Raw genomic sequence first — 70,222 nt, 5'->3', positions numbered from 1 at the left:
GATAGTTGGAGTTCCACTTTGCTCCCTGGATCTCATTCACCTTGTCAATATAGCCAACAAGGCTTTTGAACTCCTCTACATAGCTTCCCTGCAGTGCAGTGAGGATAGTCCTCTTTGCTCTTTTGCATTTGCCAAGACTGACATGGAGTTTTAGGTGATCTTTCACATGCCCCTGTATATCCTTAGATGTAAACCTAGGATTTCTATAGATTGCATCTTTGAAAAAATTTGCAAGATAGGCCTGAGAAGCACTAAGCACTTGTCTTTGCCTACAACATGTGTGCTCTGCCACCAATGTCTTAACAATAAGACCCTCTGTATTCCCATCTTTTGATGCAAGAAATAGAAATGGACAAGTACTGTCACCAATACAAACCACCCTCACCCTCTTAGATTCATTCTTTTAGAACTTAAGCTTATAGCCAAAATTCACAGAATAAGTGTTAAGAGCATCTCTAACCTCCTTTGCCCCTGCAAAGGTCATACCTAGTTCAAAATGTCCTTGAACTCCCTGTTCTATATCCCCAACAACGGCTGCCTTCACTAATTCCTCATCGCTCTCTGTTAGATCCTGACTATATGTACTAGAGTCTGTCTCTGAACCATCACCGAGACCTAATGGATCATATTCATTATCCTCTTCACTTGCATCCCTCCCCTCCTGTCCATCTAATCCACTTTCTCCTAGCTCTATCCCTTCCCCAATCTCTGCATCATCAATCCCCTCACCATCATTTTTAATCTCCAGTCCATGGATATCCTCTAAGTCATTACCTTCCTTTTCCTCATCAAATAAAGGCAATGGTGTAATCTGGGGAATGGGATCTCTATCATGCTCAGCAAATAAAAGAATTTCAGTTGCCCCAAGGATCTCCAGATAATCAAACACCTTCTTAGCATGCTCATCATTCCTAAGTAGCACTAAACCCTTTTCAATAATATACTCTTCATCTAAAGCATACACCTTATTAGGTTTACTGCCATACAAGTTAGTAAATTCAGCCATAATACGATCATAACTCATCTTATCAAATTCCTCTTCGATTTCAAGAGAATTATAGCCATCATAAATCAATTGTGCATTTTCAGACTCCCTCTTCCATATACCCCAGTAATTAAACACGAAAGTTAAACGAGGCATGCTGCATCACAAACAACAAGAAAAGAAAAAACCTCTTCACATTCCACATTGCATGTACGAAAACAGTGAAATTCGAAAAACAATCTTAACACACTTACCTTGATCGAGTATTGTTGGATGCACTGAAACTTGTATTGTTTAGAAACAATAACTCTTCTTTGCTGTTGCTCTGGTTCGATGATGAAGCAAGAAGGAGAAGAGAATGGAGAGACGATTCGTATGCTATGGTTGTTAAGGAACCCACGCTTGCATATAAGGTGGGGCCCACCGCCGATTAAAAAAAGAAAGAAAAATAAAAAGACGGACGGCGTTTACCAGCCGTTAGGGCTAGGGGCCCAATTATTCGATTTTTTGGACTACAGGGGTTTATTTGGCCCAACTTAGACTATAGGGAGCCCAACGTGAAAAGGGCCACTATGATAGGGGCATATTTGATACTTAACCCTATAATATATAATAATGAAACCGAATTGACGTAAATAGTAAGTTCCGTTTTTATTTTTTCACCTTTCCATTCTCGGAAATTAAGATTATTGAATGTTAATAAAAATTCCTTAGCAATTATTCATTAGATAAAAATTTAGAAGAATTTGTAGATGTAAACGCATTTAATCTCTTCCAGCTGTTTATATCAATTAGAAGCAATTATTTTATGTGTAATTACTTCCTATTGAGTATAGAAACTTGCCATCCCAAAAATTTGCCAGCCCAAAAAAATGACACATTATTATGCACAATAATAATGATGATTATATATAAATTAAGCAAAAATTAGAAGCAAACACATTTAATCTCTTTCGGCGGTTTATATCAATTAGAAGCAATTAGTTTATGTGTAATTATTTTCTACGTTCATTTTTATCTATTGAATATAGAAGAGTTGCCCTCCCAAAAATTTGCCACACATTATGCACAATAATAAATTAAGCAAAAATAATTGCACGGAATAATAGATTAACTATAACTATGCAATTTAGCATAAATATATGTATATGATATATCTTGATCATTGGTATAATAGTATTGATATATATATATATATATATATATATAAATAATTTATTTAGAATTAAGCATGTGATCTCATATTTATACGTACTTAATTAATATGCATAGCATAGAGTGTGCAAATATGTGCTCCCTCCGTCCCACTGTATCTGAGACTCTTTCTATTTTGGGCGTCCCACTGTATCCCTTTAAACACCTTTTCACTTTTTCACCTACACACAAAATACACATTTCTTAATTCTCGTGCCCAAAAAAAAAGGTTTCACTTACAGTGGGACGGAGGGAGTACAATTTTTTAACATAGTTATATATATATGGATTGTAAAATTTTACTTTACTGATAAAAAAAAAAATATATATATATGGATTGTAAAAACGACACAATTCCGTTGAGAGCAATTAATGATGATTATATATAAATTAAGCAAAAAGTTATTGCACAACAAAATGGAAGAATAGATTAACTATAACTATGCAGGTTAGATATTATTATTATTTATGTGGCAAGTATAAGAGTAGTTGTTGATATATATAATAATTTACGTAGCTAATTAATCCAATTAAGTGTGTGATCTAGATTTATACATAGACTTGATATGCATAAAATGTGTAAATATATATAATTTCTAACATAGTTATACAAAATCTATCTATTATTAAATAGAATACATATTGAAGACCTCTCCTTCATTCTCTATCCTATGTGGCACTCCCACAAGTGAGTATTTTGATCATTCTCAATTCTATATTATATGGCATTTTACATCTTTTCTTCCTCCATCCCACATTGAAATTATCTTAAACTTCATCAATTTATAATGTATATAAAAGGCTCAATCTTCATGTAGACATTAGGCCATCTATTTTTTCCACATTGATATTATATTTAATCATTGGAAAATATAGATAAAGAAATACTTATATGTATTTCAAATAAATAGTTTTCCACATATTTTTATAACTGCAATAGATTTTCACATTAAATTTATAATAAATTTCATAATTCAAAATGTAAAAAGTCAAAATTAAATTTCAATATTTGCAAACCTAAATAAAAGTGTAGATGTTTCTGAAATAAATAAGTTCTTAAACTGAACTTGGTTAAAGTAAATAAAATGACCGTTAGATATATTTTAAATAAATAAGTAATTTAATTTAATTTGGTCATATAAAATAAAGAAAATGATAGTAAGATATATATTAAATAAAATGATACTAAGATATATACAAAATAAATAATTTCTTCAATTTAATTTTGATCAAGTAAAATAATTTGAAATAAACTTCACTCCCCCACTAATCTCATAAAGATATATCTAAATAAAAGGCATAATCTTCATTCATATATTAACCTTTCATCTTTCGAGTTTTTGTTGAGACGGATGATCAGTTAAGGTAACAAATTATATTTCATTATCTATATATTTCAGTAACTTAATTAAATAAGTATGAGTAGTAGTAGGCATCACTATAAATTGGTCCTAAATCAAAATGTATAGTTAATTCTTTATTAATTTTCAAACAAATACGGGTATGGATTTATAAATTCAAAATGGGTTTAATCAATTGTATAATATCCAAATATGTACATTAAATTTGATTTTTTTATATTTTGTTATTTATTTATGTACTATATCAATTATCTACATATTAGAGAGCTCTCCACTATTCTCTATCATATGTGGCACTTGTGGGAAAGATAGATGGGTTAATGTATTCATGGAGATTGACCCTTTTATTAAGGTTATGATTGATGAAGTTTAGTATAAATTCAATGTGGGATAGATGAAAACAAATGTATAAATGCCATATCTATAAAATTTAATTATGGGAAAACCTTGATAGAGAAATACTTATGATATGTATTTCAAATAAATAGTATTCCATATTTTTTTATAGTTACAATCATATTAGATTTATACTAAACTTCATAATTCGAGCCTAAGAAAATTATAATTAGATTTCAATATTTGGAAACCTAAATAAAAGTATAGATATTCTCGAAATAAATAGCTTATTCAAATGAATTTGGTCGTATGAAAAAATAATACTTAAATGTATTTTAAATAAATAAGTTATTCAATTTGGTCATATAAATAAAGAAAATGATACTAAGATATATACGAAATAAATAATTTCTTCAATTTAATTTTGATCATGTAAAATAATTTGAAATAAACTTCATTCTCACATTAATCTCACAATGATATATCTTAATAAAAGGCTTAATCTTTATTCATATATTAGCTTATCATTGTTCCCACATTGATATTTTGTCATTCCTGCATTGATCTTTATTGAACTTTGCCATTAAAAAATATAAATAAAAGGATTCTTTTGAGATGCATTTAAAATAAATAGATTCTTCTATTTAGTTTACTCATGAAAAATTACTTCAAATACATTATCATTCCCGAATTGATCTAAAACATTTTAACATATATTGAATCTATATTAAATCTCACAATTCAAAATTTAAGTAAAAATAAATTCTAATAAATTACCATTGCCGAATTTGGTCATATAAAATAAATAAAATGATGCTTAGATGTATTTTAAATAAATAATTTATTGATTATATAAAGAGCTACATATTGAAGAGCTCTTCACTATTCTCTATCATAAGTGGCACTTTCACAATTTAGTATTGTTTCACTCTCAATTCTACACTTTATGATATTTTTACATTTGTTTTCATATATCCCACATTGAATTTCTACTAAACTTCATCAATTCAGTACCTAAATAAAAGGCTCAATCTTCGTGAATACATTAGATCATCTATCTTTCCCACATTGATATTCTATTAAATTTAATCATGAGAAAATCTTGATAAAGAAATACTTATAATATGTATTTCAGATAAAAAATAGTTTACCACATTTTTTTATAGTTGCAATAGTATTTCACATTAAATTTATATTTATGTTAAACTTCATAATTTTCAAGGTCTAAAAAAATTGTAATTAGATTTCAATATTTGCAAACCTAAATAAAAGTATAGATGTTTTTGAAATAAATATGTTCTTCAATTGAATTTGATCATATAAAATAAATAAAATAATACTTACATATATTTTAAATAAATAAGTTATTCAATTTAATTTGATCATATAAAATAAAGAAAATGATACCAAGATATATATATATAAAATAAATAAATTCTTCAATTTAATTAGGTCTTATAAAATAATTTGAAATAAATCTTCATTTCCACATTAATCACATAATGATATATCTAAATAAAATGTTTAATCTTCATTCATATATTAGCTTATCATCGTTCCCACATTGATATTTTATCATTCTCACATTGATCTTTATTGAACTTTGCCATGAAAAAAAACATAAATAAGCACATTGATTATATAATTTGAATATCACATCAATTTTCTCAAGCCTTAGACGAGATGATTCTCATAACTTAGTTATAGTCTTTCAAACTTCAAACAATATGATTCTTACGAATCAGTTTTATTCTTTCAAACTCCAAACGAAATGATGCTTGAAACTCAGTTATGATATTTTAAGCTCTAAATAAAATGATGCACAAATGGTGATTTTTTAAGCTCTATACAAGATGATGTTTAGAAGTTAGTTATAATCTCACAAGTCAACCTTGGTCTTTCAAGCTCATAATGAAAATGATGTTTAGAAGTGAATTACGATATTTAAAGCATTAGATAGTGATGTTCAAATGACTGACACATTAAGTCAAGCATAGTATTTTAGGGTCTAGACGAGACAATGCTCAAAAGTCAGATATCGTCTTTCGAGTTCTTGATGATCATGAGATGAGATGATGCTTAGATGAAAAATGAGATCTTAAATTATTTCTTATCCATCAATATATTAAAAATGTACAAAATTTATATAAATGGATATTTTTACTATTCTAACAAAAAATTAATATTTAATTGACGAATATAATTAAGATTAGTATAATGTAAATTCTATTACATCAAACTAAATTAATTAAAAATTAATTATATTATACAAAAATAATATAAATAATTTAAATTATAATTTAAAATCCCGTCGAATTTCGACGGGTTATACACTAGTATTTATATATAGGGATTGTAAAATGACACAATTTCGATCAGAGAAATTAACAATTAGTTTTTGTTATTTTAAATATTCAACTTTTTAAAATGGTATGCTCAATAATAGTATATAATAATTGTACATTGATGATTTTCAATCAACTAATTAATAAATAGACGTTACAATAGCAAAACTCATGGTAATAAATTAATTTTTACAGTATATATATTCGAACAAAAACGTGAAATGCATACTTGCACTATATATCAGTTGACAAGATCAATCTTGGTAGCATATCTTTCTTCATAAAGTGGCATCGGATTCAGATTAATTATAAAGGTCTAATAGTTTGCTCTCATTGAAAGTTTTATCTTAGTAGTACATTAATCTTTAGCAATATATAGTAATTGAGTATATTCATTATTATATATATATATTTTTTGTTTTCTACTTTATTTACCTTCAGAATCTTACAATTTTATAGCGAAACATTAATTTGTTTACATACGAAATTGCTAACAATGAGTTAGTTATATCATATATATGTTTGGATAAATTTTAGCTAATCAATATTGTTTCACAAATCACAATCATAATAATACTCCGTAGAAGAATACCGGTGAAAAAAAATAATCTATGTAATATTAAATCCAATTATTTGTCCCTTCAAAAAAAAATCCAATTATTTGTGTTATATGTATATAACGTCGTGCTTTAAAATCAAATAGGTTGAATAAGTGGAAGAAGAAGCAAAACTGCTAATCATGTATATGATTAGTTTCAGCCTTTAATTAATAATTTAATTAGTGTACTTTTCTTATAACATGATTTTTATAAATTTTTGTCGCTAGGGGTAATGCGGATGTCTTGAGCTTTAGGTTTTATGTTGTTTTCTTTTCGCTTTTGTCTCGGTGTTTGGGAGCCGGGGTTATTTAGGGGCAATGGTACGGCCGGAGCTTATAAAATAATCTCAACTCAGCTCCCTAGCATCTTTTTTTAGAACGAGTACTCTTTTTCCTAGATAAGGTTTTCCCTCGTCGGATTTTCTTATCGAGGTTTTAACGAGGCTCAGTTCTTAGTCTGCTTTTTTCTGTGCTTTCAAGGGTTTTAGATTTCTCTTTTTTCTCTTTTTTCTTTTAATAAAATTTAAGTTAATAATGATTTTTATAAATTTTTGATAGAGATGAATGCATATATATGTTTGTCCTTATGCATCCATTTATACTTTTTGTTCAAGATTCTTTAGCACGACAAAATAAACTTTGCTAAATTTTGCTATGCATTTCTTTAATTTTTCAAGAACTAAAAAGGCTTTGATCACTATGCATTTCTTACTAATGTCGTGGCATGTTTAATTTTGCTAAATTGTTGAATCAAATGAATTTTATTTTTATTTTTGATAAATTATCTAAGTAAATAAAAATTTTTTAAAGACCAACATTGACTCGAACTCAAGACCTCACGTCTTGGACATTAATCACCTACCGCTTGCCCAATTCAAACTACATTATCTAAACTTTGTGTGTTTTGAGTATTCAAAATAAAACATGAAAATAACATTCTTTAACAAAATAGTACAGTGATTAAAAATAAATTTAGAATTTATTTTTAAGGAAAACAGCAATATTTTATAAAAGTGAAAAAGAATTACGATGTATTTTATGAGAGTTAGGATTGACTTATGGGAAATGCAAGGAAGAAGTAATATTTTTTTATATATCTAGGCTTGGCATCAAACGACTATTTATATCTATAATGCACTTTTAATTTATTTTTATAATTTATCGAATTGATCAATTGAGTATTAGCCTATTTACTTAAAAAACATATTTTAAAAAAATTGTCAATAAAAGTTTGAGTAAAATATGATACTCCATCCGTCTGACAAAAACATAAACATTTTGTCATTTTGGACTGTCTCAAAGAAACATACATATTTCTATTTTTGTACATTGCCTCACTACAATCCCTTTACTTTTTATTTATAGTTTTCTTAAGGCGAGACACCAAGACCCTTTTTCCACTTATAATACACTTTTATCTAACAATTCATAAAACCCGTGCCACTTACAAATGTTTATGTTTTTGTGAGACGGAAGAAGTAATAAATATAGAAGTAGGAGTATTAGTTAAATTTGCAGGATGAATAAATAAATAATTTAAAGACTGTGTGATAATGGACTCGAACTTCAAACATGAATTAACAACTATATCACAAGATCATCAGGCCAACAAAATCTTTCTTATTATTTACTCCCTCCGTCCCACGAATCTTGACACATTTTTCTTTTGGGGCTGTTCCACGAATCTTGACACATTTACAAATAAGGTAATAATTATTACATTTTCTCTCCTACTTTATCACTTTTATTACCTTCTCTCTCATACTTTATCATTTTTATACTTTATTAACTACACACTTAAAACACTAATCTACAAACTCCTTAATTCTCGTGTCGAAACCAAACGTATCAAGATTCGTGGGACGTAGGGAGTATTATTTAAAAAATCTTATGATATAAATTTATCTGTATTTATCATGCATAGTCTAACTTTATCTTATATCATCTATATCTATATACTATATAATAACGATTACAGATTCCTTATTTGTAATAGTACAATTGTGAAAAAAATTAAAATTATTTGATTCATTGAAGATCATATATTTCTATACTCCCTTCATTTCACAAAAAACATAAATATTTGTATGAGGCGCGGGTTTTAAAAAATGTTAGATAAAATTATATTGTGAATAGAAAATAGGTCTCACTTCATAAAAAATAGAGACAAAAAGTAAATGGATTGTGGTGGGATAGTGTATAAAAATAGAAATGTTCATGTTTTTTTTGTGGACAGCCCAAAAGTGCCAAAATGTTCATGTTTTTGTGAGACGGAGAGAGTATAATATAACACAATATTTCTATTTATTATTCCACCAATGCATACGCACGAGGTAAATAGATATTATTTTTTACAAGAAAACTAATTCTATATATACAGGTAATTAAATTGATATTTCCTTCGTCCATAAAAATTAAATGGTGGAATGGAGGACAAAGCAACTATATTTTTAGCACAACACAATGTTACTAATATTTTTAATTTTTTTGTGAAAAAATTATATTTTATCGGTCCACAAAGATTGTATTTATATTACTATTTTCATTCGTTCACATAAATTGCATTGTTTCTTTTTTGGAAAATTATTCCTTATATTTTAAACTTCATTTACATTCAATATTTTCAAAAAAGTTCACTCCTTACTTTTTTTTCATTTTAGTACGCACAACACCACTAAAAGGCAAGAATAATTATTCTTTGTGGGCCTTATTTATACCGAAAAATCTCTCTCTCTCTCTCTCTCTCTATATATATATATATATTAAAGCAAAATAAATCATATCCTACGTGACATCGTATAATCACTTCATTATATTTTTCTTCAATTCTCATTCATTATTATTTATTTTATTTTTAATCAATTTTCATATCCAAAAACTATTAAATATCTAAAAATTATTATATATCTAAAAACTACTGAATATCTAAAAAACATTTACTAATATTTCATTGATCAATAAAATTTTATTTATATCCTTACACGAAAAATAAAAACCATCCTTAAGATAGAAATGTAGAATTAATCTATACATTTGATCAATAATACTTAATATATTTTAATTTGCCTCTAATACATACTGTATATTAGGAATAAAAAACTAGGGAAGCTAGAGGAGGCGTGCGCCGCGGCGCCACTGCACGACTGCCTTCGGCAGACCAATTCAAATAATATGATCGAAGCAATTTGATCACATTCATGTAACATGCATAGCCATCTTGTACGACTATGAGTTTACATGTTGAATCCATCAAATCCAATAAATACATAAATATAATGAGAGTTGGTAATTTATTTTAACAATTATTTGTTTATATATTTTATAAGATATTAAAAGAATTAGGTTTCAACTAGTATCATGTATCGATCTTGCTCGAAGATCAGATTTGTGATGTATTCAAATCTTATTAAATTAAATTTTATATACAATTAATATTTGTGTACATTTCTCACACGCAAATTGATTGGTTTATCAAATTTTCAGATGCCGACATATATAGAGTATGTGGGCAGCCTAGTGTTTTGTTTAATAATTTAAACCAGTTTATGCAAAAACACACACACACACTCACAGGTCTGATAAACCTTTGTTCATTTCTTGGGCTTCTTTATTCAGTAGAATAAAGAAATACCCAGATTGTCTTTTTCCCTTTTTCTTCATTTTTTTCTCTCCTTTTTTTGATTTTTCTTGTCTTGTCTATTTCATGTCTGTTGAAATATGGGCCTTTTACCATATGTATATTTATAGGAGTGAGATATAAGAAAAGGGTCAATTTTTTTTGTTATCTTTTAGCTCTAATATCAATAAAGATTGAATTTTTTTTGAGAGTGTGAGAGGAATTTGAGTTTAGAATGGAAAACAATTCAAGAAGCGCCAACAAATTCAAGAAAATCTGTGTGTTCTGTGGGAGTAATCCAGGCCACAGGAAAGTCTTCAGTGATGCTGCTATTGACTTGGGAAATGAACTGGTTTGTTGATTGTGTGTTTTTCAAAGATGTTATTGCAATCGAAAAGTCAATCTTGGATTGAAACCTTAATCATGGTTGACAAAGCATACACTTTATTTTTTGAGGATTGAGCTCTGTTTGTGACTTTGTGGGTGTGTTCATGGTCCCATGTATGAACTGTTCTTGATTTTCTTGACATTGGGATTATAATGGGATTTTTTTTACTATGTATATTGGATATTGATTGTGCAAAATATGGATTTTTGTGTAAGAAATTGTGGATTGTGAGTGCAGGTGAAAAGGAAAATAAACTTGGTTTATGGAGGTGGGAGTGTAGGGCTAATGGGATTATTGTCACAGAGAGTTTATGATGGTGGTTGCCATGTTCTTGGGTAAGGGTTTTAGATAAATGAATGTAGATAACTTTCTCGGCCCGAAAACCGGGTTTTCGGGCTTATTACCATAGCCTTAATTTGACTGCATTTGTTGCTTGAATGTGCAGAGTTATCCCAAAAGCTCTTGTTCCCATTGAGGTATATGTTCAAGATTTTGCAGCTTCTTTTTCACCATCTTTGAGTCTTATCCGCATTTGTAGTTAGTTGTTTTACTAAATGAATCGACATTTTTATCCCTTAATAGTTGGATTTTAGTGCCATCTTTGATAGTGCTAGTGAACTAGATATGTTCAAATAAGGCACAATGGATTTCTCTTGCACTCTGACAGATATCAGGAGAGACTGTTGGTGATGTGAGGATAGTTTCTGACATGCACGAACGGAAGGCTGATATGGCTCGTGAGGCTGAAGCATTTATCGCCCTTCCTGGTAAAGAATGTAGAAAATTGAAGTTTGTTTCGTGTTGATTTGTAGTGTTGTAGTTGCTGAGACGCGTGTTCTGTTTTCTTGAACTTCTTAGGAGGATATGGAACGATGGAGGAATTGCTCGAGATGATAACTTGGGCGCAGCTTGGGATCCATAAAAAGCCGGTGATGCATCCCTTTCCTCGTCTTGTGGGGTTGTATACGCATTTTCAGTTACTTACCTTTTGTTGTGAACGATGTGTGGACAGGTTGGCTTGCTCAACGTTGATGGCTACTACGACCCTTTGCTCACGTTATTCGACAAAGGTGTTGAAGAGGGCTTCATAAAACCAGCTGCTAGGCACATAGTTCTTTCAGCTCCCACTGCTGAAGAGCTGCTAACGAAAATGGAGGTAACACTGTCTTAATTTTCACGAGCAATTGTAGTTTCAAGTGAATAGTGCGTTATGCTGCAACGTGATAGGATGTGTAAGCCCTCGTTCCAACTAAATGGATCTCGTATTTGTGTTCAAGTTGAAGCAAGTAATAGCATAGGCCAATATCCACCACCACGGCTTGTTTAGTGCGTTCTTGAATAGCAATATTCCTTGAACAGGCGTCATTAGAGCACTCACAATGGTTACACGATAGCCCTATCGTGTAAATGTGCTATCGTGTAACCATTGCGGGAGAACATTACACGAGGGCTACACGTTCTATCGTGTAGCCCATTTGTTCATTGCGTGTTTCACACGCGCCATTATCATGTAAGTTATCGTGTAACCCCACTGCAGCATCTTTACACCATGTGGTCACCCCATCATAGAGTAGGCTATCATGTAATCCCATTGCGGATGCTCTTATACAGGAAAAAAAAAAAAAAAAAAAAAAACGAGACTTTTTACACAGGCGTACAATTTTGAATTTGCAGCAACGCGCCCCTTTTGATGACCATGTAGCGCCTCATGAAAGCTGGCAGATGGAGCAGCTAGGGAACTACCCAACGGAGAGAGAGACGTGACGGGGACTCCTTTTCGTGGTAGGCCTATCTACTCGATAGAAACCTGATGTTGATTAATTCTGATTGCATTATGTGTTTAGAGTTGTCCAAATGGGGCCACCATCCGTCTCAATTATTGCTTATGTTTCTTGGCATGGTTTTTACCGTTGTTAAGAGTGATAAACGTCGATTCAAACTTGGATGCTTCGAAACATGAGAGCCTTTCATAGTAGGAGAGATGATTTCTGCTTAGTAGTCTATGGTCCCATTGAAATGAATATGTTCTTGATTATACTGTAAAAAAAACAAACAGTAGATCATGTGCTTTGTTTTGTGCAGAGGCAAATTCTTGCCTTCATCTAATTGTGAATGTGTTTGAATTATCTATAAATAAATATCTCTTTAGGTTAAATATTTTTTGTAGTCATGATTCATTACTTTGTGGTTTTTTGAGTTGTTTTCTCTTCTTGATCTTTTAGGTGTTTATCATCATAATAATGTAGGCTTAAGCATGTTTAGAGGATCATCTGATCGTCTCTCTTAATCTCGAACACCTATTAGGGCAAGAATCTTGCAAAAGAGCTCGGCCCGGCTCATAAATTTCGTCGAACATACGACATGAACGGATGGAATACTCTGTCCCACAATTTATTGTGTCCCATCATGTCTCACTCTTTGTCTCACTATTTTATAGTAATTGTTTACAAAAATAAAAAATATTATTATATAATAAACTCTAATTAATATTTATCACAATTTATTGAGGTGGGCGACAACGGGTAATTTCTCCGTTAAATGTAACTTTAAATCTCGTACCTTCTAAAAATCAACAACATGATGAAAGTGATCCTAAACATTTTTGACTATTTTAACATGACACTTCATGCTACACATGAGATCCTCTATTTCAATTTCAGTGTCTTACTTTGTATCTCACTTTCAACTTGTTATACTTTTAATCATTTTTCGTTCAATTTTAATTTATTACTATGTTTTGGTATAATTTTAAAATAATTAATTAGGGTTCACTCATCCAGTTAGGATTTATAATAATTTTTTATATTCATTTGAATTAATAATTTATTATCAGGGTTAATTGCTTCCAAGTTAGGGCATACAATTTTTAAAATTTTTATTTCTTTAGTGATAAATATTGATTAGAGCTTATTATGTAACAATGTATTTTTTAATTTTTATATTAAATAATTTTAAAACAATAAAATTAAGAGTAAGATTATACCAAACACAATAAATTATGAGACAGATGATTCGGAATTTCACCCGTGAGTTGGGGGGGGATGGGGAGGGGGCAAAATGGCCAGTGTAGAAGGCCCCTTTGTATGAGAAAATTCTTGATTTGATTGATGAAAAGGTGGGTGCCACACAACCTTACCTTTTTTTTTTTTTTTTTTGGGACATAAGAGTCAAAATGTGTTAGGATTATGTTTTGGAGTTTTTAAGGTGGCTCCCTTTGACACAGCTTTAGGGTTGTCCTTTTGATGGGTTGTACATTTTGTCTACGTCTCTTCATGTCTCATCTTATCTTAGAGTCATAATCGAAATCGAAATCGAAATCGAACCTAAAAGACATCACTGAATGCTCAATTCTATCTCGGTCTGTTATTCGGGATACAGTAATTTTAGAAATCGACCACATTCTAAGGGAATATTCGATTTTGCATTTGCAATATTCTTGATGGTCGAAAAGAAAAGTGATTGATTATCGAATGAAGCACGGATTTTTAATCATTTGTAGTTTTGACACGATTTTTAAAGCGTATCGATAATGTCTTTATCTTTCAATTCGTCGCAAAATTTGCATTATCATTTTTTTTTCTTTCCTTTTATGCTCGGTGAGAAGTTGGCTTGTCGACCGTGACACTAATGGAATAGAAAATTGCCAAGATCATGCAACCACGCTTGAACAATGGTGGCTTCGATGATGCATGTCATGTTAATTTTTTTATAATTATAAATTTTTTTATTTTAACTAAAAGTTGCGTGTGATAATGATAATTAACCCTAAAAAATAAAATCTTTGCAAAATTTTAGGGGCAATCCCTTATTGGGACTTAAAAAATGGAAACAATAAAAATATGCAATTATTTAACCATATTATCATATCTTTGTGAATAATTTTAGGACCAATTATCTGATAACAAATAATCTTTTAGTTAAATTGCAATTTAGACATGATTTTTGGAATATTTCAGTTGAAATTCCATCTTTTCATTTGTAGCAAACTAGCAATTTTGTAATCTCAAAATCTTTCAATTGACATCACAAGATTGTTTATTTTATGTGATTTGTAAACGTAAAAAAAATTGTCTATGTGGAAAAGAACTTTTTTTTTTGGAGAGAAAATGTGGAAATGAACTTAAGACTTCATACATGTCTACGAACAGTGAGGTTCATGGTTCAAATCCTACCGCTCCCTCTTCTCCCAAAGTCAGAAAAGAACAAAAAAAAAAGACTAAACTTTTCTAATCACTGGAAAATTTTGTGAGTGTTAAATTTGTTGCAAATTAAAAAGTGATGTCTTTGTAATATTTCAAAAGTCATGTCTAAATTGCAAATTAGCTCAAATATCATGCACTATTTAATAATTGGCTCATAAATTAGTGTTGCACTAGTACAACGCGCCTGCATGTGCCTGTGCACGTATATTTCTCTACCGTCTCGATTCAATATATTATATTTTTTATTTGGACATCTTATTTCAATAAATATTTTTTAAAATGAAAATTAATATATGAGAAACATCTCCACAGAACTCATTATTTACAGTAAATGTTATATTCGTACAAATATACAACAATACTCTAGTGTGTACTTCGCAATGTAGTTTGATACACGTAAAGGGGAAAAACAAAAACAAAAATACACACACAATATAGTGAAAAAATAACCAAGATTAACTATCCCCTTATATCTTAAATTGAATGGCTTGATTTTATATTTTACCTGTCTAAATGTATACTTCACAATTGCTATTATTATTAGCCCAAACACGTAATCTGATATTTTCTTTCAAAACAAAATGTTAATTTCTATATTTGAATATTTGATGTACATTTATTTATAAATCAAACATGTAATTTTAGTTATGAAATTCTCACATTTTATCACTATGTTAAACACAAATCAAACATGTGTAATTGCCCGTAAATATAGGTACTATATCCAAATTTTAATTTTTAACCAGAACTCTTTGAAAAAAAAATACTTATAATTTTAATTTTTAGAATTTAACATGAGTCTAAAAATTCATTGACTAATAACTTGATTGTCTGAAAATTGATGAGAAATTCGAAGGTATCATTGAAAACTTCTTAATGATAGAGCTTTGGTCACAAGAAGTGGTCGAAAAAAAGATAAAATATAGAGTTTCATAACATCAATTTTTATGTCATTTTTCGATCACTTTCGATGATCAAAATCTGACAATATAAATATCATTAGAAACACAACGTTAATAGCTTTCCAACGATACCTTCTGATTTTCCATCGGGCTACAGACAATCAAGTTATTAGCCAACGAATTTTGGACTAAGGTCAAATTTCAAAAACATAAAAGTGTATGTATTTTTTTATCAAAAAAATAAATTTAGTTAAAAATCAAAATTTGGGTATAGTTCATGTATTAAAGATAATTAGCCTTTTTTTAATCTAATTTCCATTTATAAAAAAATAATTCCAATATTATTTTTAATCCATTTGTAAAATTTTAAAACTGGGCTGTGTATATATTTGAAATAGAGCCATTTTAAACGTTTCTGGTTCGACCCCTAACGTCTCCGCCTCCCTACTATCGCCGCCGCCTCCCTCCGCCGGCGATGCACCTCCTTCCCTACTTACAGCCCTAGTCTTTTTCAGGAGCATGAAGGAATTACTGTAATTTGTTTATTCTTCGATTATATAACAAATACATCGAAACTTCTTCAAATGGCTTACGGCGGCCCCGCCGTAGCTCCGACCGCTCCGCCGGGTAGCTCGGAAACAGTGAGGCAGGTGAAGCTGGACAAAGAATGTGAGCTGAGAGTTGAAGTCGGCCCCAATTTTCCTCTTCGCCTCCGCTTGCTCAGCGGCACCGCCGAGATTTTCGGAACGGAGATTCCGCCGGAGATTCGGCTCACGTTTCCTCCCGGGCACAAATTCGCTGTATGTAGTACTTATTTTGATGATTTACTTCCGTAATTGCGCAAAGACGTCTGAGAAGGAGATGAATTATAAATCTGTAGTAATAATCTAGACTTGATTCCGAAACCCTCTGTTCCTTTTTATCTTCAATTTCACTTTGATGCTTAACTTTCAACATGAACTGTGAGAAAAATGCGTGTTTTGTCCAATTTGAGAAATCATTTACATTATGTTGAGATTATTGTTTATATTTCGGTGATTGAGTGATAGTTCTGATTGAAAGTTATGTTGAACGGGTCAGGTTTTTACCTGGTATGGCGCTATGATTGAAATTGATGGTACCACTGAAACTGATTATACGGCTGATGAGGTACTGTTACTTTATCATTCATTAACCGTGGAATGTTTATACACGTTAGCTCCAGCACCGCTGTTGTATGTTTTAACTGTTTTTTCGTTTGCAAATTAGACGCCCATGATCAGCTATATCAATGTGCATGCTGTGCTGGATGCTAGAAGAAACCGCGCTAAAGCTTCTCCCGGTGATTCTGATGATTCTCAGGTAGCATTATGTTCATGTTTGTGTGTGACAGGAAATGGAGTTCTTTTACTGGTCTAGTTTCTCTTTTTATTTTATTTCTTTTGAAAAAATGTTACATGTCCTTGTATTTTGCCTATTCAATTGACATTCTAACCATGGAGAGAGCATCAATCCATTGTAAAACTAAAAACTGTGAGGTGTTCTGCTAATACTTCCATTATTATGGGGAAGAATTTGAACTTTTGGTTATGGGATGATATCATATTGAGTTGTGATAAGTAAATGATTACATGGAGGATATGATGAAGGGTTGGCCACTACTTCATTATGCTATACTCTGCGCCTCAATTTGATCTTGTGAAGACATGGTTTTTTATGATAAAGTGACAAAATATCTGGCTGGTAGCAGAGATGTTTAATAGTAAAGTTAGGATCTTTGAAGAAGGAGACGCACAAATGTTCTGCTCTTATGGCATTTGTCTAATGTATTAATTCTAAAGGAATTTTAATCACCTTCCAATGACAGGGCTCTCTTTCACTGTGTTCCATGATAATTAGAATGATTGAATCAAGGTTCCGCTATTGCGTGTATAAACTGAATCTCATGGTCCTGTTTCTTCAGGGACCAAGGGTTATTGTCGTGGGGCCTACAGATTCCGGAAAGAGTACATTGTCAAGAATGCTTCTAAGCTGGGCAGCTAAACAGGGATGGAAACCTACCTTTGTAGATTTAGACATAGGCCAAGGTTCGATAACAATACCTGGATGTATAGCTGCGACTCCAATCGAGCTGCCTATTGATCCGGTGGAGGGAATTCCTCTTGATATGCCTCTAGTTTACTTCCATGGCCATGTAACCCCTAGGTAATGAAGTTGGCTCTTTTTCATTGCATTTATCATTTGTACTTAATGTTCTCAGTTTCCTAGTACTCACTCGTTGCTTTTTGAAAAGTGCGCTTTTTCTCGATTGTAAGTCCTTACCTGTTTGGATTTGGTGCTTGACAGTGCCAATGTAGAGTTGTACAAGGTATTGGTGAAGGAGCTTGCCCAAGTTTTGGATAGGCAGTTTGCTGGAAACATTGAATCTAGAGCTGCAGGCATGGTGATTAATACCATGGGGTGGATTGAGGGTGTTGGTTATGAGGTATTTGATTTTAATAAATTTTAAATTACCAGATATGCCTTTCGTGAGTTAAGGAAAAGGTTATCTCAGATCCTTTCTAATTATTTTATCGTCTTGGCAGCTGCTGCTGCATGCAATTGATACGTTCAATGCCACGGTTGTTCTGGTTTTGGGTCAGGTATCTGTTTATTCTGGTCTGAGCATGGTTCTTGACCGTGTTTTTTGTTTGGATGTCTGAAGGTGTTCCTTGCCTTGTACTATGTCAAAGTCTTACATGTGATATCTCTTCTTCTTGCTTTCTTTGGCAATTGAACATTTCTGCAGGAAAAGCTCTGGAGCATGCTTAGAGATGTTCTGAAAAGCAAGGCTAATGTAGATGTGGTGAAGCTTCAGAAGTCTGGTGGTGTTGTCTCGAGAAATGCAAAAGTCCGTCAGAAGGCCAGGGGCTCTAGAATACGTGTATGCATCTTCAAACTACTAGCATGGTTATTTAATTTCACATTACATCATTGCCTTTTTTTCTGCTTCTCTAAAGTCTAATAAAATAAAGAAGGCTTTCTTCACCTCGATTGCAGGAGTACTTCTACGGTCCTGCGAATGATCTTTCCCCTCATTCTAACACAGCCAATTTCAGTGATTTGTTAATCTATCGTATTGGTGGTGGACCCCAAGCCCCACGCTCTGCTCTGCCAGTTGGCGCAGAACCAGTCTCGGATCGTTTAAGAGTGGCTCCTGTTAGTGTCAACCAAGACTTGCATCATCTAGTTTTAGCTGTCTCGTTTGCTAAAGAACCAGACGAAATTATGTCCAGGTACAGCAATTTCCTTATTACATACAACTTTCATCAAATACAGCATGGTGTTAAATTTTTTGCTCGTATCTATGAGCAGTAGCACTAATCCAGTGGGACTTATATTTATTGCCTTTCTTTTTGTGCTTTTCAAGCTATTAGTTTATGTAACTTTTTTACTATCATAGAATAGCCACAACCTTTGTCCCTTTCTTTGATGAATGTACATAACATACTAAAACTTTTTCGAGCTTCAAAACTACTGCGTAACTTGGAAAAGAGGGATTGAAATTCTCTTATGATTTTTTGTTTCTTTTGTTGTTTTTCTTTGTTAGTAATGTTGCTGGCTTCATCTGGGTAACTGATATCAACTTCGAAAGGTATGGACTTGAAAACTTACTTTGCCTTTTAATGCAACCGTGCTTTCAAATTTTCTTGTGAAATGTGATCTTAATTTTGATTTGTGACCAACTCAGCAAGAAAATCACATACCTCGCCCCCTCTGCTGGAAGTCTTCCCGGTAAATATTTGATCGTGGGAAACCTAACATGGTGTGAATAGTGAGAGCGTGGTTCCGTTTGCAAGCTCGCTCCATCATCCTTCGACTTCAGCTCTCTAGGGTTTCTGTTGTAAAACTGATGCGATTCCATAATCTAGTGCATAATTGAGGTGTTGCACCTGTCTGTATACTAGTTTTCGTAGCTTGGTTGTCATGATTCATACCCAAAAAGTATTACTTTGAGTTATAAATGTATGGTTTCTTGTTATGTTGCCCTTTTGGGTATTATACTTCGATGAACAGGTAGAGGTGTAAGAACTCGAGCTTGCTCGTATCGAGCTGAACTTCAATGGCTTATAGCCAAACTTGTTACTTTCGAGTTATAAATGTGGGTTCTTGTTTGTTCCCTTTATGGGTATTAGTTTGATTCAATGTGTAGAGGTGTAAGTGAGTCGAGCTACTTGAGTAACTATTAAGCCGGATTTCAATGACTTATATTTAGAGCTGTCAGAATTGGTTCGGTACGAGGCATTCGAAATTAGGGTTGGATTGGGCTAGTAGAATAGAGGCTCGATTACTAGAAGTTACTAATTAACACTTCAAGAGTATTCATGGATACTATTTATTTTTATCAAGACTAATCCTTTAAAATAAACACCCTCTTCGCGCCTTAAAAAATTATGCCAAAGGGAAATAACTTTCAATTTGGGCAACTTTTTTTAGGAAAAAATAAAAAAAAAATAGGTATTTATTTTAGCGGGAAAGTCTAGAACTACAAATTTTCTTTACTATAATAATAACAATAATATAGTTTTGGTATTATTTGTTAAACAAATTAAGGTTGTTCCTACAGAAATTTAAGGTTATTAAATAGTAACTTTCTTTATTACTCCCCCCGTTTCCACAACGGCACGGGTTTTAAGAAAAATGGTGGATAGTAGTGGATATTATAGTGAGTGAAGTTTGGGTTCCACTATTGTTGTGAGTGGAAGTTTGTGAACCCTACTTCTATAAATAGAAGTGGAAACGATATCGCGGACAGACCGAAATGACAAATGTAGAAACGATATCGCGGACGGAGGGAGTATATTATACACACAGTAACCATTCTAGTTTTATATCAAAGAAACTGGAATTAGAAAACATCAATTGATAAAGCATTTATGTTTGCCAATGTGTCATTATTATTATTGTGGTCAGAAATGAGCAGCAACAGGCAATTTAATGATGTAATGTAAGAAAATTTAAGCATTTAAGTTTCCCAAAAGGAAGAGAAACTAATAAATCGGTTATTTAAGTAGAACAAAAGGAACAATAGATAGAGTTGTGGAGATAGCTTACAGTAATGAATTGAAGCAACAAAAGCTCAAAGTTTTATAACCTTACGAAACAAAATGTCTGAACTTGTAACTAACAATCTTGGATGATTCTAATAACCTCTCACTGTAACTTCAAAGTTGGGACTTGCCAAGCTCTGCAGTCTTTCGTCTCTGTCCCAAAGTAGAACTCGAACATGAAGGTCAAGTTGGTCTCCATATAAATCCTGTTGTTCTTCTACTATCTTTGCAGCTGACTCTACCGCTGATTCACTGCAATATTCCAAAGTAATTGATTTCAGCGTTGCTATTTCGCCAACTTCGGATGGGATCTCCTCCAAGTTATGCAAACCTCGAAGACGAAGCTCCTGGAGAAGTGGAAAGTGGGAGCTCTCTGCCATCGTCCAATTTTTTAGACCACCACACCATTCCAATTTTAGTAGCTTGAGGCTCCGGAATTGGCCCTCAATAGTGTCCCACTTGCCTGTTGTGAAGGTACCATTTTCTAATACTAACTTCTGAAGAAGGGGCGACCACCCTATCTTTTGCAATATCTCTTCCAACCTCGAATTATGATAGAGAGATAAGTATAACTTCTTAAGGGAGTGTGGGAAACTAATACTCCACAAATACGCATCATCACCTCCACGCAAGTACAAGTTTTCCAATTTACTCAGACACTCAAGATACCTCAAACTGCAGTTAGCTCTCTCCATTTCTTGGGTATAATAACTTAGATGTAATTTCTTGACATTGGGAATTCTTCTAACCACCTCCTCATTCAAACACAAATTATGTACTCCTCTGAGCGTTTCTAGATTCTCCATGATAACCATCTCACTCGGAGGATCTGGGAGAATCAATTCTGCATCCACAAACTCGAGATGCCTAAGTTGATGCAATTTCCATATCTCAGTCGGTGCAACGAACTTATGGAATACTGCAGACTGCTCATGAACTATTAACGTAGATAGATTCCAAAGCAAATTGATTGAAGATGGGAATTCGGACTCTGAATGAAGTCTAACAGCAAGGTACCGTGAGTTAACCAATTGAAAAACTTTGTCTAGGAAATTTAAACCATGTCCCTCATCAACATCTTTTGAATACAATCGAGCTGTATCTCTATCACATGCCTTGAATGTTCTCAACAATTGTGAGGCCTTTTAAAGTTTCTCCCCTCGCCATCACATATTATCGAACGAGCATGTGACAAAGATCCCGAGACTTTACTTATTACCCTTCTTCCAGCACTTTGAAAAACAACCCAACGACGTTCGTTATCTTTGACTGAAGGAGACTTTTTTCCTATGATATGATAAAACGTCTCCTTTTCAACTTCTTTCAAGCACACGTCCCTCAACAAATCATGAATCTTACAAAACTTTACATTTCCACTAACCCCCAACTCATCAACTAAAATCAGATTTCTATCTACCAACTCCCTCAAGTACTCTTCTGCTATTGTTTCCCAACATTTTCCACTCACGGGTTTTAAGAATCCTTCTGAAACCCAAAGCGTCATCAGCGTTGAGGCACGAATTGAACGATCTTCCTTAAAAACACCCGTATACAAAAAACATGGCTTCAAATAGTTGGGTAGATAGCTATAGCTCAATCGCAATATTTTCAAGCAAAATTCATCATTATTTGTAATGACAATTGAATTTAAATTTTGCTCTATACGCACCCAATATTCTGTAGTGCGCTCAGATTTTGCCAAAAGACCTCCAATTGTAGCAATTGATAAAGGAAGCCCTTTACAATTTGCTACAATTTTCTTTCCAATATCCTCCAACTCATGAGGAAAGCTTTCTCCCCCAAACACAGTCTTGCAGAACAAATCCCAACTACTAGCCTCATCTAAAAATCTCATACCAACGCCATAAGACTCACCCAACTGCGAAGTCAAGTTTGAGAGCCTAGTTGTTACAATTATTCGACTCCCATTATTGCAATCAGGAAAGGAAGACCTGATCTTGTCCCACACCTCTATACTCCAAATATCATCCATAATTATGAGATACCTCCTACCCCATAAATACTGGTATAGTTTTAATCCCAATTCGCCCTCACTCAGATCACTACTCGAATCCCCACTTGCTTGGAAAAGAACTTCTCTAAGTGTTTCTCTCACATTATAAGTTTGAGAAATCGTAGTCCAAGCACAAATATCAAAATGTTGTTTAACAAGCGCATGCTCAAATACATGTCGGGCAAGAGTGGTCTTACCAATGCCGCCCATCCCCATGATTGGGATGATTTGGCGACTGCGTTGACCTCCGGTGAGCCTATCCAGCACTTGAAGAAACACCTCGTCGAAGCCCAACATCATGCTTTCCTTCACAGTGGAAGTGGAACCAGCATGAGTACTCGACGAGACCTTTCTCTGCAGTTGATCAGCTGCGATTGCAGTCTCCATGGCTTCGTTCTTGATCAAATTCATTGCTTCTATCACTTGTTGTAGATCGTGGTAGAAGTCCTCCTCAATAGTTGAGCATTTACACCGAGCTCGAAACAAGTTGATAAAACTGGACATCTTCCTACGAATTGTGGATCGGTTGTCAACTGGACATCTTCCAATAATTGTGGATCGGTTATGAATTTGAAGCACAATTTGGGATTCGATGACATCCTCAGCTGCGTAAACTGCATCAGCAATGCGACGCTCCAATGGATCCGCTTCATGGTCATCCACAACTGGGGAAATATAAGCATCAAGAAAATCCTGCAAGAAGGTAACAATTTGAGTGAGAGATTCAACTTGTTCTTTATCGATAGAAATTGGAGGGGAAGGATGATTTTCAAGGCGATCTATGATATGCATAAGGGAAACCAGAGCTGCATAAGCCGCCATGATTAACTCTTTGAATAATGTATATATTTATGGGAAGTGTGAATGAAAATATATGAGATAATATTTGAGACGTGAAGAAGGCAATTAGCTAATCTGGTATATTATTATGATTCCACAATTGAGATATGAAACTTTTTATATGTGGCAGTGGCACATATAGTCCCCAACCACTCTGGCAATATACAAGGCCATAAGGGCATGATAACTGATAAGGTTCTACTTTATTTAAATACGTTGACTCAAAAGAAAATTCTGCGTAGCTTCTACTTAATTTTCTCACTACTTCATCGCAAATGTTAAAGAAAAAACCGTATATAAGAAAGGTTATTCAAAAGAAAATTCCACCCAATATCTTACTAACCGTCACTGTTAGAGTTATTTTACTCTATTTAATTTCCGATTTTATTTATATATTTTGTCTTCTTCATTAAAATAAGTTAGCATCACCCCGCGCAAAGCAGGAGAAATATTTTTATATTTATATAAAATTGATACCAGTTCAATTATCATACTTCATAATTAGTCAAATTTCACAATTTTAAAAATAAATAAAACAATCAAATAAAAAGGAAATAAAAAAGAAAATGTATAGTCTTACAAATAAATCTTCAATTTATTATAATTAAAAAATTGCCACTTAATCTTGAAATTTATTTCAAATTAGAAGTTACCTTTTTAATATATATATTATCAATTTTTATTATTTTTGAGAGAATATATTTCATTTATTTTGCAGCTTTATAATTTCAGTTATGGGCTAAAAAAATATGAAGAAAAACTTAGAGGGTGTTTGGCTAAGCTTATAAAAGAGCTTATAAGTTCATGGAGCTTATATGATGTTTCAAAAGCTTATAAGATGTAGTAGTTTCTTATTAGCTTATAAGTTTTCAAAGTGTTTGGGTAATTGAGTTTATAAGCTAAAGATGAAATTTTTAGTTAGTGAGAGAAAATTTTTGTTAGAGAAAGAAAATCGAAAAAACATGAAATTATAATGAACTATGACGAAAATAAAAAAATATAGTTACGTAATTTTTTGTAAAATAAGTGTTGATTATAAAACAATGAGAAAATAAGTTGGGGTATAGAAACTTATTTTTTGGGGAGCTTATAAGCTCTTATAGATCGAATCACATGAGAAGCAGATAGTTTAATTTCTGAAATTCATGCATATTCTATATAAAATTCAAATATTTACATTGCAATTGCTAAAGATTAAATCTTAATTATTATTGATAATATAAATTTGTCTCTGTTTTATAATTTAAGGGTGGTTTACAAGCTAGTCACTCCTCAAAAAGAGTATGCATGTTATACTTTCTTTGTCTGTCAAGAATATGTCACAATTTTCATTTTAGGCGTCTGAAAAAATAACTCACCTAGATCTTATTTTTAAGATGTCTCTGCAAGCTTGCTTTGGGGCCTTGGGCTCAGGTTTCAGAATTTTACTTTTAGCCCAAGCATCAAAATCTGATCAAACCACGTTCTCAACCTTAATTCTATAATGTATTGGTCACAATTTTTGTGTTAAAATAAAATTTAGCAATATTTTATAAGATATTGAAGCTTATAATTTTTTTTTATTTTTATTTTTTACTTGAGGGAGGGAGAGTGGTGGGATTTGAACCTTAGACCTCATTGTTCGTAGACAAGAGTTCAGTTCGCACCGCTTGGTGTCCCATTGAGGACTGAAGCTTATAAATTAAGCGCCTTATAACATGTTTTAAAAATAAGATATTGAAGCTTATAAATTAAACAAGAACAACCACACTAGGCAAAAACAACCACACTATAGGATAGAGTCTTATTATTTCACTTTTAAATTATGTTTCAATACAGGCACAAAGTAAGATTAAATTTGTATAGTTTCATTAGAATATATTATACAGGTGTGGTGGTGAATTATTTTCAAAATACTCTCATATAATCACTATATATATTGTCAAAATAGATGAAAATGTATTAATTTACTTGATGTTATTAACTTCTCATATTCAATTGCTAATTGGCTTCCCATACACATAATTTTGTATTTATTGTTTTTGGTGCATGTAAATGGAATGCCATATTTTTGTTAATCTAATCAATTAATTTCAAACTAAAATTGAAATTGGATGGGACGGGAGGTGTTAACTTGTGCATAATTTGTGGAGTGAAAATTGATTCATATTAATAGTTAATAAACTTAAGAAAGTTGTATTTATTCAATATTTAGTAAAATTAATTTCTAAAAATGGAAATTTGTAATGAGTTATAAAAACTAAAGTTACTATATACGGAATCCGTAAGCGTTATTATATAGTATATCGATATAGATTTTAATTTTGAAATTTAATTATTTATAAAAAAACATTTAACTTGAAGAGAAAATAGCGACTTACTAAATTAAGTTGGATAATAATCATAATATACAATGCATCTTATATTCTAATGCTAACTTGAGCACTTGTTTTGACGAAAAAGAAGAAATATATTTAGTCACGATGAAGAATATCTTTCAGAGGTGAAACCAGAGCTCCATAAGCCGCCATGGTTAACTCTTTGAATAATGTATATATTTATGGGAAGTGTGAATGTGTGATTGAAAATATATGAGATAATATTTCAGAGGTGAAAGAAGGCAACCAATCAGGGCCGGCCCTTGTGTGTATCAAGTGGGGCAATGGCCTAGGGCCCCAAATTTTTGGGGGCCCCAAAATATAGATCCAATACTAATGTTATACCTTAATTAAAAAAAAAAAAAAAAAATCTTTCACTACCTATAGGTCAGCGATCAATAGCAAGATTAAAAAAAAATTATATTCCAAATTCCTAATCTTAAATGGTAACAGAACATAAAATGACTCTCTATTGCATAAATTTATATTACTAATCATAAGATACTAATTTTATTGGGTGAGAAACGTTGCATAAATGTTGTGTTAACTTTAAGATGCCCTGAAACATACTGATAAATTTGACATTGATGCTCAAGATTTATTTTCTGAATTACAAGTGTTACAAATATGTTTACCACAAATGAAGTTCGAAGTTCTTGAGTTTGTTAAACTTTCATATTGTTTTTCTAATGATTCTATTGCATATAGGATATTGTTGACTATATCGATTACTGTAGCTTCAGCTGAAATAAGTTTTTCAAAGTTAAAATTGATAAAATCATACTTTCTTTGTCCCACGAAGTTTGAGCAGTATTTCTTTTTGAGTTGTCCAGCAAAACTTCAGCACTTTCTTTATAGGAATTTTTTTTCTCTACATTCACCTTTTCATTTTTTGACCTACCGCACTTAACGCACAAAATATTGACACTTTAAAACTCATGCCGAAAAGAAACTGTTCAAGCTTCACGGAACGTAGGGGGTATTTAACTAGGGCCCCTTTTTTTATTTTCGCCTAGGGCCCCCAAAATGTCAGGGCCGGCCCTGCAACCAATCTGGTAGTATATATTATGATTCCACAATTGAGATTTGAAACTTTTTATAGCAGATATATATGAACAAGTTAAGTGCAGCACTGTCCCCAAGGGGATACCAAGCGGTGCAACCTCCTGTCAGTGAACAGTGAGGTATCGGGTTCGAACCTCACTGCTCCCCCCTCCAACTCCCCCAAGTAAAAAAAAAAGTTACGTGCAGTATTATTGAAACTTGAAATCAATAAAACAAGTTACAGTTGTTTTATGTAGACTTTTCTGTGCAGCATTCAATTGTCTGTACCACCAATATAATTAGCAAAAAGACCTTTTGTTCAGTTGTAATTAATGTTATTTTATTTGATAAAAATCAATAAATATATTATTTGATTTTTTTTAATTAGCAATTTGGTTTATATAATTCTACAACTATAATAAAACCTCTTTAAAATAATACTCAATAAATTAATAAACTCTATAAATTAATAAATTTCTCATGTCTCGAACATAGCCTAATTCAAAAACATCATCAATTTTAATAAAATTATAATTTGTAGAGAACCCCTTTATAAATAGTGGAAATTATCACATATAGTCCTTTTTAGTCTTCACATATAATTAGTGGAAATTAGGGGAGCGCTTCAGTGAGACCCGCTAATAAGAATGCCAAGTGTTGCTTGTGTTATCCCAACAAAGAAGATTGCAGCGAAGGTGAGCCTTCCATACTACAAATGATGTTTTATAGGAACCATTTTATTTTGTAGCAAAGTTCCCAACAGGAGGGATACAACAACAACTGGACTTATAGCTTGTAATTTCTACAAATTTACTTTGAATTTAATAATAATACAAATTTTATTATAGTTGAATATTAATTATGATTTTATTCTATTATAGACTTCAGCAATCAAATTAATGTAATGTAGTAAATTAATTATGATTTTAAAAAGACCGTGCTTGAACGAATGAAAAGATATTAGTATTAATTTTGAAAAAAAAAACTTTAGAAATTTTGTGTTACTATACCATCCAGTAATAGTAAAGCGAACAAAATATATAAAAAATGAAAAGCGTAAAAAGGAAAGAATATATGTAAGTAAATAAATAACTAAATAATAATAATAATAGACATTTGTTTAAATGTCGTATAGGTCGACCTATTTCGATTTCGACAAACCTAATGCCTATAATCGGTTTTGATTTTTTCTATCACATATTTTGTGGTGTAAATACGATTTTTCTTGAAATATTATATAAATAAATATATTTTATTTGTAAATATTGGAGATTTAATTGGTAAAAATATCCAAGTAATTTTTGGTGGCCTTGATCATCCTGTAATGCAAAAATTTAGGCACAAGACCAGATAAAATTTAAGTAATTGGAAAGAAAATGTAATTGAAAAGTAATTTATTTTTACACGTACACAATTGTGTGATAAATAATAATTACATTTTTTAAAGTTAGATAATTCATTTATCCTCATTTTCTAGGAATTTACACCCCACGTCGAGGTCATGTTTCCAAATTGTATTTGATCATTGGTATATATTTTATACAATTATGTTATTGGATCCATTTATGGATAACCAATTTGATCAAATTAAATTAAAAAAACAATTTAGTTAGTTGAATTTAATTAAATAAACTATAAATATCAAAACATTAATAAATAATGAACGTAGAAATATTGACTAACTTAAGTGCTACGAAATTTTTTAAAAACATAATTTAATTGCATCATCCAGCATAATATAATGTCATGAATAATCTAAACAATATAATAGGAAGCCATACAAATTAAATTCTACTTATTTATTAAAGATAATTATCAGCTTCATCCACCCATTATACTACTTCTTTCATCCATGAAAGAACTTCCTAGGAGGAAGTGGCACGAGTTTTAAGAAAAAATATTGTTAAGTGTATTGAGAGTGGATAAAAGGTAGTTGAGTGTATTGAGAGTGATGAAAATGTGTTATAATTAATATTGAGAGTTGTGAAAAGTGAAAAGTGAAAAGTAAGAGGATTATAAGTGGTGGGGTATAGTCCAAAAATAGGTAGAAAGTTCTTTTATGGACGTCCTAAAAGGGAAATATAGGAAGTTCTTTCGTGGACGGAGAGAGTATATGAGAAAGAAACGTAGAATGATAGAAGTGCAAATTAAAAGGCATGAGTATCAAGTTATAAAAACATCACATACTATAATCGTTTTTCTATTTTAAATTTAAGGTTAAGATTTTTAATATTATTGAAATAGAAAAGTTATAGCATACATTTAAAGAAAGTTATAATACTAAATCCTAGTTTATTTTTTGAATAATTATCTTGATTTTACTTTCACCAAGTCCTAAAATTCCATAGATTAAATAATTACATGTATATACAATTAATATTTTCGAATGTAATAAAAACAATATTGTGTAAAGTAAGAGAGAGAGAAATATTTTATTTTGAAACTTCTATCTTATGTAACATTCTTATTTCAGATCTATTATTTACATATTATATCAGATCTATTATTAGTTACATATTATATCAGATCTATTATTATTTACATATTACATATTACATAGTATAAAGATAGAAGCTCTTGTAACGATCTTTAATTTACTATATATATTGAATATTTTATTATCAACTAAAATGCATATTTTTTAGAAAAAGAAGAACAAAAATGAGAATAAAAAGAAAAGGAAAAAAAGAAATAAAGAAAATATTATCATTTATGAGAAATTTCTATGTTTAGTTTGGGATTTCCATGTTGAAAGTTTTACAAATCGATGTAGAATTGCAAATAAATACTAGTAAACATGAAAATTTCTAATAAAACCACGTAGGAGATTGAATTACGAAGAATGCAGAAATTTCAAATCGTATTATAACAACGAGATTATTCTTTATAATTATTTGATTATAATAATGAATTAAAAAAGATCAGATCTTGACTGATACTTGCAATTTAATTCATAGGCAGCAGCATCGAACTTCTTTGAAATTTTTGAATTTAAACAGATCTTGACTGATACTTGCAATTTAATTCATAGGCAGCAGCATCGAACTTCTTTGTAATTTTTGAATTTAAAGTAAGCAACGATGTCGATTGGTCTCCAGAATTAAATCAACCTCACAATTTTTCAACACGGCAATATTTAATTCTCCAAAGCATTAATTGTTTGCAGATGGATTAGTTGTGGGAATTAAATGCAATGTTCAATTAAATACGTAGAAATTTCTGGTACTCTTTCTGGTACGTATTTAATTTAGTACAGCTGCACAAAATGTCTATTTCTCACTTCATGAAAGCTACTTCTTTCGCCGGATCTGGAGTCCCTCTGCAGGATAACAGTTCGAAGTCTCTCTACAATAGAAGATCATCGATTCCTAGAGTTTTTGTGGAGGCTATACACGTTTTATTCTGTTCATGATTTTTGGACTAGAAAGTGAAGAATTTAAGTTAGGGCTACACAAATAAAACACTAATATTACATATATTTTTAACGCAAATTCTTGTGTGCTCCATAACACTAACACTTGCATTAAATAACACTAACACTAACACTATCTCTTGAAATGACACTAACAATGTTTTGTTTTACAAATGACACTATCATGTTATAGTGTTAATGTCATTTCGCGACAATGTTATAGTGTAAAACAGAATAGTGTTAGTGTCATTTCAAGATAGAGTTAGTGTTAGTGTCATTTGTAAAATAAAATAGTGTTAGTGTCATTTCAAGATAGTATTAGTGTTCGTGTAATTTAATGCAATAGTATCATTTGTAAAACAAAATAGTGTTAGTGTTAGTGTCATGGAGCACGGTGCTCCATGGAGCACACAAGAATGCCACTATTTTTAAATAAGGGGCTATAAAGAGAAATTTGGGGGCTATGAATAGAGTTACCCTTGTGTGGGGTACATGTACATGTATAAAGAGAAATCGTGGGAAACCTAACATGGTGCGAATAGTGAGAGCGTGGTTCCGTTTGCAAGCTCGTTCCATCATCCTTCGACTTCGGGGGGTGTATTCGTTGTGGAATTTAATGGATTTCTATGGATTTTAAAAGTCTGGGTGTATTCGTTCAAGACTTTTAAAAGTCTGCAGAAATTTGGGTGTATTCGTTCAAGACTTTTAAAAGTCCATATAAATCTGGGTGTATTCGTTCCAGACTTTTTAAAATCCATACAAATCTAGGTGTATTCGTTATTCCATTGACTTAAAATCCGGAATGACTTTCATGGATTTCATCCAAAAAAAACACAGGACGAAATCCGGCCAAGAACCACGAGAATTGAAATCTATGAAGTTTTAAGCGAGCGCTGAGTTCCAGCCATCGTTGAGAGAGTCCAGCACATGCTGGATTTGAGCCGGCGCTGGGTTCCCCGCGGCCGCTGGGCCCAGGCAGCGCAGCCCAACCTCACGCAATGCAAACTTCAATCTTTTCATTCTACGCTCCACCTCCACTTCAGCCTCCGAATTCCTAGCCTTGTTCGCGGAAGCCAAACACACTATTTTTCACCTCCACATTTGACAGCAGACCTTCCACCCTATCAACTCAAAGGCTCTCAAGAAAGCCTATCTGCAAACCCCCTGCAGGAAAATATCTGAGCGACGATTAATTAGTTTCATTTGGAAATGGAAGGAGGTATTAAATGTTGAATTTGTTAAAATTTCAGCAAATTGCTTTTGGTTTGTGGCGATTGAGAAGCGTGCTGTTTTAACGGAAGTTAGGAGTTTTGGTGATCCTCATTTGGATAAAGCAAGATGTTTGCCGGTACTCTTTTTATTTCTGCAGCTCTAAAATTAATTTCCAACAGTTTTTAGTTAAAATTATATAATTATTTTGGTTTCCGTATGCTTTAGATCATCAAAAAGCTTCTATATCTTCTCAATCAGGGTGAAACATTCACGAAGGTCACTCTCTTTCTCTCTCAACTTTTTTATTCGAAGTATTTCCTGTTTTCCATTAGGCATTTGCGATTCATGCTAGAAACATTTGGGGAAGGCTTGTGATATTGTCAGTATAGATAGGTAGTAATTATTCCCTTGATTTTCTTTTGTTTTCTGTTTGTTGATACGTTATTTATTCTCCTAAGAATTTGCTTCTTTATGTGAACCACAAATTGAAGAAAAGTAAATGAATGTTTTTAAGTTAATTGGTAACTCTTTGTTCACTGTGTTTTTGCATTATCATTGTTTGATTGATTGTAGAAAAAACTATCTGCAAAAGAAATCCAGGAGTTGGTGAAGGGAGAGAGGAATGTGCCACTGATTATTGATTTCTATGCCACATGGTGTGGACCTCGCTGGAACCCAGCGGTCGCTGGGTTTCCAGCGGTGCTGGGCAGGGGCGGGGCTAAGAAAACATAGGCCCTGTGCGAATTCCTAAATTTGGGCCCTATAGTTACAAAAAATTATAAACTAAATATTTGATTAAATAATACATTTTTGTGTCAAATTATTTAATAAATATATAAAAACTTAGTCATGCTTTTAATAATAATTAATGAAACCAAAAAATAAATAATACTACAAAATATAATTAAATTTTTTAAAGAAACTACTTACTCTAAATTTTAAAAATCATTGGAAAAAACTTAGAAAAGAGAAGATGAAAGTAAGAAATTTTAAAAAAGACTAAATTTTTTTTGAAGCTTGTTAAATTTTGTTAATAAGAGAAGCTTGTTAAATTTTAGAAAACAGAATACATCATTTGGGGGTACCTTCGAAATTTAAAAGAGACTAATGTTTGATTGCTTAAATTTAAAAAACCATTGAACCTAAAATGAAAAAAAAAAAAAAAAAACGCATTAGGCCTACAAAAAATTGGCAGAGCCATTGGGGCCCTAACACAAAACGCTGCACCGAGGATTTGAACCCGGGACGAAGCAAAATTTTGAAATGCTCTCTGCCACTGAGCTATACTACAAATATTTGTAATTGAAAGGGTCGGAAATTTTATATCTAATACTTGTATGTATTTATATATTTGGGGCCCTTATTTTATCGGGGCCCTGTGCGGTCGACCACCCCGCGCAGGGCCCAGAACCGCCCCTGGTGCTGGGACTCCGCAGGCGTTGGTTTCATGGAATTGAATTCCAAAATTATCCCGTAAAGTCTTCGAAAATCAGTGAAAATCGGGGTGAAATCCAACCACGAATTCTTTGAAAGTCGTCTGGAATCTATGTGAATTCCATGGACTTTTTAAAATCTGTGGAAATCCACAACGAATACACCCCCTTTCGGCTCTCTGGGGTTTCTGTTGTAAAACTGATGCGATTCCATAGTCAGTGCATAATTGAGGTGTTGCACCTGTCTGTATACTAGTTTTCGTAGCTTGGTTGTCATGATTCATACCCAAAAAGTATTACTTTGAGTTATAAATGTATGGTTTCTTGTTATGTTGCCCTTTTGGGTATTATACTTCGATGAACAGGTAGAGGTGTAAGAACTCGAGCTTGCTCGTATCGAGTTGAACTTCAATGGCTTATAGCCAAACGTGTTACTTTCGAGTTATAAATGTGGGTTCTTGTTTGTTCCCTTTATGGGTATTAGTTTGATTCAATGTGTAGAGGTGTAAGTGAGTCGAGCTACTTGAGTAACTATTAAGCCGGATTTCAATCACTTATATTTAGAGCTGTCAGAATTGGTTCGGTACGAGGCATTCGAAATTAGGGTTGGATTGGGCTAGTAGAATAGAGGCTCGATTACTAGAAGTTACTAATTAACACTTCAAGAGTATTCATGGATACTATTTATATTTATCAAGACTAATCCTTTAAAATAAACACCCTCTTCGCGCCTTAAAAAATTATGCCAAAGGGAAATAACTTTTAATTTGGGCAACTTTTTTTAGGAAAAAAAAATAAAAAAATAGGTATTTATTTTAGCGGGAAATCTAGAACTACAAATTTTCTTTACTATAATAATAACAATAATATGGTTTTGGTATTATTTGTTAAACAAATTAAGGTTGTTCCTACAGAAAATTAAGGTTATTAAATAGTAACTTTCTTTATTACTCCCCCCGTTTCCACAACTGCACGGGTTTTAAGAAAAGTGGTGGATAGTAGTGGATATTGTAGTGAGTGGAGTTTGGGTTCCACTATTGTTGTGAGTGGAAGTTTGTGAACCCTACTTCTATAAATAGACGTGGAAACGATATCGCGGACAGACCGAAATGACAAATGTAGAAACGATATCGCGGACGGAGGGAGTATATTATACACACAGTAACCATTCTAGTTTTATATCAAAGAAACTGGAATTAGAAAACATCAATTGATAAAGCATTTATGTTTGCCAATGTGTCATTATTATTATTGTGGTCAGAAATGAGCAGCAACGGCAATTTAATGATGTAATGTAAGAAAATTTAAGCATTTAAGTTTCCCAAAAGGAAGAGAAACTAATAAATCGGTTATTTAAGTAGAACAAAAGGAACAATAGATAGCTTACAGTAATGAATTGAAGCAACAAAAGCTCAAAGTTTTATAAGCTTACGAAACAAAATGTCTGAACTTCTAATAATTAATCTCTCACTGTAACTTCAAAGTTGGGACTTGCCAAGCTCTGCAGTCTTTCGTGTTCTCTTCGAACTATAGCTCGAACATGAAGGTCTAGTTGGTCTCCATATAAATCCTCTTGTTCTTCTACTATCTTTGCAGCTGACTCTACCGCTGATTCACTGCAACGTTCCAAAGTAATTGATTTCAGCGTTGCTATTTCTCCAACTTCGGAAGGGATCTCCTCCAAATCATGGAAATGTCGAAGACGAAGCTCCTGGAGAAGTGGAAAGTGGGAGCTCTCTGCCATCGTCCAATTTTTTAGACCGTAACACCAGTACAATTCTAGTAGCTTGAGGCTCCGGAATTGGCCCTCAATAGTGTCCCACTTGCCTGTTTTGAAGACACCATATTGTAATACTAACTTGTGAAGAAGGGGCAACCACCCTATCTTTTCCAATATCTCTTCCAACTCCGTATAATAATTGAGAGATAAGTTTAACTTCTTGAGGGAGTGTGGGAAACTAATCCTCTGCAAATACTCATCATATCCGCGATAGATGCTGCAGTAGAAGTTTTCCAATTTACTCAGACACTCAAGATAGCTTAAACAGTTTGCTCTCTCCATATCTTCGGAATTGTAAATTAGATGCAATTTCTGGACATTGGGAATTCTTTGAACAACCTCCTCATTCAAATACAAATTATGTACTCCTCTGAGCGTTTGTAGATTCTCCATGATAACCATCTCACTCGGAGGATCTGGTAGAATCATTATTGCATTCACAAACTGGAGATGCCTAAGTTGATGCAATTTCCAAATCTCAATCGGTGCAACAACTTCATGCGAAGACATTTCGAATGAAGACTGAGCAACTATTAACGTATATAGATTCCAAAGCAAATTGATAGAAGACGGGAATTTGGACTTCCAATTAACTCTAACAGCAAGGTGTCGTGAGTTCACCAATTGAAAAACATCGCCTAGGAAATGATCACCACTTCCAAGTTGACGTGTATCTCTATCATATTCTTTGAATGTTCTCAACAATCTAAAATTGTGAGACCTTTCAAAGTTTATCCCGTCGTCATTACATATTATAGAACGAGCATGTGACAAAGATCCCAAGACTTCACTTATTACCCTACTTCCAACATTTTGAAAAACAACCCGATGAGGTTTGTTATATATCACTGAAGGAGACTTTTCTATGATATGATAAAACCTCTCCTTTTCAACTTCTTTCAAGCATAAGTCCCTCAATAAATCATGAATCTTACAAAACTTTACATTTCCACTAACCCCCAACTTATCAACTAAAATCAGATTTCTATCTACCAACTCCTTCAAGTACTCTTCTGCTATTGTTTCCAAACATTTTCCAGTCACGGGTTTCAAAAATCCTTCAGAAACCCATAGCTTCTTCAGCATTGAGACACGAATTCTACGATCTTCCTCAAAAACACCCATATACAAAAAACATGGCTTCAAATAGTTGGGTAGACAGCTATAGCTCAATCGCAATATTTTCAAGCAAAATTCATCATTATTTGTAATGACAATTGAATTTAAATTTTGCTCTATACGCACCCAATATTCTCTAGTGCGCTCAGTTTTTGCCAAAAGACCTCCAATTGTAGCAATTGATAAAGGAAGCCCTTTACAATTTGCTACAATTTTCTTTCCAATATACTCCAACTCATGAGGAAAGCTTTCTCCCCCAAACACAGTCTTGCAGAACAAATCCCAACTACTAGCCTCATCTAAAAATCTCATACCAACGCCATAAGACTCACCAAACTGCGAAGTCAAGTTTGACAGCCTAGTTGTTACAATTATTCGACTCCCATTATTGCAATCAGGAAAGGAAGACCTGATCTTGTCCCACACCTCTATACTCCAAATATCATCCATAATTATGAGATACCTCCTACCCCATAAATACTGGTATAGTTTTATTCCCAATTCGCCCTCACTCAGATCACTACCCGAATCCCCACTTGCTTGGAAAAGAACTTCTCTAAGTGTTTCTCTGACATTATAAGTTTGAGAAATTGTAGTCCAAGCACGAATATCAAAATGCTCTTTAACAAGCGCATGCTGAAATAGATGTCGGGCAAGAGTGGTCTTACCAATGCCGCCCATCCCCATGATTGGGATGATTTGGCGACTGCGTTGGCCTCCGGTGAGCTTATCCAGCACTTCAAGTAACACCTCCTTGAAGCCCACCATCATGCTTTCCTTCACAGAGGAAGATGAGGCAGCATGAGTTGAGGAGACCTTTCTCGGCAGTTGAGCTGCGGCAACAATCTCCAAGACATCCTTCTTGATAACAGTGGAAGAGGAGGCAGCATGAGTTGAGGAGACCTTTCTCGGCAGTTGAGCTGCGGCAACAATCTCCAAGACATCCTTCTTGATAACAGTGGAAGAGGAGGCAGCATGAGTTGAGGAGACCTTTCTCTGCAGTTGATCAGCTGCGGTTGAGATCGAATTCATTTCTTCTATCACTTGTTGTAGATCGTGATAGAATTTATCTTCAATAGTTGCGCATTTACACCGAGCTCGAAACAGGTTGATAAAACTGGACATCTTCCCAACAATTGTGGATCGGTTATGAATTTGAAGCACAATTTGGGATTCGATGACATCCTCAGCTGCATAAACTGCATCAGCAATGCGACGCTCCAATGAATCTGCTTCATGGTCATCCACAACTGGGGAAATATAAGAATCAAGAAAATCCTGCAAGAAGGTAACATTTTGAGTGAGAGATTCAACTTGCTGTTTGTCGATAGAAATTGGAGGGGAAGGATGATTTTCAAGCCGATCTATGATATGCATAAGAGAAACCAGAGCCCCATAAGCCGCCATGATTAACTCTTTGAGTTAATAATGTATATATTTATGGGAAGTGTGAATGAAAATATATATATATGAGATAGTATTTGAGAGGTGAAGAAGGCAACCAATCTGATATATGTTATGATTCCACAATTTAGATATGGAAGTTTTTATAGCTGGCAGATATAGTCCCCAACCACTCTGGCAATATATAAGGCCATAATTAAGAGCATGATAAGGTTCTACTTTATTTATCCTTTTTCCTTTTTTTTTCTTTTTTCTTTTTTCTTCCTGCTTTTTCTTCTTTTTACTTTCTTTTTCTTTTGTGAATGAAGATTCTACTTAATTTCCTCGCTAGTGTTACATAACATGTACATACATAATTAGGGTAAATTTGTCAATTTGTAATCTAATATAAAAACCGATAATTAATGTAATTAGAATTTTACATAATTAGCCTTAGCATTAATTAAGGAAAAGATGTGTTCAAATTTTGAAATTTGATTTTGTAATAACATTCTCTTAATAATAGAAGATTCTTCTTTTTTTTATATAAGGGCAAATGTGCAGATTAGTCCTTGAATTACACCCCCTAGAGCCTTTAGCCCCCCATGCTCGGTCAAAGCGCGTTGATCTCCCTGAACTCCCGAAAGAAGGGTGCAATTAAGTCCCTCCGTTAAACGACAACTAAACGCCGTTTTCTTTAAAAATAAAAAATTAATTTCTAGTGGGTCTCACTCCTCTCTCTCTCTTCTCCACCGCCATTGTCATCTCTTACCGGATCTCCGGCGAAGATGTCGCCCTTGTCTGCATCTCTCACAATCCAAATAAACTTTTGCTCGCTCTTCTCCAACCCTTCGCCATCAACCGCCACGGAACCGCCGCCTGGGATTCCATAGCTTCGGAACTTCAGAAGAGGACATCGGAGGCGGTGGACACGGAGGCTTGCTGCTGACGGCGGCGGCTTCACTTCTGTTGGGTAGATTCAGGGAGAAAAGGGAAGTAGGGGCGGTGGGGGTTTTGTGAGCAGAGGGAGGCGGTGGCATCTCCGCCATCACTGAGAAAGGAGACGACGCCGTGTGGGGCAGCGTCGATACCCAGATCGAAGAGTGGAGTGATTGAAGAGGAACAGTTGAAAGAGTGACGGGTTGCGGCTCTCTGCAACTGTCAGAGTCGGGCACGCGGCGACGTTTGGCTCCGCCTGCTGCTGTCGTCTGCCAGAGGAAGGGGATGAGTGGTGTGCGTTTCCAGTTTATGTGTGTATGTCGTGTGGCAGCTTGAGAGAGAGAGCATAGGCGAGAGAGAGGGAAGTTAGGGCGGTGGTGGCCGGCGCTGTCTACCCTATCGGAGAAGAAGAAGGGGGGGTCTGTGAGTGGAGTGGAGGGCACGCTTTAGGCGCCGTTTAACTAGTGGACCTATATGCACCCTTCTTTTGGGAGTTCGGGGAGGTCAACGCGCTTTGACCGAGTATGGGGGGCTAAAGGCTCTAGGGGGTGTAGTTCAGGGGATAATCTGCACCTTCGCCCTTTATATAATTAACCTTGTGTTATAAACTAGAAAGAAACAAGAGAATAGAGAAGAGAATATGTATTGAGCGTATTCAATATGAGGGCCAAAGGCCTCTATGTATACAAGTAGGAAGCTAGGGTTTTAGGGAGATTTCTTGGTCAACACACATAAGATATATCTAGAAGATATATTTACAACACTTCCCCTTGATTGACCAATCCCTAAAACAAAAATATTGCCTCATTAAAACCTTGCTAGGAAAACCCAATGGGACAAAACCTAGTCGAAGGAAAAAGAGTACAACTGCTTCCCTTGAACTTGAGATCATTGAATATCTTTGAGTCGACGTATGCCGATCTCGTGTACCAACTTTCTGAATATCGATGTTGGTAATGCCTTGGTGAATAAGACCGCCAGATTATCACTTGAGCGAATTTGTTGAACGTTGATATCGTCATCATTTTGAAGGTCGTGCGTGTAGAAGATCTAGGGAGAAATATCCTTCGTCCTATCGCCTTTGATGTATCATTCCTTGAGTTGCGCAATGCAAGCAACATTGTCTTCATATAAAACAGTTGATTTGGCCTTTGATGAAGCTAACCCGCACGACTCTTGGATATGACTCTTCACATTTCTCAACCATACACATTCTCGATTTATTTTGTGGATTGCAATGATTTCAAAATGATTTGAGGATGTTACAGTCAAGGTTCGGTTCACATACTTCCATGATATAGCAGTTCCACCACATGTGAAAACGTATCTAGTTTGTGACTTAGCTTCATGTGGATCGGATAAAAATTCTGCATTCGAGTACCCCACTAGAGTATTATCAGATTTTTCTTGATAATATAATTCATGGTCAATGGTACCCTTTAGATAACGTAGAATGTGTTTAACACCATTCCAATGTCTCAAAGTGGGTGCAGTGCTAAATCTTGCTAGGAGATTGACAGAAAAAGCTATACCTGGTCTAGTATTATTAGCCAGACAAGTCAACGCTCCAATTGCACTTAGATATGGTACTTCTGGACCAAGTATTATTTTACCCTCTTCAATTGGTCGAAATGGATATTTCTTAGTATCAATAGATCGAACGACCATTGGTGATGCTAATGAATGTGCATTATCCATGTAAAAACGTTTTAACACTTTTTCTGTATATGTGGATTGATGGATAAACGTTCCTCCACGGATACGTTCCATTTGCAAACCAAGACAAAACTTTATTTTTCCCAAATCTTTCATCTCAATTCTTTCTTCAAATATTTAGCAGTTTTATTGAGCTCTTCAGGAGTCCCAATTAAATTTAAATCATCAACATAAACTGTTGTGATTGCAAATCCACTTTCGATTTTCTTAATGAAAACACAAGGGCAGATATCTTTATTCTTGTATTCAAGTGGATCGGATAAAAATCCATTTCTTCTATGGATATATTTAAAGTTCAATGTGTATGAATATTTTGTTATGATCACCAATGAATCTCGAGGAAAATTATATATCCATGTGAGGAGGCTTAATTGAGAATCATTATTTAAACACAACTTTTTTTTGAAACAATATAATTGTATGACCATAAAGAAGATTGAAAATCAAATTTTGGCCTATAATCTTCAAACCACAAAATCTGGCCATTAATTAGGCGGTATGCCTAATATACCATTTTTACTCGGCCGCTGGGGTGATTGCGCGACCATTGGAAGCTTATGGGTGAGGAAAAGCCAGCGCCCGCTACACATATGGCACTTATGTCACTATTAGTGCCATAAGTGCCAAGAGGGTCATTTTATTACTTGATTTTATTTTGGATTTCCGTTGGCACTTATGGCACTAATAGTGTCATAAGTGCCAAAAGGACCATTTTAAACACTTTCTCGTAGGGTTTAGATGTTCCATTTAGGATTTAGATTATTCATTTATGATTTCTTGATTCTATTGTTGTTGTTTCTATATTTGTATTGCGCGTATGACACTTATGGCACTAATAGTGCCAAAAGTGCCAATGAAAATTCAAAATAAAACCAAGTAAAATCTTGGCACTTATGGCACTAATAGTGCCATAAGTGCCTAACCCGACCCGGCATGCGACCCGCGTGTCTGATCCTTCCTGGTCTGCCTCATTAAGGGTAAAAACGTCTGAAATCAATAAAAATGGCCAAATTTTATGTTTTTTCAATGAGTGGCCATAAATTGTGTTTTATGCTTCATTTTGGATACTTCAAAATTTTACTCATTTTTTTCTTGTGTGACTAGCCTCATGTATATGAGTAGATCATGGGTCGACTTGACCCACTCTCTTGACCCGAAAGATAAATGCCATATGCCCTAGTGGATCCTTTCCCGACCCGCACGCTCGCCTAAATTAAAAATCCTAGTAGAATTCCTCCTCTCTACTCCATCTATGAGTTCCCATCGTCTCATCGGCTATGGAGAATGAGGCGTTGATGGTGACGGTGACCGTGGTGCCGAAGGAGGAGGTGAAGAAGCTATAAATGAAGGTCATCAATATCTCTTTGGTTAAGTGGAAAATTTGTTTGTTGAGTCTTTCTTGATATCCAACTTTTGTGAAGGTGAGAATCATTTTCATTTTTCAACCTTTCAATCACGAAGATTTACGGTGAATATATTATCTTGATGGATGAATGTAACACACAGATTCAAATCTTATGTACTCCCTCCATCTAGACCATCTTGAGTCAACTTTTTGGAACGCTATTTAAGAAATTAGTATTTAGTGTGTTAAGTGTCATAAATGAAAAAAAGTAAACAAAGATAAAAACTTTTAACATATATATAAAGAAATGTATCAAAATAGTTGAGACGACTAAAAAAGAAATACAAATCAAGATAGTTGGAACGTAACGGAGGGAGTAAGTTTTTAGTGCAATTACCTTTTATGTCCAATTTTAATTTATGCAATGATTTAAAATAGACATGGAAGAGATACATAAACACTGATACACATGTCTATATACATATTTATATATAGGGTTAAAGTACAAATGCACCCCTGAAGTCGGCACCCCTAGAGTGTATTACTCCCCAGACTCAACGTTGGCCCAAATAACTCCCCATAGCCCATATAAATACTACATTTAAGCCCACAACTTAACGGCCTGTTGACGTAGTTTTTTTTTTTTTTTTCTCCCTTACCCCATTCTCCTCACTAGACATGCTCGTCTCCTTCAACCTCTCCGCCAACTTCTTCGTCGTCAATGCCAACTCTTCTCTCCTGCAAATCCCCTACGCCATTAAGGAGCTCGAGCTCTCCTTCTCCGGCATCATCGGTCACATAACGAAAAAGATGTTCGCCAACTACCCCAACCTCGAGTACGTCAATCTAGCCTTCAACAACATCACCGGATTTCTGCCGGAGAATCTCTTCCTTCACATCGACAAGCTTAAATATCTCGATCTCTCCTACAACAACATCTCCGGCATGATATCCGAATTGAAGATCGAGAGGTGCAGTTCTCTGTCTCATCACTATCGTCGTCCTTCTCCAACTGCACCAGCCTCATGGAGCTGATTCTGCCGGAGAATTTTCTCTCCAGCGAAAATCGCTCCGCTTTCGGCGCGCTGAAAAGCCTACAAACCCTAGACCTCTCCCACAACCACCTTACCGATGGATCCCGTCGGAGCTCGACAACAAGTGTGCTTCCCTCGTCGACCTCAAGCTCTCGAAGAACAACATCACCGGATCGATCCCCGCCTCCTTCGCGTCGTGCTCGTCTCTCCAGACGCTCGATCTCTCCAACAACAACTTGACCGGACCTTTCCCGGATTCCATTCTCGAAAGGTTGTCATCTCTGGAGACCCTCCTGCTCAACGGCAACTTGATTTTCGGCGAATTTTCGGCGTCCAGTTCCTTCTGCAAGAACCTGAGGGTAGCGGAGTTCAGCTCCAACATTCCCCCGAACATATGCCCCGGCGCCGCTTCGCTCGAGGAATTAAGAAAATCTCGAGAATCTTGAGCAGCTCATTGCCTGGTACAACGGTTTGGAAGGGAGCATACCGCCGGAGTTAGCCAATTGCACTAGTTTGGTATGGTTAGACCTCAACAGCAACCAGTTGAGCGGCGAGATCCCACCGCAACTGGGGTGGCAACTCGGGCCAAAGGCGTTCACCAAAATTTTATCAAGAAACACATTAGTCTTTGTCCGAAACGGCGAAAAAAAAGAAATTTAAGAAACGACGTTAACGGGCTGTTAAGTTGTGGGCTTAAATGTAGTATTTATATGGGCTATGGGGAGTTATTTGGGCCAACGTTGAGTCTAGGGAGTAATACGCTCTAGGGGCGCCGACTTCAGGGGTGGATTTGTACTTTAACCCTTATATATATATATATATATATATATATATATATATATATATATATATATATATATATATATATATATATATATATATATATATATATATATAGGGTGTGGTTTTATTGAGAAGCTATAGATTGTTGAGAAGTTGAGAAGCAATCTAATAGATGAACATGTTAATATATTTTGATGAACATGGTAATTAGACCCAAAAAATTAATAAATTCTTTGAACATATCAAATATAACTGACGAACATATGAATCTATTTAATTTGTTAAAAAATACGCCATATCGCCAAGGATCGAACCCCAGATTAAACCCGCGTTCATAAAAATGTATTGACATGTTGATCTATTAGATTGCTTATCAACTTCTCAACAATATATAGCTTCTCAATTGAACCACTCCCTATATATATATATATATTTTCTTTGATAAAATACATATTTATATCTAAATATAGGAATTGTACATCTTCACACTGTGTGATGGAACGGTACGGTATACCTTATTAAATCGGCCATACCTTATACCTTACATTTACCTCCGGTATGGAGAAAATTCATACCTTTACCTTACCTTTACCTACGGTATACCTTAGTTCGGTATACCTTAAGTACGGTATGGAGAATATACAAAACCTTTACCGTACCTTTATTTCGGTATACCTTACCGAATTTCGGTATACCATACTTTCACGGTATACCGCACTTTAACGGTATACCAAAATAATCGGTATTACCGAAATCGATAAAATTCAATACGGTAAAAAATTGATAACTTATTTATTTAAAACATATTTAGATAATTTATAAATATTTTTAAAAATATAAACATAAAAATATATATTATATATTTTAAAACTATAGATTTTGATACGATATATACCGCGATTTTCGGTATATCAATATATACGGACAACTGCGGTATATCAGAATAAGGTATTGCACCTTATTATCGGTATTATACCGAATATTAAGGTATATCATTTTAAGGTATGATATCGCAACACCGGTATATACAGTATTATTCGGTATATGCCGGTATACCAGTAATACGGTATCATACCGTGTTCCGGTATATACCTTTAATACGGTATTTATTGATTTTTTCTGTATATACCGCGATAACTGGTATACCCCGATATCTGGAAAATCCATACCTTTACCTTATCTTAAATCTTCTGTACGGTATCATACCTTACCAAAAAAATCGGTATACCTTAAATTCGGTAATTTACGGTATTTTACGGTACGGAATACCGAGTTTTCGGTATATTTTTCCAGCCAATGTTTGTTCCCCTTTACTCTAACACAGCCTCAGTTCTCTCCAACCAGCAGCGCAGAACCCTTCCAAGTTTTTGAAGAATTTTCTGCCTAGAAGGTATTTTTGTGTTTACTGTTGCATGCTTCGGCGGCGTTCTCTTCTTCTTCTTCTTTTGCGATTTTATTTTTATTTGATTTTCATGAATCTCGTGAGGCTGCATCACTCGTGATGCTCTGTGTTTTCTTGTGAAATTGGTGATCACGATCTGTTTCTCTTCTTTTTGCTGCAAATTCGGCTCTGCTGAGCTGAAATTTGGGGACTTTTGCTATGTACGTAACAATAATCCCCAATTTCAGTTTATTCGTACTGGAATCACGCTGGGGTTTCTGATTCTTTTGTTTCAGTGAGAAATTTCTTTTATTTGCAACGCCTATTTGTATACTGTTAATTGATGTTCAGTTTCTACTTTCCATACTATCTTATTGTTGTTCATGAAATAAGATAGTAGTAAATATTATTTTGTTAATGTAATTCATGGTTACCATTAATCTTGTTGTTGTTCCTGAAATAGGATAGTAAATATTAGTACTTTTTTGGTTCATGTAATTCATGGTTATCATTAATCTTGAGCGTTAGGGTTATGAAAAATTGAAAGACACATTAGTTCTTAGTTCTCACTTTAAAAAGGGCCATTCTTGCCGGATCATAATTTTCGTTAAGATTGTGAGAATTTGATGTTGTTCAAGAACCTTTTCTGCAGTTTGTTATTGAATCTAGATATAAGTAAAGCTGTTATGGGAGTTTGTTTCTTGATTTGAATGTTTTAAGAATGGTGAAGCAAACATGGATTTGAGTTTTTATGATACACTTTTCTTTTTTGAGCTATTAATTGGCCACAAATTAAGATTATGGTGGCATGTGGTGCTCTTAATATGTATTTGCATGTAGAATTTCACAATTTAGGTTGCTTGCAGGTCTGAATAATGGGTCAAGCGCTCTGTTGTGTTCAAGTGGATCAGTCGACTGTTGGCATGAAAGAACAGTTTGGCAAGTATTGCGAAATTCTCGAGCCTGGCTGTCACTGTGTGCCTTGGTGTTTTGGGTACCAATTGGCTGGTACGCTATCACTGCGCGTGCAACAGCTAGATGTTCGTTGTGAAACAAAGACGAAGGTGTGTGTTCTCTTGTTGTAATGAGTTTCATTCAAAAGAGGGATACCAGTGATGCTAGGTTCAAACTTGTTGCTAATTGTCATACAACAACCACATTATCATCTTAGGAATATGTTGGTTCCAATTCTTACAAATGTTAAGAATGCTATTATCCTCTTCATTGTTTTAGTGTTTGATCGACCCTTTTGCTGTTTCAGGACAATGTGTTCGTTACTGTGGTTGCATCCATTCAATACCGGGCTGTGACAGAAAATGCAGCCGATGCCTTTTATAAGCTCTCCAACACTAAGGCTCAGATTCAAGCCTATGTTTTTGATGGTACATTGCTATTTTCGTATATATCTTGTGTTATTCTTTCTGGGATTTTAACTCCCGTGCATCAGTGAAAGCTTTGTTTACTTTGTTGTTCTTAGTTGTTCTCGTATCTTGCTAGATGACTTTTAGTCAATTGTAAGTAACAGAAAGGGCTTAGTTTCTCTCGTATCTTTCTAGATGACATTTAGTCGATTGGAAGTAACAGAAAGGGCTTGATTTTGAAATTGATTGATTTCTGTGTTCCATGAGTTATATAGCATGTAAGCCTACAATAAGTGTTTTAACAATTTATTTGTTCTGGTATTTGGTTTACTATGTTGTGTATTTTCCAAATTGTCCTATTTGTTATATGCATAGCTCCTTTATATCATTGAGTCAGTTTGAGTTATTTTGCAGCCTATTCAGCTCCTCTATAGCTTCTAGTAATCTTAGTAGTTTGGCTTTTGTTGATTCCATTGTTTGTTAAATTAGTCGGTCTCGATGATCTTATGCTAGTAGTTGCTAAACCTATTATCAAACAGGAGTATATGACCTTTGCTCTTTGTATTTTTAGTCATCAGAGCTAGCGTGCCGAGATTGGAATTGGATGCTGTTTTCGAGCAAAAGAACGACATAGCCAAAGCTGTGGAGCAAGAACTTGAAAAGGTGATCAATTTTGTTGACTGACAGCATAACCATTGGACTGCTACGTTCCCTTAGAATTTTTATTGAAACTTTTCGTGCATTTCCGGTTTCTGCAGGCTATGTCTGCTTATGGCTTTGAGATTGTCCAGACACTCATTGTCGATATAGAACCCGACGTCCATGTAAAGAGGGCTATGAATGAGATCAATGCAGGCAAGTGTGCTGAGTGAACTTTTTTCATTGTCTAAAACAGAGATGTTTTCTATCTTGCTTGGCTTCGTGTTGGCACACATCTCGTTTTCCTCACAGATGACGTGCTTAAAAAGTTTCGTGTAAAATCTTCTGAACAGCTTCTAGGATGAGGGTTGCTACTAACGAGAAGGCTGAAGCAGAGAAGATTCTGCAGATCAAGAAGGCCGAGGGAGAAGCCGAGTCCAAATACTTGTCGGGGCTTGGCATTGCCCGACAGCGCCAGGCAATCGTGGACGGGCTACGGGACAGTGTGCTTGCCTTCTCTGAGAACGTGCCCGGGACCACAGCAAAGGACGTGATGGACATGGTCCTCGTCACTCAATACTTTGACACGATGAAGGAGATCGGGGCCTCCTCGAAATCCAATGCCGTGTTTGTTCCACACGGCCCCGGTGCTGTCAAGGACGTCGCCTCACAGATCCGAGAGGGCCTTCTCCAGGCCGAGAGCATTCGTCACTGAGCTCTCGCTCGTGTCTCTGCTAATGATCTTAGGTGGAGGTTTGTTTCCACAGATTGCTATGAATTTTAAGATTTGGTATAGATTTTGATATGAATTCATTCAGTTTTATGGATAGAATAGGATATAGGTGGAATATATGATAGTGCCTGTTTTCTGCTAACAGCCCTTTTATAGTACTCCCTCCATACCGTTACTAACATCCCATTACCTTTACTAACATCTCATTACCTTTGAACACGAAGATTGAGAAAAATGTAGTTAGTGTATAAAGTTTGTCGGTTGAAGATATTTAAGGATTATTTCAAGTGAGTTGGCTCACTATTTATGACATTTTAAATGGTTAAATTTTTTTACTAAAAAAATATTATGAGACGTTACTACTTACTAGTGAGACATCCCAATATAGTAATTGAGATATTACTAATGAGACAAAATGAGTTACTTTTTCTTGGTTTTTGACAAGATTTATGAACATGTTACTCTTTGTCTTTTTCTTGTCTTTTTGCCTTTTGTGTTTAGTACTATATTTATGTGTTTAATCTTGTACGGTGACGTGTAATGGTGAAATGAAATACAATCGAATATTAAGACTTCTAATAGTTCGAGAATAAGCCCACGTTTAGTTGGGTGTTTTTAGAGGTTGGAAAAGTTGTTTGGTTTGAGTAATGACTTAACCATTACCCTTACTTAAGGGTAACTCAATCACTCAATTTGTTACCCCTCAAAATAGAGGGGAAACAAAATAAAGGAATTTCTTACTAATGATTTATTTTTATTGTTAAACCAAACACTCAATAAAAATAATAGTTATTGTTACCATTCTACTCTATGTAATTCCATTCCTTTTTCATTTTTCTACTTGAACCAAACGAGCAAGAATCAATTAATAGAATACATTTTATTTTGGCAACTAAATTTTAAAAATCTCTTTTTAACCTAAATTTTTCAAGACCTCAAATATTAATCAATTTCGATAGATTTCAATCTAAATTTTTTATTTTAAATATTACTCGATTCTACCACTTGATCAATATGCATACACAGAATATATTTTATTTCTAAGAAATCAACAATCTAACTTTGTAAGTATATAAGATGAAACAAATGAGTTGAATTCAATGGTTTATATGACCTTGAAATAAGCTTGATTCCAAACCAAATTCACCACATGAACTCAAAACCAAAACTAACAAAAACCTTAAATAGTTTAATTGAAAGTAAATTAGCTTGACATGATCGACAATGCAACCCTAAAACATAGCTCACTGAACCAAGCTGGCCCCGGGCCCATGGTGCGGTTAGCCCGAGCCAGTCGAACCGCCACGTGCACAATGCACCTAACCTTTCGATCACGAGGTCGTCCAACGGCCACCAAAATTAGGGTTATTCTTAAACTATAGCCCTAGTTTTGATTACATGGTGATCTTTTAGTTTGAATTAACAAATATAATACTGTATTAATCTTTATTGTCACCTAATAAGTCAAATCAAATTTCTAGCTAAATGAAGTTGATGTGCATCGCGGAAGCCGACCTGGTGTTGAAGGATTAAAATATGAATAAAGATGGTGTATACGTTAAAAATAATGACAGCGTTGCCAGATATCAGCTTCCTGCGATACACATCATCTTCAGTTGGTCGAAAATTTTAACTCGAATTATTAAATGAACAACGAAAATAAATAGATATTATATTTATACTCCATCCGTCCCACTGAAAGCACTTCTTTTGGGCACGAGATTTAAGGAGAATAAGATTGTAGTGTATAGGTGTGTAAATGTGTGTGGGGCCACATTGTTTGTAGTGTAAAATTATTACCAAAAAAAGAAATGCACCACTTTCGATGGGATAGCCCAAAAAAGAATACGCACCACTTTCAGTGGGACGGAGGGAGTAATATTTATAAATTCGAACTAAAAAAGTCATGATCGTGGAGCTATAATTTAAGAATAACCCCAAAACTAGTTTTAACCTTCATCAACATGAACAAAAATGGTCGCATATTTCACTCATACACACAATGTCTTAAAAGTCTATATGCAGTGCAGCAATTCACCTCAAGAATTCTTCTTGATTACATTACATCTTTCACTTCACACAATCAAAAGCTCTCTCTCTCTCTCATCAAACCAACAAATCTTGAAATCTCTCTCTCAGTTTCTCACACTCAACTTCTGCATCAACAACACCACCAAAAAAAACAGCTCATCAACAAAAAAAGAACCGAAAAAAAAAACATAAATAAATTCTTACATGAATTAAAAAAAAAGTAAATTACTAATTGATTACCAGAATCCATGAATGAGAAGATTGCATCTATCCTTAATCCATCGAAAACTCCTCCTAAAAGAGCCTTTGACTTTGCCTTCAACTGTGTAAGCCTTATAGCTCGCGACCCTCTTCTTCCTCTGAATCTCCGGATCGTTAAAGCTCCACGACTTCGATAGCGACGCGCCCATGCTCTTCCCCTTCTTCAGCTTCCGCGGCGGCGGCGGCGGCGCCGCCGTCTGGTAGTACGAAGTCGTGCTGTACGATCGGAAGTCGCCGGCGGATGGGGGCCGGTAATAAGGCTCTATTTGCATGTCGGAATCGCTGTACAAGTTTGATCTGTAATCCGCCATGGATTTTTTCTACTTTTTTTTTATGCTTTCTTGGATGCTTTAAACGGGAGAAAATGGGAAAATAGAGTTTTTTTTTTTGGAATTGTTTTTTTGGTTTTGTATTTTTAAAGAAGAAATCTGGTTAACTTAGACCAGTCAAACACGACTTCCCATTTCATATATTGACATTTCGTATTGTGTTATGTTTCGCATATTTGGTTTTTTTATTTTATTTTATATTATTATTTGTTTTGGATTAGTGTCTAATTTAGACAGCTAATTACGCTATGGATTGGGTGGGTTACTAATGAGCCCAAATTCACATGGGACGTGACGTGACTATGTATAAATCTGAATTAAAATTTTAGATATTATATTTATATTTATACTCATGGTCATGGATACTACGTATAAATCGAGTTGCAATTTTAGATATCATGCCCAATTAAGTAAGTGTAAATAATAAGAAAATGTAGCTCAAGTAAGATATTTCTCTTTTAACCAATAAATTAGGAGGTTTGAGTTATTTAGTATATATGAGTACGAGTGTTAATATGTGTATGTAATTCTAAAAAAACGTAATTGTACAACGAATATATATTTAGGGCATAATGTTTTTTCCTCTCTTATTTGAATTAACAAAATATTTCAAAAAATAATGGAATAAATCAAACAATCTAAAAAATATCTTGATATTCAATTTGCGATGAAATTTTGGGATCGAAATATGTGGCTTGAGTTGGTTTCTAGAAACCTCCACTAACAAGTTGTGTGTGTACTGATTCATAAAATAATTAGAACCAATAAAATCTGCTTTTTCATTCGTCCAAATTTCGGTTTGAAATTCTGATTTATCAGTGTCCGAGCAAATATTATTAATTCCCAAAAATCAGAAAAAATTGGTTGCTATATGACTAAGCACGATATATCAAATATCATATAGTACTCCCTCCTATTCAATTTATAAGTCGGTTTTAGGCTTTTTAATTATGTTCATTTTAATTGTCGTTTTCAACTTTGAAACCAAAAATGCCCTTATGTATTCAACTATTTCATTAATGAGGCAGTCTTGTGTGCTCCATGTAGCATCGTGCTCTATGACACTAACACTTGCATTAAATGACACTAACACTAATACTATCTTAAAATGACACCAACACTATTTTATTTTACAAATGATATTATCATGTTATATAAATAACACTGCTTGAAATGACACCAACACTATAAATAACATTGCTTGAAATGACATTAACATTATTTTGTTTTACAAATGACACTATCATGTTATATAAATAATACTGTCGCGAATAACACTATCCTGTTAGTGTCATTTAATGCAAGTGTTAGTATCATAGAGCACGGTGCTCCATGGAGCACACAAGAATTTGCGTTCATTAATTGGTCTAAAACAGATTTATTTCTAAATAGCTTTAATTATCATTAATTAAGGTTAATTTAGGTAATTTATTTATTAATTAATATATGTGCATGAGCTTAGGAAGACTTATAATTTGAATAGGAGAGAGTAATAGTTAAATGTGGTGTAATAATTTAGTAGCATAATTTAAGGGATGATATGCTAATTAAAGTAACTTTTTGGACAGGCTAATAATATTCCAATGTAGGAAAAAGGCAAGCGGCTTAGGGGAAAGAGCATTGGTTTGACTAATGAATTTAGTAATTGATGTTTCTAGGGAAAGGCATAGGTGTAATTAATACACGATATGATAGTAAGCCCATAATTAATTATGATCTCTCCCTCCTAGTACACGTAAATAATTCGTAATCATCTTCTTCATTCTCTCTATTTTATAAAGAAAGAGAATACCACAATTGTTATTTAGGGATAAAAAGAAAGAGAATACCACAATTGTTATTTAGGGATAAGTCCATAAAACAAATATAATTGACCAGTAATATTAGGTGAGAGAGTAGACATAGACCAATTCAAAATTTAAATAAATTATTTTCAAGATTTCAACCTTAGCACAGTTCACTGTCACACCATTGAGAGTGAAATAACACGAGTTACCTAACAAATAATTTCATTAAATAAAATTTGCAGCTTCAAAAGTGGTTTAAAAGTTTTAACTTCCTTCGGCCAAATTCAATAGAGGATGTAGTAATAAAATAGTAGTGAGAAAATCGCCTCAAAAAAAAAAAATAGTAGAGAAAAAATAACTTGTTTTTAGGATATATTTGTCAAGAAAATAAAAACAAATAAAGATATTTTTTTTAAAATGAGAAAAAATCTAATTATGTATGAACCACAATAAAATATGATATAAATAATGAGCTATATAAAATTATTAGTAACATATTGACTTTTTTTTATTTTAAGAAGTAACTTGCTGAACTAAAACATTCAAATAAGAAAATGTGAACGAAGGAAGAAAAGAAAAGCTACAAATTCGTTGCACAAGAAATTCATCCATGCACCATTAATGTTTCCACCGATATAAATATCCTAAGTAGAAACGAGATAAACATTTCACCTACTAAATAGAAGAAAAAATATCACACAAACGAAACGAAGCAAAAAATATTGAACTTAGAAATACTCAAATAAGAAAGCCAAATATCATCCAAATTTTTTTTGACAATTACAACACAAGACAAAAACCAAAAATTTTGTAGTAGTTTGGAGCTGCAATAACGTTGGGAGATGGAAGTCCCCTCCAAATAATGGCACTAAAAATCTCCCTTCCACGCGTTAAAAACTAACCTAGGAAAATAAGGGCATCATAAGTTACTCAGAAACAAAGGAAAATTAACCTCGGCGCCTCGATCCCTCTTTCTCTCCTAGAGAAGGTCAGCAACGTTGGCCGGGAGCTCCTCCACCGTGACGTTGTAGAACTTTTGTATGTCGAAGAGCATGCGCTCGTCGTCCTTGGTCACAAAGTTAATGGCGACACCCTTCCTCCCGAACCGCCCACTTCGTCCGATACGGTGGAGGTAGTTCTCCGGCTGGGTCGGCAGGTCGTAGTTGATGACCAGGGAGACCTGCTGCACGTCGATACCACGGGCCAGGAGATCCGTGGTGATGAGGACGCGGGAGGAGCCGGATCTGAACTCCCGCATGATGATGTCCCTCGTGTTCTGGTCCATGTCACCGTGGGTGGCGGAGACGGTGTGGTCGCGGCCGCGCATCTTGTCGGTCAGCCAGTCGACCTTGCGCCTCGTGTTGACGAAGATGACGCTCTGCGTGATGGCTAAGGTCTCGTAGAGATCGCAGAGGGTCTCGAGCTTCCATTCTTCCTTGTCCACATTAACATAGAACTGCTTAATACCCTCGAGGGTCAGCTCGTCACGCTTCACAAGGATACGCACAGGCTTGTTCATGAATTTCCTCGTGATCTCGAGGGCCTCCGGGGGCATAGTGGCAGAGAATACGCCAACTTGAATCTTGGGAGGCAGCAACTGGAAGATGTCGTAGATCTGATAGAACACATCACAGGTATTAGATAGAAATTAGTAACATAAGAAGTAAAACTTCACAATAAGTGGAAGCTGTGAGAAATTTGGTGTAACGTCGTTAACGACCAAGTAAATTCATGCAAGCAGCGACTAGATTAGAGCACAGAAAGCAAATGAGAACCTGATCCTTGAACCCTCTTGAGAGCATTTCATCAGCCTCGTCCAACACAAACATTTTGATGTAATCAGGGCGCAGAGACTGCCTTCGCAACATGTCAAACACACGTCCCGGAGTACCAACCACAACATGGACCCCACTGGACAGAATGCGCTGATCTTCACGCACACTGGTACCTCCAACGCAAGCATGAACTTTAACACCAAGATAGTCTCCCAATGCCCTCATCACCTTCTCAATTTGCTGGGCAAGCTCACGGGTAGGTGCCAGAACAAGAGCCTGGCATTCAACGATGTTGTAGTCTAGCTGCTGAAGAATCCCAGAGCAGAAAGTTGCAGTTTTCCCAGTTCCAGATTGGGCTTGTTGGATCACATCAAGCCCCTTGCAGAAGGGAACAATACCTCTCTGCTGAATTGCAGACGGCTTCTCAAAACCTTCAGAGAATTTTACAGTAAGAACACTTTAAGGAGAGAAGATGTCACATTGGATCTCTTACAACCAAGCAATAGAGAATGCGATTGATCTGAATAATTAAGTTTCATCATGCATAAACATCATATTCACATCAATAAGCAATCTAGTAAGTTCTTTTGAAGTTTTTTTTTCGAGTACCGTAGGCATAGATGCCTCTCAGAAGATTTTCCTGCAAGCCCATGGCATCAAAACTGTCATAGACCTCATCATAGCTTGTGAAGAATTCCTCACCACCTTCAGCTCCAAGTCTATAACCATTTATTTGAATGGTTAGAGAATACAGAGGAGCAACAAACAACGATACTAAAAATTTTCTGTGGAGCATTAGACAAGACAGAAACATGTGATAAGAAAACTAACAGCTCATTCATTTTTGTATCAAACTGGCGAGCATCGAATTGAGAACCTTCGGGTGCTAATCCAGCCATGACTGCCAGAAAAGACAAACATAAATAAGCAAAACGATAATTGTGCTATTAATATGCACAGAACAATATCAGTAATGCAAACCAAAGTGCACAGTTCAATTAAGAAAAACACAACATAATACTAATCAAAACTCCTCCTATCCATAACACCGTGATATAGCCAAACCTAATCCTAAACAACGGTAACTGTTAAAAAGCATATTTCATGTTCTAACACTAGCTGACAAAAATATCTAAATTAAAAGAGATTCGATATCACACAGGAAAAAACATCACAAATCACACTCCGTGGCGTTATGATGACTCCAAGAGAGAGCTCATGTCTGATTGTGAAAATATTCTACAAATATCCATACAAAATTGCACTAAACTACAATAAATATAACTCCAAAAATAAAAACTACAAATAGCATACTAACCAAAAGATTACATACTGTTCAACAATCTCAAATACATCAAAAAGAGGAAACCTCCTTCAGTTCACCGACAAAATAATTGAACTCAATGCAGCAGACTGGTATAGCAATACAGTAGCAGTACAAATCAAACCAGACAAAAAACTAAGAGCTACAACATAACTTACTGGATCAATTAAAAATGTACCAAATAAGCTAAAAAAACGAAGCTTATAAACCTACGAATCTCAAAAGGTAAAAATATTTCAGTTATCATTCACTAAAAGTTCCGAAGTGAAAAATGATGAGCAGGATGACAAAATCTCAGAAAAAATGAAATAAAAATCTTCAAACAAACAACACAAAAGCAGAACTAACAAGCAGATCTTCCAAATAAAATACACAAACGATTCAGATAAAGGCTGCAAAAGATGAAACAATGAGTTAAAAGTTAAAAAAACAAAAGCAATCCATCCCGATCAAAAACAATCGAGGCAGCTACACATCAACCTAATCCAACGAATACAGAAACACGAACCACGCGAACAACACACGAGCTTTCGAAGCGAGAAAATAAAGTTACGACGAAGTTACCTGAATCAGAAGAGAGATCTGAAGAGAGAGACGGTGATTTAGGTGTTGATTTTTGCGGCGACGAAGAGCCAAAACTCCTCGGATCTACGCCGCGAAGTTGAGGAAAGAGAGAGAGTGGTGTGTGTGTAAGAGAAAGAAAAAGAGTTTAGACGCTGCAAAGTCGCTGTATTTTTAGGGGTTTGGATTGAGTCTATAATCCTTCGCTTATTGACGCTTTTGCCCTTTTTAATAACGACGCCGTTTCGATCAATCAAATGTGTAGGGTGTGATCTATTGGGCCTATGAAATGAGCCCATAGTTAAATATTTTCTAGTGGGCCGAGATTGCATATTGATATCTTTTTGTGGGCTTCATATAGATTTTTTTTGGAGAGGGAAAATAAAAAATTATAAATCATATTTAATGTCATCTATTTACAATATGCATAAGGCAGATATAAAAAAAATAGTACGGCCTTAGTCCAGCAAAATTATATAATAATTACTTAATTTGACCTTGATGAGGAGTAAATCTTATCTTAACATTGATAATTCATTTAATTATTTATATAAAGCGTGAGATAGACGTTTTACTGTACACTGTAAATAAAATGTTGAATACCAGAGCTGAAGAAGTGTCGGGGACCAATGAACATGTGACATGGGATTCAAAGCTGTCGATATTATGGAACCATACAATAAGTCAATGGTGATGTCAACTCGATTGAACAATAGTACGACATAGCTACAGTGGAGAGAAGAGGACGAGGTCAGAGATGAGGTCGTGCTTTTGGGGGAGGGGGGAGAGGAGATACAATTGTTTAAAGGATTGTTGACGAATATAAGGGATAAGAGATGAATCATTAAAGGTCAATAACATAAGGTCAGTGCTGGTGAAGATTCTGATCACAACACATATGACAAAATTTGCTAATTAGTTACTAACAATATATTCAGTAAAAGTGAGCGAGATTTGAACGTTGCATGTAGCGTACGTGAGTTTTTGAGAGATTTGCTACTTTAACCCTTATGTATTTTCTCTATAAATAGGGAAGCTCTCACATTTTATAATTTAATAATTTTAATACATATTTTTAAAGTTTGTATGTAAAACAATAATGTGTTGAAAATTTAATACATATATGCAATTAAGTCTTTTATTTATTGTAGATTGAATTATATGCTTTCATTATATTTAAATTGATCTTTTAAACTTTTTACTCACTAATCCGTAGGCTTCACCAAATAATAGGAGGATTGGCGAATTTGGCTCAGTTACTTATTAGCATTGTTGCTGTTAAATAATTCGAACATAGTTTATTTATATACATAATAAGTCAATTTACCAAAATATCCCTATTTTTCACCAAATTTCAGTAGGGAGGATATGATAAATTGATAATGTTGATTATCAATTTATCATGACGAATGGTGAATTGAATTGTGTAATAGTTACTCACTAAATTAATGAATGCATTGAATTGTGTAATAGTTACTCACTAAATTAATGAATGCATAATGAAATCCCTATTGTTTACAATGATATATATAGTTGCTTGTGTATATAATAAGTTTGATCATTGAAATTGTGGATAAAGAGCAGAGGATATGTGTACACTAATATCTAATGTTAGCAGCTTACACATATGATATGAATATTTGCTTGTGCATATAATAAGTTTGATTATTTGGCCAATAACGCCTAGTTCAAGTAGTAAAGTTGAGACACTCAAATACTTTTATTTGTAAGAGATTTTGAATTTAATTCCGTCTGCATGTGATTGATTTTTCTACCTTTGTGTGGATAATGGTCCTGTATGCGTGCGGTTATTTTTCACCTTTGTGTGGTGTAGATGTTTCGCACGCAGGTTTCACATGCGTGCAGTTATTTTTTATTTATTTTCCACCTTTATGTGGTGTGAGGTCCCGCACGTAGATCCCGCCTACATACGATTATTTAATTTCCACATTTATGTGGTGTAGTGATCCCATTTGTATGCGATTAACTTTTTCTTTTTTATATGCGATTAACTTATTTGATTATATAATACTCCCTCCGTCACACGAATCTTGACATGTTTGATTTCAGCACGAGAATTAAGGAGTTGTAAATTAGTGTTTTAAGTGTGTAGGTAATAAAGTATAAAAATGATAAAGTAGGAGAAAGAAGGTGATAAAGTGATAAAGTAGGAGAAAGAAAGATAATTAAGAACCTTTATTGTTTGGGTAAATATCATATTAAACCTTGAACTATATCCGTTTTATCAAAAATACCCTGAAACTTTTGAAATGCTCTCAAAACCCTCAAAGTATCAGGGTTTTATCAAATATACCCCGCATCTCTTTTCCGGCCACCAGAAAAGTGACGTGGCTCGCCGGATGCCACAGTGTAATTTAAATTATATTTCTTTTAATCCATATCATTTTTTTATTCTCTTTTTTAATCCATGTCATTTTATAAATGAAAATCCATCATGGAAATTAAAATCTATTCAACCCAAAATAATTGAAATTCACGGTGGTTGTCTATCCGGCCACACCACCGCCGCCGCGTCAAGGAGACTGGGCACTACCGCCGGCGAGGAGGCTAGAGTCTACTCCGTCGGCTACTTGCAGACTCGTCGCAATGAGTTTGCAATTGTGAAGATGCAATTTTTCCTCTGTTTTCCAATTAGATTAGAATTTGCAATTTTCTTCTTTTTGTAGAGCAGTAGCTAGAGATTAGATTATAATATTGTGAAATCGTGAGTGGAGGGGTAGCCGATTTGTGAAATTGTGAGTGTAGGGGCGCCCTAATTGAAATTCAATTATTTTGGGTTGAATAGATTTTAATTTCCATGATGGATTTTCATTTATAAAATGACATGGATTAAAAAAAAGAATAAAAAAATAATATGGATTAAAAGAAATATAATTTAAATTACACTGTGGCATCCGGCGAGCCACGTCACTTTTCTGGTGGCCGAAAAAGAGATGCGGGGTATATTTGATAAAACCCTGATACTTTGAGGGTTTTGAGAGCATTTCAAAAGTTTCAGGGTATTTTTGATAAAACGGATATAGTTCAAGGTTTAATATGATATTTACCCTTATTGTTTAGCTAATTATTACTATATTTAGAAACGTGTCAAGATTCATGGGATGACTAAAAAAATATGTGTCAAGATTCGTAGGACGGAGGAAGTAAATATCTCATGTAATTTTATCAAAAAAAAATGATCATTTTAGTGGTCATGGCTCGAGAAGAACGACATCAGGACTAATTAGTAATTTAGTTCATTTTAATTATTGATGACCAAATAAAAAAAATTATGGATGAGATAGTAAAATGAGATTTCTGAATATAATCACAAAAAGATAAAAATTAAAATGGCCAACTGGAAAAAATCTGGGCTACAAGTTATTTTCTCCGTCCCACGAATCTTGACATGTTTGGTTTCGGCACGAGAATTAAAGAGTTGTACATTAGTGTTTTAACTGTGTAGATAATAAAGTATAATAAAAGTGATAAATTAGGAGAAATAAGGTGATAAAGTAGGAGAGAGAATATAATAAAATGATAAAGTAGAAGAGAGAATGTGATAAAGTAGAAGAGAGAAGATAATAAATTGTTATATTTAGAAACATGTCAAAATTCGTGGGACGACCCAAAAAAAAAACGTGTCAAGATTCGTGGGACATGAGGATTACTAATTTAGGCCAAATTTGTTTGATATGGGCTGCAATTATTTGTTTTGGGCCTTTTCCGATCCAAGAGAAAGTAATGGTTACTGTATTTATGGTGTGGAGTGAACTATTCGATTTTAATTTTGATGCATTATTTTTATTTTATTTTTTACCTGAAAACCAGATTCAATACGCCAAAATTATGTGCACAAATAATTTTATTATTTTATTTAAAAATTAAGATTCTAACTTTTTAAAAATTACTATTATTCTATTTGAAAAATAAAAAAATCACAAAACAAAAAAAAAGCTAAATCATTTTCTATTTTAAAAAATTAAGCGAATCATATTTTTTTTTCTATCTGATTAGTTTATGACTACCCATAGTGTGGCTGCATAACATCACTCTTCATTAAATCATTTTATCTAATTTATTAAAAAAAATGTTTGAAAATAATTTTTTTTAAAAAAACATTATCACTCTACTACTATATCAACCCACGTACATTGATAGGTAACTTTATAATGACTGATCCTCATGAACTAGTGGTGGCGGTTGGAGTTAATTGAATATTTAGGAATAATTTACTCCCCCGTCAATGTTAAAGAGTCCCACTTACCCTTTTTTCCTACCAAAAAAAGTCTCTTTTAAGTTTTTGAACCATCACATCATATATTTTCTTCAATATTTAACTATAAGTTGCACTTTTATTTTATTTTCTTAACTAATACTGTACTTGTATTCTATTTTTTTGTATTAACATTATTCATATAAATTGTACATTTATTCTACTTATAATAATTTTAAGGGAAAATTGCATATAAATACACAAACTTTGCTCAAAATCCATATTTGACGTGAAGTTAGAATTTTACAATTAAATACACCAACTTTGTAAGTTGTTTAATTTTGACGCCGATTTCATTTCCGATGATCGGAAAAAATGACGTGAAATTAGGATTTCATTTCATTCTGTGTTGTTATTTGTCCGACGAACTAAAAGGCGTGTGTCGACGAGCCAGGTAGGAGCTACGTCATTTTAGAATTTGGGAAAAATGAAATCGACGTTAAAATTGAACAACTTACAAAGTTGGTGTATTTAATTATAAAATCCTAACTTCAAGTCAAATATGAATTTTGAGCAAAATTTGTGTATTTACATGCAATTTTCCCTAACTTCAACAATTTTATTAAAATTTGTGTTCACCCTTAAATATGAATTTTGAGCAAAATTTGTGTATTTACTTGTAATTTTCCCTAATTTTAATAATTTTATTAAAATTTGTGTTCACACTTAAACGGGATTCTATTTCGTAGACGGATCGAGTAATAAATTAGGAGGAGGCACATCACACCACATGTGAGGATTTGTGTTATGAGTGCATCCACGTTTTTGGACAACATTGGCATCGCCGAAAGTGTTAGAAACTGATCAGAATTTGGATTAGGAGGAAAGATACTAAAAGAGTTTTAGTTGATTTTGTTTTAAAAATACATATCTTCGTTTATTTTCATGAGAATAATAGGGATTTTCGTATCTTTTTTTGGATATATATCTTCAACATTAGATTCCGATCAATCATGAAACCAAGTGGTAGGGCGCCGGACGTAGCCGCCCAATTTTTCCTGTCTCTCTCGTATTGTCAAGATTTTGTCCCTTGATAGTGACTAATCTGTAGATGATGTGTGTGTTTTTGGATACTTACATGACTCATATGTATATATCAATTCAAAATCGAATATATAGGGTTGGAAAAATGATAATGATCAATTTGGAGAGAATTGGAAATAACGAATAAATCAATATAAACGAATAAATTGCTTATAGTGCATGAATAATCATAATTCAATTAATGTCGTGAATTTTTGTCCCCTCGATGATTTGGACTCGAGTTTGAATACCTATTCTTACATTATAAAAAGTCTATTCGCAGATAGTTTATTAATTTATTTGTTATCAGTTCTCACTCTTGCAAAAAATAGACTTTTCATTTTCAGTGGGTCAATTTCTCTCTCTTAAAATAGCATTTTTAAGATACTCTATCCGTCCCACGAATCTTGACATGTTTTTCTTTTTGGGTCGTCTCATGAATCTTGACACATTTCCAAATAAGGTAATAATTATTATATTCTTCGTGATACTTTATCACCTTTATTACATTATCTCTTCTACTTTATCACTTTTATACACTTTATTAATTACACACTTAAAACGTTAATCTACAATTCCTTAATTCTCGTGTCGAAACTAACCGTGTCAAGATTCGTGGGACGGAGGAAATAAAATTTTGTTTTTTAAAAAAATGCATAGAGTCATGTCTTTATATTCTTTCAATGTATTTATTGTTTAATTAATAGAATGAGAACAACTATTTATTATACTAGATGACTCAGTTCTAATTTTAAGTTTATTAAAATTCTACTTGAACATAAAATAAACTGTACATAATAGTAAAAAAAAATGGTCTGAGGGCTTTCACCCCCGCAGCTCCGTACAAATACTTTCGAACACCATACTTCAACAAATTAATTCACTCATATTATATAGGCATTGAGGATGAAATTATTGTTCAAATCATATCACTAATCAATTTTTTTTTTTTTTGAGATATCACTTTTCTAAACTATTTCATTTCAATCTCAGGGCACACTTAGCGTCGTTTTGTGCGTGAATGCACGCTAGATACTTTCCAGTAATTACAATATTTTATATTTATTTATTTTGTTAGAAATAAGAAAATAACATTATTATTACTAAAATCATTTAATCGTTTTTATATATAAAAAAAATAAAAATTATTGGATAATATATGGCACAGTAATCTGCTAGTACAGAAACTACTACTTTCGTAAAAGTAAAATTGACGAAAAGGAGCATTGAGTCGTACAGACTGCTAGAAGAGGAATGTGGCGGGACCCACCGTGCCACGTGGGCCAAGTGGCGACTCCCATTAAGGGAAAGTTTACTTTTGTTGTACCCACACCCACTCATCATTGAGTCAACAAGGAAAATAAAGTACAATTATACGCACTAATCAATCTTAATTACTTTAATTAACTACGCTTCATTAATTGGCTAATTGCAACAGCGCCTCATGTGTTCACGACTTAACCACCAACTACTGTTCATCATGCAGCCCTCGTTGTTCCTATCACTCCAACAGTTTGAATAATCCAACAAATATTAATTAAACCATGCTTTATACAAATGAGATTTAATTTATTGTGCAAAATGTTGATTCGCCATAAAATATTATGATTTCTTTTTATAAAAAAATATAATTATTCTATCCTAATAATAACGTCTCAAATTTTCTTTTTGGGCATCCTATTTATAATGTCTCGATCAAAAAATAATAATTTATTTTATCTACTCTCTATGTATCTTCTCATTTATGTATCCATCTCTCACTTTTTCATTGCTATATGTATCTCTCTTGCTCAGTTACTTTATTTATCTCTTAATTTATCTATATTTTGTTAATTTGTGTGGGGACGCTATTATTGGGACACGAGGAGTACAAATTTTGTCAGTTACAAATTTTGTCAGTTATAATTTTTTTAAAATTTAAAGATTAAAAATTATTCATGTTTGAGACGCCTTTAAATTTTTTAGTATTGTTCCTCGTCTAAATATGTATCGAGATAGTCATAAGATATAGCACTAGTATTTAGCCTTTCCTTTTGTTTTATTTGTTCATATCAGAATTGATCACCTACCCACCGTGGGCAAGCATAACGTGCCCACCACTGATGTGACAATTTTAATTGGGAAAGATAACTAATAAATCTTACTCTAATTAAAATTATCTTACTATAATTACAATTGCCACATCATAGTGGACACGTTATACATGCCCACGGTGGGTAGGTGATCGGTTCTGTTGTTCATATATATATATATATACACTACCCATTGAAGCATGATGTCACTTGCGGTTAAAATAGTTCACTGGAAACAATTCTTCATTCAAATATCATTGTCCACCTACCTTATATAAATACCTATGGAATGAATACTTGATGCATTCTGGCAATTATACAACAAAGGAGTTATTGGTCCATAAACACATTAATTTTGGATCAATTTTAATTTTTAACATTAACTTTAAAAAAATATCAAAATAAATATCAATTTATTGATCGGAATAATTTTAACACAAATTTTATTTATGACAACATTAAAGTTGATTTGGATGAATTAACTCTTCAAATTAATTAAACGAATTAAACTTAAACATATATACCTTTAAAAAATTTATATTTGAAATTACTTTAGCAGCAAATAGAATGAAATTTCATACCTTTCATATTGAGCAGCAATAGTAGCCTCATCCAATAATCGCAACTAACCTCAATGTCGACATCTCAACTTGATATCTCCCAAATTGAACAGAGAAGTATTTGGTTTTTTTAAGGAAACGACGATGCTGAGATGATGTATCCACGATGTCGTTTTTGTAAACGTTCGATTTGTCCGCATCGACAATTCGACGTGCCACATCCGTTCAATTTGAATGAATATCAAATTCGTGTTGAAATTACTGCAATCAATAAGTTGATTTATTTTTTTAATATTTTAAAAATTTTGTGTTAAAATTTAAAATTTAAAATTTTATGTGTTTAGTAACCCTATAATATATTATATGCTTGTACTTCAAATTTAAGATAAATAGAAAACCAAGTGGCTTTTGATGGGAAAGAAACCATCAAACCAATGAATAATGACTTACCTCATATTTGGAACATGACATTTGAGTTAGCATTAGTTTTAATTATAAAATGAGATGAGAATGTACACAATCCTTCACAATAGCCGGCAATCCATGGAGACCACCCCGACTGCTCTTAAGGACATATGGCATAAGTGCATTCCCTGCAAAGTGTCCTCATTTGTTTGGAAAGCTCTTCAAGATAGAATTCTAACGAGAGAGAACCTATTGAAGAGAGGAACTTATCTCGAGAATAATTGCTACAGCTGTCCCCTTTGTCCTACTCCCTTTGAGTCTACTGACCATATTATGATCTCGTGCGCTTACTCGAACCAGGTTTGGAAGGCCATCTATAAATGGCTGAATTTCAGCCATATCTCCCAGTCATCCATACTGGATCACTTCTTTGAATTTGTTGAGAAAGGAGGGAATAAGGTTGGAAAAGCAATTTGCACCATGATTTGGCAATGTGCTTGTTGGAAGATTTGGAAAATCAGAAATGCGAAAGTGTTCAAGGATGAAAGCCCTAATAGTTCTAGAACGGTGGATGAAATCATTTTCTGCACGTGGAGATGGTTAAAAGCCAGGAACCCAAATCATTTTTATTACTCTTCCTTTGAGTGGATGATGGATCCTGTTAGCTGCTTTCCGGCAAAAATCGCTTGAGTCTTGTTCGTTTTTTGGGTGAAGTTTTCGGGTTGGTGTTTCTTTGTTTTTCCTTGCGTTTTGAGATTGGTGTGCTGTTTTGGGCCTGTATCTGTACTCTACTTCTTGGGGATGAGTACCGCTGGTACTCTCCCACATTTGTGTTTCTTAATGAATTTATTTACTTTTCAAAAAAAAAAAATGAGATGAGAATAAGGAATATGACAATATGTGTGAATGAGAAAAGTATTGTCACACTCCCGCAAAATACGCCTTTGCACCCATTCGTTTCCAACATTTTTAAATTAATTATTAATTGATTCACAGCTTTATTCTAGTATTGATTTATTTATTTATATATTCACACAGATACACACACTACTTTGGGCGCCGTATACGATCAACGCGTGGGCTTCTGCCACTCACTCCTCTCTGCATATCTATTGGTTGCCGCGTTCTAAACTTTATCTTTTTCCTCTTTATCCTTTAATAAAGAAATGGCCCTTCGTAATTATCAATTATTTATTTATTAAATTAATGTATCGAATTATGAATATTACTTTTCTTTTGAATTCATCGACTCATAGATCCTTCTTTAAATAATTTGGACAAATAAATAACTTTCTGTTAAATCTCTTGGATTCGGAAGTGACGATTAAATTCGAGATGGGGTATCCACACTTAAATTCGAGATGGGGTATCCACACTATCATTCTCACCATGTGAACGACACAAATTTTAAAAAATAAAACATACTTCATCTTTCCATCAATTCATGTCGTAGGGAGAAGGGCATAGATTATAAAAAATAATGTATTATTTATTTATTGAGTAGAAAAAGAGACACGACTTTTAACTAAAAGTGATTTATTTGTTAAGGAAATACTATAATTGACAAAAATGAGTATGACACAGATTGGTGGACGAGCCAAAATAAAAATTAGGACATGAATTGATGGACGGGAAGAGTAAGTAATTAATAGTAATTGTGAGTATTATTATGAGTAGAGATTGAATCTCACTATTCTTATGTGTGGAATTTGTAGATCTTACGAGTATAAATAGAAGTGATAAGGATATTATGAATGAAATAAAATTACAAAAATGACAATAATATTATAGACGAAGGGACTATTAATTTATTTTGGATAGAAAAACTTGACAATATTTAAAATTTGTTGAGTATGGGTGAAAAATATACATTCCTTCCCATTAAATTTAGTCTATTTGTTTGGGAGGTAAGATTATAATGATTCACATATTTAATATAATGTAAAATAAAATATGTCTAAAGAGGAAAATAAGTCTAATGAAATTGATGTGGTAATATTTATTATTTTTTCGAATTATTTCTTGTATAGTGTTACGATAATAGATATCTATATTAATTGATATAACACGACCATATATGCGGCTACACAATTAGACATTTTTCAATCAGTGTAATATACTTTTTTATATATAAATTAATAATTATATAAATAAATTAAAAAATTGCAGCACAATATACTCCAATTCAAAACCTTTAACCTTAAATACTACTAATTATTTTATCGTTAGGCTAATAACCACACGTATTAATATTTAACTCTTTATATATAAAGGAGGTTGCCTTTGAGAATGCATGGATTCTGTTTTAAAAGTGTGTGTTTGTTTTATTTCAATATGTAAGTGTAACAAATAATTTGAATTTTATATACTAGGGATTAATTGTATAGTCAGTCAAGTGGTTATATTATATATCTACTTCCTCCCTTCTCTATTAAGTATCATGCTTTGACATTTTTTTCTTGTTTCTTAATAAATGTCTTATTTTAAAATTTAAGCGTATAATTATATATGATATTATTTTTTATTTTTTTTTCAAAGTATAATAATTAGTTATTGATGAGGATGGCATTCGAGACTCCGATTTCCCTTAAATGGAGCCCGAATCACCTTAAATAAGTAATAGGGAAAGGTACTTATTAGATCTGAGCAGAGGAGAAACCCTATTCTAATTACGTTTAAAGGAAATCCACTCAGAGAAAGATATTAGAAAAGCCCTGAAATAACCTCAGAGCGGGTCTTAAAATGCTCCACTTAGGATACTAAGGATATACAGAGCTGAATCGTGAAACCAGAGTAGTGAAATACTGATAAAAGGTAACTTGGTACGGGGAAAAAAAGATGTGCACCTGTATAGCGATTGCTGTAACTGAATGGCAAGCGGTCACTGTCCTTCTTTTTGCAGAGGTCACCACTGCTAACTAACCTTATGTCGGTTGACGTGGAAGATGTCCTAAAGAGGAAAGGACCTTCTTACCCTTCCGATTAACCAAAAGAGAGACATGGAATGGCGAAAGTGCCCCTCCGTATTCTGATTGGGAAATGACTAATGTGCCATTAAATCATGCACATTATAAATAGCATGAATGGCAGTCTTCTAACTCACTTGGTTTTAAAATATCTTACCGAAATCAATGTTTAAAAAGAGAGAGTGATTTCAACACCCCCATTCAAAAAATATAACCGTTGAGAAAGAGAGAAAGAGGACCCCCGCACCCATAAGAAGAACGTGGAGTTGAAAGAACAAAGTCTGTGAACATCAAATATTCACCAGAACCAGGTTAGAACCCGCACACTGAATATTCAAAATATGTGTTGGTAAGAACTGCCCTAACCAGTTATATATATACACATTTATCACATAATTAATAATGTTACAAATATGAATTTTCTTTTAAAATAAATTTATATAAATAAATAAATAAAAAATAAATATCGCGCGATGGAGAACTCGAATCCAAAACCTTAAGTATTGGGCATTGGGTGGTCTCTTGTGAAACCAGTTTTATGGTGAAATCAAATAAAGTGTCATTTATATGTTGAATTAAGTAGTGTCATTGTGAAGCCGATTTCACTATAAAATCGACTTCACATGAGTTTTTGTGATTAGGCATTATTCTCCTACTACTAGGCCAACACATGCACACACTAACGTGAATTTTCTTATTTATTGGTGCGTGTAATTAAAAGACAGAAAATACTTAATATTTAAAACGGGGGGAGAATACATAAAATCAAACTGAAGCTAAATTATAATATTGATATAATACCCTCTAAAAAACACTGATTTAATACCAGTCCAATATAAACATCATTGAAATTCAGAGCAAGAAAAAAGCATACGAAGTCAACAAATATAATGATTTTTTTTTCATTATTTAGTTTACAATAAGTGTCGTCATCCCATTAGTTATATTTTAATACTGTATATATAAAGAGAAGAGCACAAATCCACTATACATATTAATCGACGTTGGAAATAAAATATGAAAATTGGGAATAATTTTTTTTATTAACTGAGAAAAAGTGAAATGCCATTTTCTGGAAAGGTTCGATGTACATCCAAAGTCAAGCAGAATAAAAAAAGTTTCTTTATTATATTTATCACTCATTCATTCATTGATATTATTTTATTTCACTTTCCTCTTTGTGGGCGAGCATATTCTTCCCCAAATCACAAATATATATTAATAAAAGTATTATAATGGTAACTGATGTTGGATTATTCTGTGATTACTTCGATTCGAAGTTTTATACATAGAGATTTTTTTAAATTTATTATTGTGCAACGGGATACAAATACGAGACCTTTTCCTTAGTCAAATTTCAATATCGCATTAAATAATTATATATTTCTATTTTATTTTCAAATTATAAATTATGTGAATTCGTAATTAGTTAACCTATATTTAATATTTAAAGTATAAAATCGAAATGAAGGATTTATTTTACTTTTTTCCTCATTTCACATGGAAACCGATATGCATAAATATACTAATTAATCAAAACATACGTCAAGTTGTAATAGTTTCTTCACCAATGATGAAAATAGTCTTCAATTTGTCCTTTTCTACCTATTGTCTAAGATAATTTTGATAATATGTTTAAATAATAGACATATGCATGGATGGAATGTTATTCTTGATATACTGTAATTTACACGTGGATCAATAAAAAGCAAGAAATATATAATCATATCTTATCGATTACACGTGGACCAATTACAAGCAAGAAATATTTAAACGCTAGCATTTTAAATAAACTCTAGACAACAAGAGAACTCTAGTGCATTTGTGTTGAGAACTTAAAAATCCAATTTTAATTGAACTCTCGAGTACATTAATTATTTTTTTTTCTTTTAAATATGTTTGAAATCAGTTTTCACAATTTTGTTTTTTAGGGGAAAAGGAAACTTTTATTACTCTAAATCAGAAATAACAATATCCGAAAGTTTGGGGAAAATCTCAACTTCCAAATCATTACATCTGATAAAGATAAAACTTATTTAACTAGCTCATGAGTCGCTCTATTAGCTTCACGACGAGAATGAAAAAACTCCAAAATCACAATATTACGAGCATGAGAAAAAGCATCTAAAATATCATCATACAGAGAATTGGAGCCATGGTAAGTGCCATGGAGCGTATGGATCGCCAAAAGTGAGTCCGAGTAAAGAGTAAAGAACCACGGGACCAACATCATTTTTGATAAGCAAAAACCGACCACGACGAGCATGGCATGCAGCTCACCAAGGAGAACAATCATTTTTCAATTTTCATACTTTATTTTAATATAACCATCGAATCGCCAGTTCATCTAAAATAATCAGTACATTTCAAAGTCTCGATTTTTTTTAGTTGGTTAAAGATACAAAATATATATGATCATATCATGAAACATAATATATATGCGAATAAATTAACTAATATACTCATGAATCAACAATCAAGCTATAAATTAAGTAAATGACCATATATATATATATATATATATATATATATATATATATATTTGATCAGGAAAAGAAGTTTAAATAACCCAACCACTGGTACCAGAAGTACCGAAAGTCAACCAACAAAAACACAAAACTTCAAAAAAAAAAAAAAAAACAGACTATCTGCAATCAAGATCTGAAATCTGCGCTCTAGCTCTCAGCGTTGATGAACCAAGATCTGAAATCTGGGGCCGCATTCGTCAAATTAAAAGCCTCATTCCATCCCCAAAGTCTAGATTTGATCTCTGTCACAATTCTATCTTTGTTCCACACTCCTTGATTAAACTTCCCTTCGTTCCTTCATTTCCACACACACCAAATGATACAAATCCAAATTCCAGAGTAAAACTTTTCCTCCTCTTTATCCTCGATGCTTCTAAAAGCAAGAAAATGATCTTTAGCCTTGTGGTGAAGAACCGCCTTCTTACCGAGCCAATTGAGAACATCGTTCCAAATATCAACAGAATTTTGGCAAGTAAAGAACAGGTGTTCTGTGGTTTCCAAATGCGTCTTACATAAAACACAAACTGCTTCCGAGCTTGAGACGTTCACCTGTCGGCGCTGGAGATTATCACAAGTTGCCATCCTCCCTTTGAGTACTCTCCATGCAGTAGTTTTTGCCTTCTGCGTCGCAGGTGTTTTCCAGATCATAGTGAATTCCAGTTTCTCGCTGTAACTGTGATTTGCGGTTGCTGTCATACTCAAAGTAGTATAAGCCAATTTGACGGAGAACATGCCGTTTGGAGATGCATTCCACTTCCATCCATCACTTTTTTTCATATATAGGGAAGGACTAAAATAAAAAC

General features: G+C 33.6%; 10 protein-coding genes across 12 annotated transcripts in view; 4 read left to right on the top strand and 6 right to left on the bottom strand.

Moving 5' to 3' along the window:
* Window positions 1-1,141, bottom strand: part of LOC130994474 (uncharacterized) — a 1,496-nt gene extending 355 nt beyond the window's left edge. Inside the window, exons 1-2 of the mRNA XM_057919517.1 lie at window positions 461-1,141; window positions 18-400 (exon numbers count right to left, since the gene is read on the bottom strand). Of these exons, the coding sequence (XP_057775500.1) occupies window positions 18-400; window positions 461-1,141 (1,064 nt within the window). The remainder of the gene's footprint in view (window positions 1-17; window positions 401-460) is intronic.
* Window positions 1,142-10,016: 8,875 nt separating this feature from the next.
* Window positions 10,017-12,978, top strand: LOC130995066 (cytokinin riboside 5'-monophosphate phosphoribohydrolase LOG8). 3 transcript variants are annotated; one of them, XM_057920214.1, is made up of 7 exons: window positions 10,017-10,787; window positions 11,061-11,158; window positions 11,269-11,299; window positions 11,491-11,590; window positions 11,682-11,752; window positions 11,836-11,979; window positions 12,498-12,978. In XM_057920214.1, the coding sequence occupies exons 1-7, from the start codon at window positions 10,671-10,673 to the stop codon at window positions 12,585-12,587; spliced, it is 651 nt and encodes a 216-aa protein (XP_057776197.1). In that variant the 5' UTR covers window positions 10,017-10,670; the 3' UTR covers window positions 12,588-12,978. The 3 variants fall into 3 exon arrangements, with proteins under 3 accessions (XP_057776197.1, XP_057776199.1, XP_057776198.1); XM_057920216.1 differs by having other exon boundaries at window positions 10,361-10,392; XM_057920215.1 differs by lacking the exon at window positions 10,017-10,787 and adding an exon at window positions 10,907-10,936.
* Window positions 12,979-16,285: 3,307 nt separating this feature from the next.
* Window positions 16,286-20,066, top strand: LOC130995064 (protein CLP1 homolog). Its single transcript, XM_057920213.1, has 10 exons — window positions 16,286-16,727; window positions 17,008-17,076; window positions 17,176-17,268; window positions 17,870-18,111; window positions 18,253-18,391; window positions 18,492-18,548; window positions 18,695-18,829; window positions 18,946-19,181; window positions 19,496-19,540; window positions 19,637-20,066. Exons 1-10 carry the CDS (start codon window positions 16,512-16,514, stop codon window positions 19,719-19,721), a joined length of 1,317 nt encoding a protein of 438 aa, XP_057776196.1. The 5' UTR covers window positions 16,286-16,511; the 3' UTR covers window positions 19,722-20,066.
* A 1,022-nt stretch (window positions 20,067-21,088) lies between these two features.
* LOC130994473 (putative late blight resistance protein homolog R1A-3) lies at window positions 21,089-23,832 on the bottom strand. Its single transcript, XM_057919516.1, has 3 exons — window positions 22,666-23,832; window positions 22,216-22,530; window positions 21,089-22,111 (listed from the first exon to the last, which is right to left on the bottom strand). The coding sequence occupies exons 1-3, from the start codon at window positions 23,830-23,832 to the stop codon at window positions 21,089-21,091; spliced, it is 2,505 nt and encodes an 834-aa protein (XP_057775499.1).
* A 10,935-nt stretch (window positions 23,833-34,767) lies between these two features.
* LOC130994472 (putative late blight resistance protein homolog R1A-10) lies at window positions 34,768-37,614 on the bottom strand. The gene has a single exon (XM_057919515.1). It carries the CDS (start codon window positions 37,612-37,614, stop codon window positions 34,768-34,770), a length of 2,847 nt encoding a protein of 948 aa, XP_057775498.1.
* Window positions 37,615-44,666: 7,052 nt separating this feature from the next.
* LOC130995063 (hypersensitive-induced response protein 2-like) lies at window positions 44,667-47,663 on the top strand. Its single transcript, XM_057920212.1, has 6 exons — window positions 44,667-44,797; window positions 45,655-45,852; window positions 46,050-46,170; window positions 46,721-46,812; window positions 46,908-47,004; window positions 47,142-47,663. Exons 2-6 carry the CDS (start codon window positions 45,664-45,666, stop codon window positions 47,501-47,503), a joined length of 861 nt encoding a protein of 286 aa, XP_057776195.1. The 5' UTR covers window positions 44,667-44,797; window positions 45,655-45,663; the 3' UTR covers window positions 47,504-47,663.
* Window positions 47,664-49,486: 1,823 nt separating this feature from the next.
* LOC130995062 (uncharacterized) lies at window positions 49,487-50,307 on the bottom strand. Its single transcript, XM_057920211.1, has 2 exons — window positions 49,793-50,307; window positions 49,487-49,677 (listed from the first exon to the last, which is right to left on the bottom strand). Coding segments are annotated over exons 1-2 (333 nt in total). The 5' UTR covers window positions 50,125-50,307; the 3' UTR covers window positions 49,487-49,676.
* A 2,347-nt stretch (window positions 50,308-52,654) lies between these two features.
* On the bottom strand, window positions 52,655-55,787 carry LOC130995061 (eukaryotic initiation factor 4A-2-like). The gene is made up of 5 exons (XM_057920210.1): window positions 55,593-55,787; window positions 54,536-54,605; window positions 54,314-54,423; window positions 53,705-54,135; window positions 52,655-53,544 (listed from the first exon to the last, which is right to left on the bottom strand). Exons 2-5 carry the CDS (start codon window positions 54,601-54,603, stop codon window positions 52,909-52,911), a joined length of 1,245 nt encoding a protein of 414 aa, XP_057776193.1. The 5' UTR covers window positions 54,604-54,605; window positions 55,593-55,787; the 3' UTR covers window positions 52,655-52,908.
* Window positions 55,788-64,063: 8,276 nt separating this feature from the next.
* On the top strand, window positions 64,064-64,615 carry LOC130994471 (uncharacterized). The gene has a single exon (XM_057919514.1). It carries the CDS (start codon window positions 64,064-64,066, stop codon window positions 64,613-64,615), a length of 552 nt encoding a protein of 183 aa, XP_057775497.1.
* Window positions 64,616-69,566: 4,951 nt separating this feature from the next.
* Window positions 69,567-70,115, bottom strand: LOC130994470 (uncharacterized). The gene is made up of 2 exons (XM_057919513.1): window positions 69,766-70,115; window positions 69,567-69,714 (listed from the first exon to the last, which is right to left on the bottom strand). The coding sequence occupies exons 1-2, from the start codon at window positions 70,113-70,115 to the stop codon at window positions 69,567-69,569; spliced, it is 498 nt and encodes a 165-aa protein (XP_057775496.1).
* Window positions 70,116-70,222: the final 107 nt, after the last annotated feature.

This window comes from Salvia miltiorrhiza, chromosome 7 (genome assembly GCF_028751815.1).
Source record: "Salvia miltiorrhiza cultivar Shanhuang (shh) chromosome 7, IMPLAD_Smil_shh, whole genome shotgun sequence".
Classification (NCBI taxonomy): Eukaryota; Viridiplantae; Streptophyta; class Magnoliopsida; order Lamiales; family Lamiaceae; genus Salvia; species Salvia miltiorrhiza.
The sequence above is the reverse complement of the archived record's forward strand: the minus strand, read 5'-3'. Positions and strand labels throughout refer to the sequence as shown.

What these genes read in the sequence shown, in the direction of transcription:
- LOC130995066 (XM_057920214.1), top strand. Translation starts at nt 10,671, where the DNA reads ATGGAAAACAATTCAAGAAGCGCCAACAAATTCAAGAAAATCTGTGTG. An exon ending in AAGCTCTTGTTCCCATTGAG is followed by an intron (nt 11,300 to 11,490) that starts GTATATGTTCAA and finishes GCACTCTGACAG; the next exon opens with ATATCAGGAGAGACTGTTGG. An exon ending in AGCTGCTAACGAAAATGGAG is followed by an intron (nt 11,980 to 12,497) that starts GTAACACTGTCT and finishes TTGAATTTGCAG; the next exon opens with CAACGCGCCCCTTTTGATGA.
- LOC130995064 (XM_057920213.1), top strand. Translation starts at nt 16,512, where the DNA reads ATGGCTTACGGCGGCCCCGCCGTAGCTCCGACCGCTCCGCCGGGTAGC. An exon ending in CTCCCGGGCACAAATTCGCT is followed by an intron (nt 16,728 to 17,007) that starts GTATGTAGTACT and finishes TGAACGGGTCAG; the next exon opens with GTTTTTACCTGGTATGGCGC. An exon ending in ACTGATATCAACTTCGAAAG is followed by an intron (nt 19,541 to 19,636) that starts GTATGGACTTGA and finishes TGACCAACTCAG; the next exon opens with CAAGAAAATCACATACCTCG.
- LOC130994473 (XM_057919516.1), bottom strand. Translation starts at nt 23,832, where the DNA reads ATGGCGGCTTATGCAGCTCTGGTTTCCCTTATGCATATCATAGATCGC. An exon ending in AGCGCACTACAGAATATTGG is followed by an intron (nt 22,531 to 22,665) that starts GTGCGTATAGAG and finishes GGTGTTTTTAAG; the next exon opens with GAAGATCGTTCAATTCGTGC. An exon ending in TTCAAAGTGCTGGAAGAAGG is followed by an intron (nt 22,112 to 22,215) that starts GTAATAAGTAAA and finishes AGAACATTCAAG; the next exon opens with GCATGTGATAGAGATACAGC.
- LOC130994472 (XM_057919515.1), bottom strand. Translation starts at nt 37,614, where the DNA reads ATGGCGGCTTATGGGGCTCTGGTTTCTCTTATGCATATCATAGATCGG.
- LOC130995063 (XM_057920212.1), top strand. Translation starts at nt 45,664, where the DNA reads ATGGGTCAAGCGCTCTGTTGTGTTCAAGTGGATCAGTCGACTGTTGGC. An exon ending in TGGAGCAAGAACTTGAAAAG is followed by an intron (nt 46,813 to 46,907) that starts GTGATCAATTTT and finishes CGGTTTCTGCAG; the next exon opens with GCTATGTCTGCTTATGGCTT. An exon ending in TATGAATGAGATCAATGCAG is followed by an intron (nt 47,005 to 47,141) that starts GCAAGTGTGCTG and finishes TCTTCTGAACAG; the next exon opens with CTTCTAGGATGAGGGTTGCT.
- LOC130995062 (XM_057920211.1), bottom strand. Translation starts at nt 50,124, where the DNA reads ATGGCGGATTACAGATCAAACTTGTACAGCGATTCCGACATGCAAATA.
- LOC130995061 (XM_057920210.1), bottom strand. Translation starts at nt 54,603, where the DNA reads ATGGCTGGATTAGCACCCGAAGGTTCTCAATTCGATGCTCGCCAGTTT. An exon ending in GATACAAAAATGAATGAGCT is followed by an intron (nt 54,424 to 54,535) that starts GTTAGTTTTCTT and finishes AAATGGTTATAG; the next exon opens with ACTTGGAGCTGAAGGTGGTG. An exon ending in GAGAGGCATCTATGCCTACG is followed by an intron (nt 54,136 to 54,313) that starts GTACTCGAAAAA and finishes AATTCTCTGAAG; the next exon opens with GTTTTGAGAAGCCGTCTGCA.
- LOC130994471 (XM_057919514.1), top strand. Translation starts at nt 64,064, where the DNA reads ATGGAGACCACCCCGACTGCTCTTAAGGACATATGGCATAAGTGCATT.
- LOC130994470 (XM_057919513.1), bottom strand. Translation starts at nt 70,115, where the DNA reads ATGACAGCAACCGCAAATCACAGTTACAGCGAGAAACTGGAATTCACT. An exon ending in GAGGATAAAGAGGAGGAAAA is followed by an intron (nt 69,715 to 69,765) that starts GTTTTACTCTGG and finishes GTGGAAATGAAG; the next exon opens with GAACGAAGGGAAGTTTAATC.